The sequence below is a fragment of the Panulirus ornatus genome, chromosome 6, assembly GCF_036320965.1.
Source record: "Panulirus ornatus isolate Po-2019 chromosome 6, ASM3632096v1, whole genome shotgun sequence".
Taxonomy (NCBI): Eukaryota; Metazoa; Arthropoda; class Malacostraca; order Decapoda; family Palinuridae; genus Panulirus; species Panulirus ornatus.
In genome coordinates this window covers 14,819,375-14,885,393 of record NC_092229.1, presented here as the reverse complement: position 1 = coordinate 14,885,393, position 66,019 = coordinate 14,819,375, and the positions used below count along the sequence as shown (strand labels likewise).

General features: G+C 39.5%; 1 protein-coding gene across 7 annotated transcripts; it reads left to right on the top strand.

Moving 5' to 3' along the window:
* Window positions 1-5,439: 5,439 nt before the first annotated feature.
* Window positions 5,440-57,571, top strand: LOC139749075 (mitochondrial amidoxime-reducing component 1-like). 7 transcript variants are annotated; one of them, XM_071662578.1, is made up of 8 exons: window positions 5,440-5,581; window positions 12,961-13,092; window positions 22,935-23,084; window positions 28,181-28,357; window positions 35,977-36,148; window positions 45,244-45,449; window positions 47,756-47,830; window positions 56,947-57,571. In XM_071662578.1, exons 2-8 carry the CDS (start codon window positions 12,971-12,973, stop codon window positions 57,071-57,073), a joined length of 1,029 nt encoding a protein of 342 aa, XP_071518679.1. In that variant the 5' UTR covers window positions 5,440-5,581; window positions 12,961-12,970; the 3' UTR covers window positions 57,074-57,571. The 7 variants fall into 7 exon arrangements, with proteins under 7 accessions (XP_071518679.1, XP_071518676.1, XP_071518677.1 ...); XM_071662575.1 differs by lacking the exon at window positions 12,961-13,092 and adding an exon at window positions 5,919-6,077 and having other exon boundaries at window positions 5,459-5,581; XM_071662576.1 differs by lacking the exon at window positions 5,440-5,581 and adding an exon at window positions 5,940-6,077.
* The last annotated feature ends 8,448 nt before the right edge of the window (window positions 57,572-66,019 follow it).

Below are 66,019 nucleotides of genomic sequence, written 5' to 3'. Positions count from 1 at the left end.
TGGGAATGATTGGCAGATGGGCAATAGAAGTCGGCACGAGATGAAGAGGGAAATGCAAGAGCTGAAAAAGAGGACAAATGAGACGGGGTGAGAGTACCAGCAAACTTTAGGGAAAATAAGAAAATGTTTTAGGAGGTAAATAATGCGAGAAAAACGAGAGATCAAATGGGAACGACGTGGTAACAGGCGGTGTGATATGGAAAGTGGTTAATAATTAGAGGTTTGTTGAAGAAAGCAGAGCTGGTGAAAGGCTTCCATAAGATAAAATGTGGTTGGAAAAGATAATATCGCAGTTGAGTTTCTTTATAAAGGGGATGGGATCTGACTGGCCATGGTAGCGAGCGGACGTTCCTTTGACCAGTTCCGTTTTGCACAATATAATCTTTGTTTCTGGCCCAAGGTTATGGCTCTTCAATGTTTTGTTTTGCTTTGTTTCCGCCATTACCCTTATCGTGAAGCTGCATTCCCAATAAAGTAGGGCACACTAGCTCCAGCCTATATCCTGCCAGCGTAGGTCTATGTTAGGAGCATCTGTCCTACAATATGCATACTTCACTTCCATGATGGAAGTCAATAGGTTGAGAGTGAAAGTGAATTTCAAATCCGGAGCAAATTTTAACAATGGAAAATGTCAGAAGAAAAGGAAAATCAGATTACTAGAGCCCCTCGTTCAAGGGATCATATTTACCGTGGAACAAAAGTCACCCAAATACTGGATAGCAGGGGATTTACATAGCAATTTCCTCCAGACATTTACTGTCGTCCATCCCTACAGAACCGTTACCTGAAACACACAAAAAAATTACATAGAAATAAATCAGGTCTGGGCAGAACCTTCAGTGTATTCAAATTTCTGAGATCAAACACAATCAAAATCTAGTTTGACTCGGTAGACATGGCTGATCAAGCCGGTCAGAATGGACTCAAAAAAGACTATGCTACTTACGCCTCCCCGGCCATAGCACTAAACCGGAGCAATTTATCTCCTTACTAGCTTGCTATAAATGTTATGCCATTGATTCCCACACCATAGAGGACTGTGACAACCATATGATTAAAAGATTTGCTCACTATGCTCGGAAAAGTGCTACGCTTTAAGCAATGAAACGTGAACTTAGAAAAAAATTAAGAAATTACGGAAAAACGGATCAGCTAACATACAAAATCCGGCCTGGCCTCTCTCACAGGCCACAAAACCTACCAGGGCTTGAATATGTATGTATTTCCTGAATCCGTACGAGAACCACCGAAGATACTCAATAGTATGAGTCTTAACAGAAAAGACGACTGGGTCAAACCAAACTTCCCAAACTTTATGTCATTCAGCCCTGTCTACACCAGATATCATTCTTGGAAATGGCAAAAACCTACCACAACATCCACATAACCCTAGGAGGAACCTCACAAGGAGCAATCATATTCCGGTGATAGTCACTATATCACCCACTCCAATCCTCAGTCCCGATACACAGCGCTCGGCTACCCAGAAAACTGACATTCCCGATACACAGCGCTCGGCCACCCAGAAAACTGTCATTCCCGATACACAGCACTCGGCTACCCAGAAAACTGTCATTCCCGATACACAGCGCTCGGCCACCCAGAAAACTGTCATTCCCGATACACACGCTCGGCCACCCAGAAAACTGACATTCCCGATACACAGTGCTCGGCCACCCAGAACTCTGTCATTCCCGATACACAGCGCTCGGCCACCCAGAAAACTGTCATTCCCGATACACAGCGCTCAGCTACCCAGAAAACTAACTGTCATTCCCGATACACAGCGCTCGGCTACCCAGAAAACTAACTGCAACATATCTTGTGAAACAATCCAGAAAAAAATCTCTGGGATCGACCTATAAACAGTTAAGGTGGCAGGAAACCGTTGAAAAAGTGCGATCGACATGCAAGGCATAATCATACACTTCGCCTATCCTAGAAATGATAAAAATCAAACCATTTCAGTAGTATCCTAGTCAATCAACAGCTGGACATATGCTATATACCAACAGTATAAAGAACCCAGCAGACCTTAGTGGAGAAAACTAAAAAGCAACATAACCTGCACTAGGGAAATGCGATCAGCTTCCTTGAAGTAGAAACACAGCGATCCAAAGCATTGTGGCAGTCAGACGCTTACAAGCGAATACCCAAAAGTAATATTAAATATCCAAAAAGAAGCAATAACAAAATTGATGGCGAAGGTAGGGAAACAAAATTCACGAACACACGGAAAACAGTGTCCATGATTACACTGAAAGAAATCAGAAAGTATATCCAAGATCACGAGAAAGAAATACATGACTGGCTAAATTTGAAAGAGAACAAACCATCAAACACACACACACACACACAACCTCTCTCTGGCAATAGACTCACCGGAACTTCGTACAGTCATTCAGAAAACCAAGCATTCAGCCCCGGGAAAAAGTAAAATAGATGAGGCTAATGAACCCGCTTCCCCCAAAAGGACTTCAGTACCTTCTAAACATCTACAGTACTATGCTAAGCACGGGAGACTTTCCACCAAATGATCCAAAAGGCCAGAGGAAAAATGCCGGAAAAAGACCCAAAGAGCTACCATACCTCATATCCCTCCTAGAAGTTCCGGGGAAACTTGAAAAAAATTATGAATCTTAAGGTTGAGAGGACACCTTGAAAACAATAATCTTTATAACCCTTCCAATACCACCTCAGCAGTCACGATAAGGGCAGAAAATGTAAATATTTCCAGAGGACAAGGAAAAGATTTTGTACTGTTTACAGTGACAAGCAAAGCTATTGACAAAATGTGGACAATCGGCCTGCAATGTAAATCACTACTATTAGGCATGCCTGAGATCACGGAAAGACTGCTGTGTACCATTTCTAGACCGCAGAAATCATCATCAACTCTGCAGCGTCACCCAAATTTCCTCTAGTAAGCGGTATCCTACAGGGCAGCATCCTGCCACCAACTCAATCCATATAATACAGCTGACATACCCTACCTCCCCGACCAGGTGGTGCTATGAGCATGGACATTTATGGCTCTTTGCTGATAACGAACATCCAAAACATACTCGTTTAGTACAGTGGAAAAAATAAAAACAAACAAGTTTACCAAAGTAGCGCTGGGAAAGATAAAACCCAACGACATAATCATAAAAGGTAACATTACGGCACGTAAGGTAAGCTGCAGAATCCCAGGCCACACTGTGCTCACATCATGGGGTATGATAACATGATATCAACAAGAGATCATCACAAGGAAAAACGTCCCTGCTTTAAAGAATATGTCTGAGGAGACAGAACAGAAGGATTTGTATGTGGCGTTTATGGATCTGGAGAAAGCTTACGATAAGATAGATAGAGATGCTTTATGGAAGGTGTTACAAATATGTGGTGTGGCAGGAAAGTCATTAAAAGCAGTGGGGAATTCTTATCAAGAGATAAGGGAAGTGTGAGTTTGCAACAGGAGTGTGGAATGTCACCATGGTACTGACCTTAATGGATGGGGTGATAAAGGGAAGTGAGTGTTTGGATTTTAAGGAGAGTGGTAGGTTTTAAGAAGCACTGAAAATAACACATAAAGAGAAAAAAAAATGTTCAGGTACTGAGTAAAAAGCGCGTACTCGTTTTGCATCTTTGCTAATGCTCATTAGATGTGAGTGTCATTTCCAGCATTCTTCTGTGAGACTAATTTGGTACAATGAGCTTTATTCCTTGCTAAATGATAGACAGACTCCACTGAAGTGTGTGCAGCCAAGTCAAACATACTGGATGCCCATTGGAGCTCCTGTCGTCAAACTACTTGAATCAGTGGATTGAACTCAAATGTCATTTTGAGCTTATTAGTAGTAAAGACGAGCTCTGTTATACCGCAGAACTTTCCCTTTAGTGCTGTGGTGATAAGAAAAGGTATGTGTTTCTGTTATTCTTAGAACATATTCTAGGGGTGCTGTTTCTAAACAAGAAGTTTGAAGTAAATGATTCTACAAAGTTATCGAATGACTTGGTTCAGTAGATTTACTCCCTTTGTTCAAAGATAATTATTCAAGGAAAAAAGGGTAACCGGAGATGATGCAATTGAAAGTTTCTTGGATTCAAATCCTTATTCATGGTATGAATTTGAAAAAGAAATGACAGATGAAGTTTACAGCTAAAGCTTACATTCGGTGAAGGTGTTTTCAGTTATTTGTTACAGTGGACTTACTGAAGCAACTTGGCCACTGCTTACCCGATATTGTTCGTTCATTACCAAGACTTCGTTAAGTGATTAATATCAGTGTGTTACGGGAGTTATACTGTCGTGTTGCCCCGTCTTTAAACCTTGTATGTACATGCCATGTTTATTTCTAGGTGTGTACACACACACACACACACACACACCAGCCTGAGCCAGGACGAGGGTGAACACCTGGGTTGGTTGTAGACCATCTATCATGCTCAGTAATTGAACCCGTGAGAATGCGACCCCAGGCTAGTCCGTTATGAGTCTTTGTTGGTATAGCTAAACTATACAAATAAAACCCGGGATTCTAGACTTTGCAAGAGTGTTTGACAAAGACAGAGCATCTCTCTCCTGCATAAAACTTCAATGGAGAAAATTGCACCAAATATCATGGACACTTGCCTATGATAGATTAAGATTTGGGTAAGAAATGGCTGATTATAAGGATGCCACAACTGATAATTCTATTTACAAAATTTCTGAGCTTGCTCTAACAAAACTCTCATTACTACATTCTAATGCCGATGTTGAAAGTGTGTTCAGTCATATGAGCCTTGTAAAATCGAAGCTCCGAAACAATGAATGTTATCAGTATGAAAGCAAACTATATGGCGACATGAAAAATGTTGTTAGAATCATTTACTGCTTGAGTGTGTCGTAAAGAAAACTGGTAACTTGCAAGCACACCAGAAAACAGCATTACTAAAATGGTTTTTTTTTTAGAACACAACATCGAGCAACGTCTGCGAGGAGGAAGATGATGCGAGACATAGGATGATTTATTATAACTTCCAGTAATAGTAAGTACTGGTACTATATAATAACTTCCAATAACAGTGAGTACTGTTACTATTTCCTTATAGTAAATATAAAGATTAGCGTATGATTAGCTCAATTCTTCTCTTCGCTACTCAGCTTCTTGTTTTTTAAACTCATTTTTGGGGTGAGTTTATCGAGATGTAGTGTCTATGAGGAAGCAACACGACCTCCCTCCCTGTCACAGGGGCACATGCAATTTGCAACTACGCTATTGGTAATAAGATAGTTACTGCCCCACCCACCCACCCTATTGTCTTCATCCCACCTCAGTATGCCGCAACTTACTGTTAAACTAATAAACGACTTGTCCAAGTTCAAGGCAATCAAGTTAGAATCATTTATCTGGCAATAAACCACCCACGTCACTCACTCGTCGTACTTGACAGTTTTTTTTTTTTTTTTTGTAACCTATGTGGAAGGGGCGTAGTATAGTGGGGCCCGGCCTATGAAACCCCATTGCTGATAGTTGTTCTCCTTCTTCCCTGCAGGCATCCTGGCAGGCAGCTTGGCAGTGCTGCTTGCATTTCCCAGACTCCGTCACAGCAAGTAAGTGCGTGTAATGCAGCGTTCTGTGCAATCCCATTGGGAAACGGAAAACAATATATTGTTCATTGTAGTTGCTACAAGAGTATTCAAAGCTACGCCTCCACTTTAAACTACAACAGACCGATGTAAAGATACTTTTTTATTTTTTTAATTATGATAATATATACGTTTAAGAAAAAAAAAAATAGTTCAGAAACTGTATGAACCTCAACTACCCTTCGCAATCTGAGCTTAATCTTGATCATTATTCTAATGGCAATTTAACTAGTCACTCCCATAAATAGTTGACTTGTGAGTGATGGCTCAAAATAATGACATCCATTATTATCCTCCTCAGACCCCCAGTGTTGAGCAGACACACCATGGCGCAGGTGATGATGATTACGTTTCAGATCAAGAACACATTGACGCCAGACTCTGTTAGTGGCCATGCCACCCTCAGTGGCGGACCACATTCATGTTATATAATATTTCCGCCGCACATTTCGGGTTCTAGGTGAGAATTTTATTGGCTTGGTTTATATCATTAATTTTTTTTCCCTGCCTTTTACAGTTACCCTCTGATATATATCGCCAGATTGGATGCTGTTCGATCAAAGCTCAGAATAACTTCTTACAGTTAATATTTCGTTAAGTTATTCAAGATCACCATATATATCCAAGGTTAATACAATATTGCGAACCTAAACTGAATTTGTATTTTTATTTTCTGTATGTCGAGAGTCCCTTCCGTGGGACATGGATAACGTAGGACCATACCTTGGAGCCTTATGTACTGACCTTAGAGATCAAACAGACTGTGGTAGTATTACAGTTTATTACCGTTTGGTTGAGTTTGTTAGGGTAGATTTTGTTTGGTTGAAATTGTTTTTCTGATGGTTTTTGATGTCTTTGATTCTGAACAATCCCAAATTACTGCATGTTTTGATTTCCCCAAACCTAGACCCCAATTTCCACTTAGGGTCAGAATGTTGTGATTGGTGTTTTAAGAAGGTCAGAAGCATGCAAAATGCCTAAAAATATATACATAGGAAAAACAGTTTCAGCTTCCAAGCTAGTGGATGTCCAGACGGTAATTTAACCCAGAATCCTACTTTGGAGCCTTAGGACCTAAATGCCTGAAGTAGAACCTTACATGAGGACCTAATCAGGGATCTGAGGACATAACAGCCTAACCTATTGAGTAACATGCATTTGATTAAGGGCCTAAGCTAGGAATCTGACCTTACCTGTAACCTAATCTAAATAAGCCAAGCACCTATCCTAAGACTGCATGTAACACATGCAAATAGCATATGTTGGTATCACTTTGGCCTAGAAATAGGGTTATTTGGCTGTCACAGATCACAACCTGATTCATAAATATTGTGTAGCCTAGATGATATATGTTCCTTGTGTATTTTCTATTTTCAATGGAGCATTCTGGTCGTTTCTGTTATATTGATGGGTGCAGCCGCAATAGATTCATTACAACCCACACTTGAGTTTACTTTGCTTATATATATCATCCCACCTAACTTTTGGTCATCACAGTCCTGTTATATCTGCATAAGAACTGTCTATTCCCCAAGTTAAATTAAGAAGTGTATAATTTTATAATATATAATTGGTTGTGGAAGGATGAAGTGAAAAAGATTTTGAGTGATTGAGGCCTGAACATACAGGAAGATGAAAGGCATGCAAGGAATAGAGTCATTTGGAATGATGTGGTATACTGGGGTCAACATGCTGTCAGTGGACTGAACGAGGGCATGTGAAATATCTGGGATAAACCATGGAAAGGCTGTGGGGCATGGATGTGGATAGGGAACTGTGGTTTCAGGTGCATTACACAATGACAGCTAGAGACTGAGTGTGAACGAATGTGACCTTTTTTTGTCAGTTTTCTTGGCACTACCTCGCTGTAGCAGAGGGTAGCGATGCTTTTGCCTGTGGGATGGGGTAGCAACAGGAATGGATGGAGACAAGCAAGTATGAATGTTTACATGAGTGTATATGTCTGTGTATATATATATATATATATATATATATATATATATATATATATATATATATATATATGTATAAATATATTGCGCTACCTCGCTAACGCAGGATACAGCGACAAAGTATGATAAATAAATATGTATATATATATATATATATATTTATATGTGTGTGTATGTGTTGATTTTTTCATACATATTCGCCATTTCCCATGTTAGTGAGGTAGTGTTAAGAACAGAGTATGTATGTATATGTGCGTGTATGGGCATTTATATGTATATATGTGTACATGAGTGTATGGGCCATTCTTCGTCTGTTTCCTGGTGCTACCTCGCTGAAAATCCTCCCCTCTTATTTTTTTAATTTTCCAAAAGAAGTGTGAGAATATTTCCTCTAAGGCTCAGTCCTTTGTTCTTAACGCTACCTTGCTAGTGTGGGAAATGGCAAATAGTATGAAAAAAAATAAGTAAATAAAATAAATATATATATATATATATATATATATATATATATATTTTTTTTTTTTTTTTTTTTTTAATTTTCCAAAAGAAGGAACAGAGGGGGCCAGGTGAGGATATTCCAAAAAAGGCCCAGTCCTCTGTTCTTAACGCTACCTCGCCAACGCGGGAAATGGCAAATAGTTTAAAAGAAAGAAAAATATATATATATATATATATATATATATATATATATATATATATATATATATATATATATATATATCTTTTTTCTTTCAAACTATTCACCATTTCCCCGCATTAGCAAGGTAGCGTTAAGAACAGAGGACTGGGCCTCTGAGGGAATATCCTCACCTGGCCCCCTTCTCTGTTCTTTCTTTTGGAAAATTAAAAAAAAAAACAAGAGGGGAGGATTTCCAGCCCCCCGCTCCCTCCCCTTTTAGTCGCCTTCTACGACACGCAGGGAATATGTGGGAAGTATTCTTTCTCCCCTATCCCCGGGGATAATATATATATTTTTTTTTTTTATATACTTTGTCGCTGTCTCCCGCGTTTGCGAGGTAGCGCAAGGAATAAATATATATATATATATATATATATATATATATATATATATATATATATATATATAAAAAATATATATATATATATATATATATATATATATATATATATATATATATATATATATATATATATATAGCTATATATATATATATATATATATATATATATATATATATATATATATATAGCTATATATATATATATATATATATATATATATATATATATATATATATATATATATATATATATATATAGCTATATATATATATATATATATATATATATATATATATATATATATATATATATATATATATATATATATATATCTATATATATATATATATATATATATATCTATATATATTATCCCTGGGGATGGGGGATTAAGAATACTTCCCACGTATTCCCTGCATGTCGTAGAAGGCGACTAAAAGGGGAGGGAGCGGGGGGCTGGAAATCCTCCCCTCTCGTTTTTTTTTTTTTCTTTTTTTTTAATTTTCCAAAAGAAGGAACAGAGGGGGCCAGGTGAGGATATTCCAAAAAAGGCCCAGTCCTCTGTTCTTAACGCTACCTCGCTAATGCGGGAAATGGCGAATAGTTTAAAAGAAAAAGATCTATATATATATATATATATATATATATATATATATATATATATATACATATATATATATATATATATATATATATATATATATATATATATATATATATATTTTTTTTTTTTTTTTTTTTATACTTTGTCGCTGTCTCCCGCGTTTGCGAGGTAGCGCAAGGAAACAGACGAAAGAAATGGCCCAACCCCCCCCCCCCATACACATGTACATATGTCCACACACGCAAATATACATACCTACACAGCTTTCCATGGTTTACCCCAGACGCTTCACATGCCTTGATTCAATCCACTGACAGCACGTCAACCCCGGTATACCACATCGCTCCAATTCACTCTATTCCTTGCCCTCCTTTCACCCTCCTGCATGTTCAGGCCCCGATCACACAAAATCTTTTTCACTCCATCTTTCCACCTCCAATTTGGTCTCCCTCTTCTCCTCGTTCCCTCCACCTCCGACACATATATCCTCTTGGTCAATCTTTCCTCACTCATTCTCTCCATGTGCCCAAACCATTTCAAAACACCCTCTTCTGCTCTCTCAACCACGCTCTTTTTATTTCCACACATCTCTCTTACCCTTACGTTACTCACTCGCTCAAACCACCTCACACCACACATTGTCCTCAAACATCTCATTTCCAGCACATCCATCCTCCTGCGCACATCTCTATCCATAGCCCACGCCTCGCAACCATACAACATTGTTGGAACCACTATTCCTTCAAACATACCCATTTTTGCTTTCCGAGATAATGTTCTCGACTTCCACACATTTTTCAAGGCTCCCAAAATTTTCGCCCCCTCCCCCACCCTATGATCCACTTCCGCTTCCATGGTTCCATCCGCTGACAGATCCACTCCCAGATATCTAAAACACCTCACTTCCTCCAGCCTTTCTCCATTCAAACTCACCTCCCAATTGACTTGACCCTCACCCCTACTGTACCTAATAACCTTGCTCTTATTCACACCCACTCTCAACTTTCTTCTTCCACACACTTTACCAAACTCAGTCACCAGCTTCTGCAGTTTCTCACATGAATCAGCCACCAGCGCTGTATCACCAGCGAACAACAACTGACTCACTTCCCAAGCTCTCTCACCCCCAACAGACTTCATACTTGCCCCTCTTTCCAGGACTCTTATCCCCTTTGCCTTTGTACAATGGCACTATGCACGCATTCCGCCAATCCTCAGGCACCTCACCATGAGTCATACATACATTAAATAACCTTACCAACCAGACAATAATACAGTCACCCCCTTTTTTAATAAATTTCACTGCAGTACCATCCAAACCTCCTGCCTTGCCGGCTTTCATCTTCCACAAAGCTTTTACTACCTCTTCTCTGTTTACCAAATCATTTTCCCTAACCGTCTCACTTTGCACACCACCTCGACCAAAACACCCTATATCTGCCACTCTATCATCAAACACATTCAACAAACCTTCAAAATACTCACTCCATCTCCTTCTCACATCACCACTACTTGCTATCACCTCCCCATTTGCGCCCTTCACTGAAGTTCCCATTTGCTCCCTTGTCTTACGCACTTTATTTACCTCCTTCCAGAACATCTTTTTATTCTCCCTAAAATTTAATGATACTCTCTCACCCCAACTCTCATTTGCCCTCTTTTTCACCTCTTGCACCTTTCTCTTGACCTCCTGTCTCATATATGTACATAAATGCCCACATACACACGTATACATACATATACATCTTGGCTTATACATACATATACATCTCAGCATATACATCCATATACATACACAGACATTACATGAATACACATGCACATATTCATACTTGCTTGCCTTCATCCATTCCTGTTGGTCCTCTGCCCCACAGGAAAACAGCATCGCTATCCCCTGCTCCAGTGAGGTAGCACCAGGAATACAGACAAAAAGGCCCCATTCATTCACACTCAGTCTCTAGCTGTCAAGGGTAATGCACCGAAAGCACAGCTCCTTATCCACATCCAGGCCCCACAAACCTTTTCATGGTTTACCCCAGATGCTTCATATGCCCTGGTTCAGTCCATTGACAGCACATCAACCCTGGTATACCATACCATTTTGTTTCAATTCACTCTATTCCTTGCATGCCTCTCGCCATCCTGTATGTTTATCACTCAAAATCTTTTCACTCCATCCTTCTACCTCCAGTTTAGTCTCCCGCTTCTTATTCCCTCCTCTGACACATATATCCTCTTTGTCAGTCTTTCTTCACTTATTCTCTCCACATGTCCAAACCATTTCAACACATACTCTCCTTCTATCTCATCCATACTGTTTATTTCCACATATTTCTCTTTCCCTAGCATTTCTTACTTGATCAAACCACCTCGCACCACATTATCCTCAAACATTTCATTTCCAACACATCCACCCTCCTCCATACAGCCCTATCTATAGCCCATGCCTTGCAACCATATAACATTGTTGGAACTACTATTCCTTCAAACACCCATTTTTGCTCTGAGATAATGTTCTCTCCTTCCACACATTCTTTGACACTCCCAGAACCTTTGCCCCCTCCCCCACCCTGTGACTCACTTCTACTTCCATGGTTCCATCTGCTGCTAAGTCCACTCTCAGATATCTTAAAACATTTCACTTCCTCCAATTTTTCTTCATTCATACTTGCATCCCAGTCAACTTGTTCCTCAACCCTACTCTTTTTCACATTTGCTCTTATTCACATTTGCTCACAACTTTCTCCTTTCACACACTTTACCAAACTCAGAAACCTACTTCTGCAGTTTCTCACCCGAATCAGCCACTAGAGCTGTATCATCGGCAAACAACAACAGACTCGCTTCCCAGGCCCTCTCATCCCCAACAGACTGCATACTTGCCCCTATCTTCAAAACTCTTCCATTTATCTCTCCAACCACCCTATCCACAAACAAATTAAACAGCCATGGAGACATCACACACCCCTGCCACAAACTGACATTCACTGGGAACTAATCGCTTTCCTCTCTTCCTACTCGTACACGTGCCTTACATCAGTGGTAAAAAGTATTCACTGCTTTTAGCAACTTACCTCCTACACCATATACTTTTAAAGCCTTCCACTAAGCATCACTGTCAACCCTATCATATGCCTTCTCCAGATCCATAAGTGCTACATACAAATCCATCTGTTTTTCTAAGTATTTCTCACATACATTCTTCAAAGCAAAAGCCTGATCCACACATCCTCTACTTCTTCTGAAACCACACTGCTCTTCCTCAATCTGATGCTCTGTACACGCCTTCACCATCTCAATCAATACCCTCCCATATAATTTCCCCGGAATACTTGATAAACTTATGCCTCTGTAGTTTGAACACTCGCCTTTATCCCCTTTGCCTTTGTACAGTAGCACTATGCATGCATTCTACCAATCCTCAGGCTCTTCACCATGGTCCTTACATACATTGAATATCCTTATTGATATGTTTTACTTGGTGACTCAGCTTTGTGGGAATAGAGTGATTAGAATATACTTTGATTAGTATAGAAACATTCATACCTTTTTATGAATAGTGCATAAGGCTGTGCCACCAAGCCGCTAGCTAATTGTCATGTCTATCTTCACTGCGTACCAACAGATGGTAGCATCTTTAGAATTTGTTGATTTTATATGAAATGCTGATAGAAACCTTATTTCTTGATAATTACACAAAAAAGCATATACAACTTTTTTGTGTTTAAGGTTCATTAGTTAATAATTAACAAAATATGTTGCAGATCATAACTAATGGACTCACCAAGGACTTTGATAGTCACCTCATTAACTACTGTTGCAGTTGTTATAGTGATTGGTATATACTTCAAATTATTAAAGAAATCTCATCAGAGCAGCATGAAACCCCGCATCAAGTAAGGGTTTTAACTGTATATGATAAAAATCCTTTATGCATTATGTTTGATTATTGTACACTTGTTTCATGTGATTTTGTAGACTGTAAAAAATGTATTTTGCTTTATATTTTAGGGAGAATAAAAAGATGTTCTGGAAGGAGGTAAATAAAGTGCGCAAGACAAGGGAGCAAATGGGAACTTCAGTGAAGGGGGCTAATGGGGAGGTGATAACAAGTAGTGGTGATGTGAGAAGGAGATGGAGTGAGTATTTTGAAGGTTTGTTGAATGTGTTTGATGATAGAGTGGCAGATATAGGGTGTTTTGGTTGAGGTGGTGTGCAAAGTGAGAGGGTTAGGGAAAATGATTTGGTAAACAGAGAAGAGGTAGTAAAAGCTTTGCGGAAGATGAAAGCCGGCAAGGCAGCAGGTTTGGATGGTATTGCAGTAGAATGTATTAAAAAAGGGGGTGACTGTATTGTTGACTGGTTGGTAAGATTATTTAATGCATGTATGATTCATGGTGAGGTGCCTGAGGATTGGCAGAATGCTTGCATAGTGCCATTGTACAAAGGCAAAGGGGACAAGAGTGAGTGCTCAAATTACAGAGGTATAAGTTTGTTGAGTATTCCTGGGAAATTATATGGGAGGGTATTGATTGAGAGGGTGAAGGCATGTACAGAGCATCAGATTGGGGAAGAGCAGTGTGGTTTCAGAAGTGGTAGAGGATGTGTGGATCAGGCATTTGCTTTGAAGAATGTATGAGAAATACTTAGAAAAGCAAATGGATTTGTATGTAGCATTTATGGATCTGGAGAAGGCATATGATAGAGTTGAGAGAGATGCTCTGTGGAAGGTACTAAGAATATATGGTGTGGGAGGCAAGTTGTTAGAAGCAGTGAAAAGTTTTTATCGAGGATGTAAGGTATGTGTATGTGTAGGAAGAGAGGAAAGTGATTGGTTCTCGGTGAATGTAGGTTTGTGGCAGGGGTGTGCGATGGCTCCATTGTTGTTTAATTTGTTTATGGATGGGGTTGTTAGGGAGGTGAATGCAAGAGTTTTGGAAAGAGGGGCAAGTATGCAGTCTGTTGGGGATGAGAGAGCTTGGGAAGTGAGTCAGTTGTTGTTCGCTGATGATACATCGCTGGTGGCTGATTCATGTGAGAAACTGCAGAAGCTGGTGACTGAGTTTGGTAAAGTGTGTGAAAGAAGAAAGTTAAGAGTAAATGTGAATAAGAGCAAGGTTATTAGGTACAGTAGGGTTGAGGGTCAAGTCAATTGGGAGGTAAGTTTGAATGAAGAAAAACTTGAGGTAAAGTGTTTTAGATATCTGGGAGTGGATCTGGCAGCGGATGGAACCATGGAAGCGGAAGTGAATCATAAGGTGGGGGAGGGGGCGAAAATCCTAGGAGCCTTGAAGAATGTTTGGAAGTCGAGAACATTATCTCGGAAAGCAAAAATGGGTATGTTTGATGGAATAGTGGTTCCAACAATGTTGTATGGTTGCGAGGCGTGGGCTATGGATAGAGTTGTGCGCAGGAGGGTGGATGTGCTGGAAATGAGATGTTTGAGGACAATAGAGCGTGGTTAAAAGAATAGAAGAGGGTGTTTTGAAATGGTTTGGTCACATGGAGAGAATGAGTGAGGAAAGATTGACCAAAAGGATATATGTGTCAGAGGTGGAGGGAACGAGGAGAAGTGGGAGACCAAATTGGAGATGGAAAGATGGAGTGAAAAAGATTTTGAGGGATCGGAGCCTGAAGATGCTGGAGGGTGAAAGGCGTGCAAGGAGTAGAGTGAATCGGATCGACGTGGTATACCGGGGTTGACGTGCTGTCAATGGATTGAATCAGGGCACATGAAGCGTCTGGGGTAAACCATGGAAAGTTGTGTGGGGCATGGATGTGGAAAGGGAGCTGTGGTTTCAGGCATTATTACATGACAGCTAGAGACTGAGTGTGAACGAATGTGGCCTTTGTTGTCTTTTCCTTGTGCTACCTCGCACACATGAGGGGGGAGGGGGATGTTATTCCATGTGTGGCGAGGTGGCGATGGAAATGAATAGAGGCAGACAGTATGAATTATGTACATGTGTATATATGTATATGTGTGTGTGTGTGTATATATATGTGTACATTATGTATAGGTATGTATATTTGTGTGTGTGGACGTGTATGTATATACATGTGTATGGGGGTGGGTTGGGTCATTTTATTTCATCTGTTTCCTTGCGCTACATCGCAAACGTGGGAGACAGCGACAAAGCAAAATAAAGAAAATAATTTTAGTTTTGAAGGTTTTGGCCAACCACAGAAGTTATGTGCGATTTTTTTTCTATTTTTTTTATTCTTTTTAAAGTTACACTCACTTACTGTAATGATCATCAAAGGATACTGCTTTCCATGTCTTAGTATTACTGCTTTTTCTAGCATATATTTACAATTTTTAACTTCTCTGTCTTTCCCTCATGTGTATTCTTATTTAGACAAACTTTGTTTCTTTTTTCTTTATCACAGAATGCAGTTTTTGGCATTTGTTTTGCAGTCTATATTTGAATACCATGCCAACATACAAATTTCATGGGATCTGTTTTCAGTATTGCTGTTGAGTTTACAACACTTGGAAGTGTGGAAACCATCAAGTCAGTGTTGTAGGAGGAATATAATGCATGTGTTTCATATAGATTTAGGAAGGGCAGCATGACAGAAAAAAAATGCATGGAGGATATTGCCCATTAGCTGTGCCTCTGAATGGTTTGAAGCAAATGGGGAATGCATTTAATCTTTCAATACATAGTTACATAATTCGTACATTTAAGAATGATAATATTTGTCATGCTTTAGAAAAGATTTTGGATGCAGCTGTTTTATATGCCCCAATTAGTTTGCTACAATTACAGCAGGGGGAACAAAGTTGGCATGTTTTTACCTAGAGAGGTGTTGCTGTAATTAGGGAGATTGTTCACCTATAGAACTTTAACAACGATTTGATAATCTTTAATAGAGGGAACCCAAAGTATTGCTGGTGTACTGCACAACTTTCGACCCCTCTGTTAAGAGAAGAGGTGGCAAAAAACCCCAAGCCTAAGGCCCTATGTTTTGGCTAGTATATTGGTGATGGAAGGGAAATTGAGTTGTAGTCCCAGTAACACCTCTTGGGATTGTTCTGTTATGGAAACTCAACAGTTTTTTTCTGTGAACAGATAATTAATTGTTGCTTGTGATGACTTTTAAAGTGAAATTATCTCATAATCCTGTGTTTTTGTTATAGAGGGTAAATACACACTTCTTCATCCAAGTTTCTCATGCTCCTTCTAATGCATCACTGAATTTTTTTATGGAAATTTATGGGGTGTTTACTAGAGAAGAATTTCAGTAATTTCTCATGAGGCTGGTCCTTATGAATGCTCAGCTGCTCAGTGAAGCTTTGGTTGCATGTGGAAGTTTTTTGATAAAGTCATATAACAGAATACCTGATGGTTTATAATGAGGGCATATTCTTGAGGAAAGTAATAGTATGCTGTTTCCTGTGGGGTAGGGTAGCAACAGGAATGGATGAAAGTAAGCAAGTATGAATATGTGCATGTGTATATATATGTACATGTGTGTATATGGGCTTTTATGTATGAGTGGATGGGCCAGTCTTCATCTGTTTCCTGGTACTGCCTTGCTGATGCGGGAAACGGCAATTATGTATAATAAATATATGTTTTTGAAGGAGGTAAATAACTTGTGTAAGACAAGAGAACAAATGGGAACATCAGTGAAGGTGGCAAGAGGGGAGGAAGTAACTGGTAGTGATGAAGTGAGGAGATGGAGTGAGTATTTTGAAGGTTTGTTGAATGTGTTGGATGATAGAGTGGTAGATGTAGGGTGTTTTGGTCGGGGTAATGTGCAAAGTGAGAGGGTTAGGAAGAATGGTTTAGTAAAGAGAGAAGAGGTAGTGAAAGCTTTGCAGAAGATGGAATCTGGCGAGGTGGCAGGTTTGGATGGTATTGCAGTGGAATTTATTAAAAAAAGGGGATGACTGTGTTGTTGATTGGCTGTTAAGGATATTCAGTGTATCATGGTGAAGTGCCTGAAGATTGGTGGAATGCATGCTTAGTGCCATTGTACAACGGCAACGGGGATAAAGATGAGTGCTCAAATTACAGAGGTATAAGTTTGAGTATTCCTGAGAAATTATATGGGAGAGTATTGATTGAGAGGGTGAAGGCATGTACAGAGCATCAGACTGTGGAAGAGCAGTGTGGTTTCAGAAGTGGTAGAGGATGTGTAGATCAGGTGTTTGCTTTAAAGAATTCATGTGAGAAATTCTGAGAAAAAAGTGGATTTGTATGTGGCATTTATGGATCTGGAGAAGGCATATGATAGGGTTGATAGAGATGCTTTGTGGAAGGGTTTAAGAGTATATAGTGTGGGAGGCAAGTTGCTAGAAGAAGTGAAAAGTTTTTACTGTGGATGTAAGGCATGTGTCCGGGTAGGAAGAGAAGAGAGTGATTGGTTCCCAGTGAATGTCTGTTTGAGGCAGGGGTATTTGATGTCCCCATGGTTGTTTAATTTGTTTATGGATGGGTTGGTTAGGGTGGTAAGTTCAAGAGTGTTGGAGAGAGTGGCAAGTATGCAGTCTGTTGTGGATGAGAGGTCCTGGGAAGTGAGTCAGTTGAAGTTTACCAACGATACAGCTCTAGTGGCTGATTCAAGTGAGAAACTGAAGAGGTTAGTGACTGAGTTTGGAAAAGTGTGTGAGAGGGGAAAGTTGAGAATAAATGTGAGTAAGAGCAAGATTATTAGGTTCAATGGGTTTGAGGGACAAGTTAATTGGAATGTACGTTTTAATTGAAGGAAGTGAAGCATTTTAGATATCTGGGAATGGACTTTGCAGCAGATGGAACCATGGAAGTGGAAGTAAGTCACGGGGTAGAAATTTCCTGTAACAAGAAATCATTCATTAGTTTCATGAGTATTTTTTCAATCAATTTGTAGATTATAGTTGTTCATGATTGTATCATCAGTGGACAAAATGGGATGCAACCTCGAACCCCATAAAAGGGGTCCTGGCACTGCATGATAAATTAATCAGAAAATTGTTTAAGAGAGAAATAGGAATTTCTTTGTTTTTAGAGTACTGATGGAGATTAATTTTGCAATTGAACAACTGTCACTTTTTATCATACTTTTCTTTACATATATTTCTCTCAAATTTTAGAGTTAAGGGTAACACTGTGGTATGCTAGAGGTGGAGGGCATGGAGGTGAATCATATGTTGTTTCCAGACAGAGATTTGGTGACAGAAGAAATTCCAAAAGCTGGTGACAGTTTGGGAGAGTTTGTGAAAGGAGAAAGCTAAATGGGAAAAAATTAAGGTAAGTAAGTGCAGCAGGGGGATAAGACAGCATGTTTTGAATGTGGAGGTGCGGAGGAGACAGTGCTTTAGGTACCTAGTGTGTGGACATGGCAGTGGTTGGAACCATAGGTGCTGAAGTGAGTCATATAATGGAAGGGAGCTAAAGTCCTAGGGTCACTAAAAGAGCATGTGTAAGTAGAAACCTCAGGCTGTCAGAGCAAAGATGGGATGTTTGAAAGTATAATAGTCCCAACAGTATTATTTGTTATCCCTGGGGATAGGGGATTAAGAATACTTCCCACGTATTCCCTGCGTGTCGTAGAAGGCGACTAAAAGGGGAGGGAGCGGGGGGCTGGAAATCCTCCCCTCTCGTTTTTTTTTTTTTTTTTTTTTTTTTTTTTTTTTTTTCCAAAAGAAGGAACAGAGAATTGGGCCAGGTGAGGGTATTCCCTCAAAGGCCCAGTCCTCTGTTCTTAATGCTACCTCGCTAATGCGGGAAATGGCGAATAGTATAAAAGAAAAGAAAGTTGTTCATGATACATTTTTATAGCAGTGTTACAATCTCTTCCCTTAAAGTTGTGTAATTTTGCACTCTCACTTGACCGGTACAATTTGTCTTCAGAATTGGTCTTAGATAAGAGCTCGTGTAGTCTGATTAGTGTTTCTGCTTATTCTTTGAGTGTATTTATTTACTGTTGAGTTCATGAGCCTTGAGAGGATCATTTACTTTTCAAGCCTATAATGTCCTGGGTTTTGATTTGTTCTTCAAGTAACATTTCCATCACATTCTGGTAGTTCTGGGGGTTGTCGATCCTCTTAAAACTTTACATTCAACTCTTCAGTGTGGGGTGCCTAAATGTGTGTGGATGTAACCAAGATGTGAAAAAAGGAGAGATAGGTAGTATGTTTGAGGAAAGGAACCTGGATGTTTTGGCTCTGAGTGAAACGAAGCTCAAGGGTAAAGGGGAAGAGTGGTTTGGGAATGTCTGGGGAGTAAAGTCAGGGTTTAGTGAGAGGACAAGAGCAAGGGAAGGAGTAGCAATACTCCTGAAACAGGAGTTGTGGGAGTATGTGATAGAGTGTAAGAAAGTAAATTCTCGATTAATATGGGTAAAACTGAAAGTTGATGGAGAGAGGTGGGTGATTATTGGTGCATATGCACCTGGGCATGAGAAGAAAGATCAAGAGAGGCAAGTGTTTTGGGAGCAGCTGAATGAGTGTGTTAGTGGTTTTGATGCACGAGACCGGGTTATAGTGATGGGTGATTTGAATGCAAAGGTGAGTAATGTGGCAGTTGAGGGAATAATTGGTATACATGGGGTGTTCAGTGTTGTAAATGGAAATGGTGAAGAGCTTGTAGATTTATGTGCTGAAAAAGGACTGATGATTGGGAATACCTGGTTTAAAAAGCGAGATATACATAAGTATACTTATGTAAGTAGGAGAGATGGCCAGAGAGCGTTATTGGATTACGTGTTAATTGACAGGCGTGCGAAAGAGAGACTTTTGGATGTTAATGTGCTGAGAGGTGCAACTGGAGGGATGTCTGATCATTATCTTGTGGAGGCTAAGGTGAAGATTTGTATGGGTTTTCAGAAAAGAAGAGTGAATGTTGAGGTGAAGAGGGTGGTGAGAGTAAGTGAGCTTGAGAAGGAGACCTGTGTGACGAAGTACCAGGAGAGACTGAGTACAGAATGGAAAAAGGTGAGAACAATGGAAGTAAGGGGAGTGGGGGAGGAATGGGATGTATTTAGGGAATCAGTGATGGATTGCGCAAAAGATGCTTTTGGCATGAGAAGAGTGGGAGGTGGGTTGATTAGAAAGGGTAGTGAGTGGTGGGATGAAGAAGTAAGAGTATTAGTGAAAGAGAAGAGAGAGGCATTTGGACGATTTTTGCAGGGAAAAAATGCAATTGAGTGGGAGATGTATAAAAGAAAGAGACAGGAGGTCAAGAGAAAGGTGCAAGAGGTGAAAAAAAGGGCAAATGAGAGTTGGGGTGAGAGAGTATCATTAAATTTTAGGGAGAATAAAAAGATGTTCTGGAAGGAGGTAAATAAAGTGCGTAAGACAAGGGAGCAAATGGGAACTTCAGTGAAGGGCGCAAATGGGGAGGTGATAACAAGTAGTGGTGATGTGAGAAGGAGATGGAGTGAGTATTTTGAAGGTTTGTTGAATGTGTTTGATGATAGAGTGGCAGATATAGGGTGTTTTGGTCGAGGTGGTGTGCAAAGTGAGAGGGTTAGGGAAAATGATTTGGTAAACAGAGAAGAGGTAGTGAAAGCTTTGCGGAAGATGAAAGCCGGCAAGGCAGCAGGTTTGGATGGTATTGCAGTGGAATTTATTAAAAAAGGGGGTGACTGTATTGTTGACTGGTTGGTAAGGTTATTTAATGTATGTATGACTCATGGTGAGGTGCCTGAGGATTGGCGGAATGCGTGCATAGTGCCATTGTACAAAGGCAAAGGGGATAAGAGTGAGTGCTCAAATTACAGAGGTATAAGTTTGTTGAGTATTCCTGGGAAATTATATGGGAGGGTATTGATTGAGAGGGTGAAGGCATGTACAGAGCATCAGATTGGGGAAGAGCAGTGTGGTTTCAGAAGTGGTAGAGGATGTGTGGATCAGGTGTTTGCTTTGAAGAATGTATGTGAGAAATACTTAGAAAAGCAAATGGATTTGTATGTAGCATTTATGGATCTGGAGAAGGCATATGATAGAGTTGATAGAGATGCTCTGTGGAAGGTATTGAGAATATATGGTGTGGGAGGAAAGTTGTTAGAAGCAGTGAAAAGTTTTTATCGAGGATGTAAGGCATGTGTACGTGTAGGAAGAGAGGAAAGTGATTGGTTCTCAGTGAATGTAGGTTTGCGGCAGGGGTGTGTGATGTCTCCATGGTTGTTTAATTTGTTTATGGATGGGGTTGTTAGGGAGGTAAATGCAAGGGTTTTGGAAAGAGGGGCAAGTATGAAGTCTGTTGGGGATGAGAGAGCTTGGGAAGTGAGTCAGTTGTTGTTCGCTGATGATACAGCGCTGGTGGCTGATTCATGTGAGAAACTGCAGAAGCTGGTGACTGAGTTTGGTAAAGTGTGTGGAAGAAGAAAGTTAAGAGTAAATGTGAATAAGAGCAAGGTTATTAGGTACAGTAGGGTTGAGGGTCAAGTCAATTGGGAGGTGAGTTTGAATGGAGAAAAACTGGAGGAAGTGAAGTGTTTTAGATATCTGGGAGTGGATCTGGCAGCGGATGGAACCATGGAAGCGGAAGTGGATCATAGGGTGGGGGAGGGGGCGAAAATTCTGGGGGCCTTGAAGAATGTGTGGAAGTCGAGAACATTATCTCGGAAAGCAAAAATGGGTATGTTTGAAGGAATAGTGGTTCCAACAATGTTGTATGGTTGCGAGGCGTGGGCTATGGATAGAGTTGTGCGCAGGAGGATGGATGTGCTGGAAATGAGATGTTTGAGGACAATGTGTGGTGTGAGGTGGTTTGATCGAGTGAGTAACGTAAGGGTAAGAGAGATGTGTGGTAATAAAAAGAGCGTGGTTGAGAGAGCAGAAGAGGGTGTTTTGAAGTGGTTTGGGCACATGGAGAGGATGAGTGAGGAGAGATTGACCAAGAAGATATATGTGTCGGAGGTGGAGGGAACAAGGAGAAGAGGGAGACCAAATTGGTGGTGGAAGGATGGAGTGAAAAGGATTTTGTGTGATCGGGGCCTGAACATGCAGGAGGGTGAAAGGAGGGCAAGGAATAGAGTGAATTGGAGCGGTGTGGTATACCGGGGTTGACGTGCTGTCAGTGGATTGAATCGGGGCATGTGAAGCGTCTGGGGTAAACCATGGAAAGCTGTGCAGGTATGTATATTTGCGTGTGTGGACGTATGTATATACATGTGTATGGGGGGGGTTGGGCCATTTCTTTCGTCTGTTTCCTTGCGCTACCTCGCAAACGCGGGAGACAGCGACAAAGTATAATAAAAAAAAAATATAATATATATACCCTCATTACTATTGAAATAGTGAACTAAATTCTGCAGTCCAATTATTTGATTTTTGATCAATATTTTTTTTATAGTGAATTTAAAAAACGATTTAGAGTGATCCTTATACTGATGACATGTTTTTTTTATACCACTTTAGTCTTTCCTGTTTGATTTTGATGAATGAATTCCTTGGCCTCTTGTTTCTTCCAATTGCTTGTTGGTTCTTATGCCTTTTGTACTTTCTCCAGAGTTTATATCTAACTTCTATTACAAGCTGAATTATTTGATTGAAATCTTTATCTGACCCCATCACTCCAATCCTCACCGATGGTACATAAAAACTCCCTTGTGATTTATTCCCAGGACTTGAAATTCAATTCTCTAGTCTGGCCAAAATGTTTAGTATATTATATTTTCATTTTTGTATCTTCTATTGTTGGTTTGGATGTGGTTATGGATGTGGTGTGTGTGGGTTTTTTTTGAAAGATTTTTTTTTTTCCAAAAGTCCTATATGTTTCTTAAATCTGATTCTCACTTTCAGGAATCGGGAGGAGTTAAAGGATATGAAGTGGGAGTCTGCTGGCAGGGTAAGGAAGGTGATGATGTACCCCGTCAAATCTTGTGCTGGAAAAGCTGTTAATTCCGCTCAGGCTAAACCACTTGGTTTGGTGAATGGAGCAGTCAGAGACAGGTTGGTAAATTGGCAGTGTAATTTTTTAGGTGGATAATGCATGCCAGAAGTAATCTGAAATGCAGCATAGCTCCATTTATCAATTTCAGTTGGGACTTTTCTGAATTTTGATGGGCAGGAAATGTGGATGATTCTCCTAGAAGAAAAATTTTTCTGAAAATCTTGAAAAAGATGCTGGATTTGATAGTTGTCCTCATTTCTACTGGTTTTCTTGTTTATATTGATTCCACAGGAAGTGAATTTGCATGTACATTGTTTACTTTTTACCACCCTCCAATCTTTCAATGGTTGGACATGGATGATTTTGCTAATGAGAATTAGGATAAACTCTCTACATACAATATATATGCATCATACTTGAGACAGGTTTGAAAAAGGAATTTTTTTAGTTTTACATTTTTAAGTATAAAACAATATTTTACTTTGAGGAAATCTTTCACTCATGCTTGTTTGCCGCTTCAGCAAGGTAGTGCCAGGAGGAGATGAAAAAAAGGCCTCATTCACTAACATCAGTTGTTTAGCTGTCATGTTATTTCTGTAAAGACACAGTCCCTATCCACAACCAGGCTCCACATACCTTTTTGTGGTTTCCCCTGTTGCTTCATAAGGAAATATATCAGGATATTTTGCTACTTTTTTTACTTGTACATTTTTTTTTTTGATAATGTCATGGCCAAATGTTTGATTAGTGTCCCACCAACTAGCAAAATATACATTTAATTTCAAGCAAATTACATAGACACGTGTTGCTCTTGCTCCTCAGTTACTTCTTCCAGAACTTTTTCAAGGCAAAAAACACCTGGTTCACATCATCTGCCTCTTTTGAAGCCACACTACTCCTTAGTCATATGTTCTGTGCATGCCACCACCATCTCAGTTACCAGTTGACCATACACCTTCCTAGGTATATTCAACATTTGTATACCTTTATGATTTAAGCATTCACAGTTGTCCCTTTTGTCTTTACATGAGGACAACACACAGTAAAACTTCTGTAGAGAATGAAATGTTCAAACCATTCTGTGATTTGGCTCCATTTGGAAGCCTTCCAGTATCTTGACATATTGAAAAAATAGAAAAAGATATGCAAAAATCTTTGACATCGCACACATGCACTTTGCTGCATCATTTATTTTATTCAGCAGCCAGTGTTTTGTGGTGCTTGTGAATGTTTACCGTCTCCTTTGTGCTCTTTGGCATGGTATTGCGTGCTGGTCTTGCACATTTGTGTATTTTGTGTACCCTTGATTACTATTGTGGACAGCTCCTCAAAGCCATCTATGTCTTGCGTGAAGTGCAAGAGGAACTTCTTCAGCCTTAAAGCATACATGGAGTTGTGCAAGAGGCTGACATAGGACGAGTTCAAGGTAGCACTTATGAAGGACTTCACCGTCGGCATAACAACTATTTGTGACATCACCAAGAAGCATTAGATGAGCAGGGCATTAAGTTGTTCTTTATTTATTTGCATATAATAGTATTTCCCCAACATAAAGCATTTACATATATTTGATGTGTTTGATGATAGAGTGGTAAATGTAGGGTGTTTGGGTCATGGTGGTATGTGAAGAGAGAATCATGGAGAGTGGTTTTGTGAAGAGAGAAGTGGTGAAAGTCTTCTGGATGATGAAATTTGGCAGAGTCACTGGAATGAATGGTATTGTAGTTGAATTTATTAAGAAAGGAGGTGACTGTGTTGTTGATTGGTTGGTAAGGATTTTCAGTGTATGTATCGACCATTGAGAAGTGCCTCATGACTGGCGGAATGCATGTATAGTGCCATTACTTTAGGGCGGGGGGGATAAAGGTGAGTTACCAAACTACAGAGGTATCAGTTTAAGAATACCTGGTAAGTTGTATGGGAGGGTAGTGATTGAGAGGGTGAAGGCATGAACAGAACATCAGACTGGGGAGGAGCAGTCTGGTTTCAGATGTGGTAGAGGATGTGTGGAACAGGTGTTTGCTTTAAGAGATATATGTGAGAATTACTTGGAAAACTTATGGATTTGGAAAAGTCATATGATAGGGTTGATAGAGATGCTTCATGCAAGATTTTGAGAATATATTAGGTTTGGGAGGAAAGCTACTACAAGCAGTGAGAAGTTTTTGTCGGTGTTTAAGGCATGTGTACAAGTATGAAGAGAGGAGAGTGAATTGTTCCAAGTGAAGGTTGGTCTGTGGCACGGGTGTGAGTGATGTCAACATGGATGTTCAGGTTGTTTATAATTGGGGTGGTGAGGGAGGTTAATGTGAAATTCTTGAAAAGAGGTAAATAAGAAATTCTTGAAAAGAGAGTTAGCATGTAGTCTGTTGGGGATGAATCATTTGGTTGATGATGATAGAGCAGTGGTGGCAGATTCAAGTAAGAAACTGCAGTAATTGGTGACAGTTTGGAGGAGTGTGTGAAAGGAGAAATTTGAGAGTGAATGTGAATAAAAGTAAATTTATCAGGTTCAGCAAGGTTGAGGGACAGATTAATTGGGGTATGAGTTTGAAAGTAGAAGAATTGGAGAAAGTGAAGTGTTTTAGATACCTGGGATTAGACATGGTAATGAATAAAACCATGGAAGCAGAAATAAGTCATGGGGTGGGAGAGAGGGCAAAGGTGCTAAAGAATGCGTGGAAAGAGAGAATGTTCTCAGAGGGCGAAAATAGGTATGTTTGTACAAATAGTTGTCCCAGCTATTATATGGATACGAAGCATGGCCTATGGGTAAAGCTGTGCCGAGGAGGGTGAATGTGTTGGAAATGAAATGTTTAAAGGACAATTTGCAATGCAAGTTAGTTTGATTAAGTAATGAAAGGGTAAGAGAGATGTTTGGTAATAAAATGTATACTCGAGAGAGCAGAAGAGGGTGTGCTGAATTGGTTTGAACGTGGAGAGAATGAGTGAGGAAAGATTGACAAAGAGGATATATGTATCAGAAGTTGAGGGAACAAGTAGTAGGGGGAAACCAAATTGGAGAGGGAAGGATGGAGTGAAAAAAAATTTTGAGAGAAAAGGGCTTGAATATGCAAGGGGGTGAAAGGCATGCATGTGATAGTGAACTGGAAGGATATGATAAACTGGGGTTGGTGTGGTCAGTGGATTGAATCGGAGCATTTAAAGCAGAAAGTTTTGTGGGGCATGGTTTTAGATAGGGAGCTGTGGTTTCAGTGCATTAAACATGGCAGCAAGAGAGTGGATGTTCGTTGATATGGCCTTTCTTCATCTGTTTCTGGTGTTATCTTGCTAACGCGGAAAATGGCAATCAAGTATGAAAAAAAGAAATTTGAAAATGTATGTGGTAGAAAATGTGCGAAAACTTGAGTGAGGATTGGCAGGTGGAGAGAGGGTGGTTCCTAAATGTAATGTGCCACATTTCCACCATTGGGTCATTCATGCGGTTACTACCGTTGAGTGCAGACTTGTGCTACTTGTCATTTAGGTATATCTGCTTGTGTGATTTTCTTGTAACCTATGTGTTTGTGTATGTAAATATGGCATCCAAACATTTAGGAATATCTCTTACCCCAGAAGCAGTAGTTAAACTGAAGAGATCCTCTCTGACTTTAGAAATAAAGCAAGAAATGTTATGACATGGGTGATGCTGTTGAGGGAGCATTAGCATGGTAGAAAGTGTCCCAAAACTTAAGTGAGGGTTGGCGGATGGAGCAAGCTTGGGTCTTGGGTGAATTGCACCATGTTCCAGCCACTTGGGTCAGAGGGTCCATTGTGTTGAATCTGTGCAACGTATGTAGTTTGGTTATACCTGCTTAAGTGATTTTCCTACAGTCCACTGTGTTTGTGTTTGTTAATGTGACATCCAAATGTCCAATGTCTTCTTCCTGCCCCAGAACAAGTAGTTAAATGGAAGAGAACCTCTTTATTTTAGAAATGAAGCTAGAAATTTTGTACCACACTGATTCTGTGGAGGGAGTATCAGCACTTGGGCATGCTTACAGCCTAGGAAAATAAAAAATGTGCTACATGAAGAACAATGTTGGTGAAGTTTTAGATGCTGTGGTCCATTTCTCCACCTACCCCCCTGTTTGCTTAGGTAATCACTGGGTTTAGAAATCTTTTTATGAAAAATGCTTTTATTATACATTGAGCATGAGATGAAGAAGAAAAGCAGCCTTAGTAATCTTCATCTTGGGTCTAAAGCTATGAAGATTTATGAGCATTGATGTAAAGAATGTAATGTAGCTTAGCCATATCAAACAAATATAGGATGACTAGGCAAGTTTATTTACTATCAGAAGCTATTTGATGTGAAGTTGATGGGAGAATCCATCAGTGCTCTAGGCAATTTTTCTTTTTGTGAAGGTTTTGCAAAATATGAACCCCGCACAAACTGAGGGATGGGCAATTTCTGAATTATCTAACATCAATGATAAAACTGGAATAACTGGTGTTTTTATCAGAAACTGCTAACTTCCCAAGCATTTAGGGTAACAGAAGTTTTGCTGTACCTGCATTTTGCCAGTCCTCAGGCAACTTGGCTTGGGCCATACAAATGTTGAACAGTTAGACAGACCAGTCAAGGACGCTGTCATACCCTTTCTTAAACTCGGCTGCAGTTCCCTCCTGCCATGTTTGCCTCACTAAATCATATGTAATATAAGCTTTCTTTTTTTTTTTTTTTTTTTTTTTTTTTTTTTTTTTGTCGCTGTCTCCCGCGTTTGCGAGGTAGCGCAAGGAAACAGAGCGATGTGGTATACCGGGGTTGACGTGCTGTCAGTGGATTGAATCAAGGCATGTGAAGCGTCTGGGGTAAACCATGGAAAGCTGTGTAGGTATGTATATTTGCGTGTGTGGACGTATGTATATACATGTGTATGGGGGTGGGTTGGGCCATTTCTTTCGTCTGTTTCCTTGCGCTACCTCGCAAACGCGGGAGACAGCGACAAAGCAAAAAAAAAAAAAAAGCTTTCTTTACCTTCTCTATTTTCACCACGGTATTCAAATATAGTATATGGGTAAATAAATGTGTACTTTTACTATAATGTTCTCAGTTACTTTCCTTGTAGGATTTGAAATACATTTTTGCAGTTGTATTAGTCTTCTTATTCTTTTACATTTTGTCTTGATACTCTTTGAATCGTCTTTTCAGATCTTTCATTCTGTGTAAAGACAATGGAGTGATGATCACCGCCCGCATGATTCCCTCCACTGTTTTAATACGTCCCAGTTATGAAGACAACATTCTTACTCTGAAATTCCCAGGTGCTGTGGACTTGACAGTTGATATCTCACAAGTGGAAAAGAATGACAAAATAGCTACTACAGTGTAAGTTTTGCGTAGTCTAACAAGAATATTCATTCATTGTTTTTATTGCTTGTAATATTATGTTACAAGTAAGAATTTAAAACATACATTTGAGAAATAAAAGAAACTATTTGAGAGTCCCTCATATTTTTGTTCAAAGAATTGAGACCCTCTTCAAAAATTTTTTTAACCATTGTTATATGGTTGCGAGGTGTGGGCTATGGATAGAGTTGTGTGGAGGAGGGTGGAGGTGCTGCAAATGAGATTTAAGGACAATATGTGGTGTGAGGTGGTTTGATCGGTAAGTAATCAAAAGGTAAGAGAGATGTGTGGTAATAAAAAGAGTGGTTGAGAGAGCAGAAGAGGGTGTTTTGAAATGGTGTGGTCACATGGAGAGAATGAGTGAGGAAAGATTGACAAAGAGGATATACGTGTCAGAGGTGGAGGGAATGAGGAGAAGTGGGAGACCAAATTGGAGGTGGAAAGATGGAGTGAAAAAGATTTTGAGTGATGGGGGCCTGAACACGCAGTAGGGTGAAAGGCGTGCAAGGAATAGAGTGAATTGTGACGATGTGGTATACCGGGTTCGACGTGCTGTCAATGGATTGAACCAGGGCATGTGAAGCATTTGGGATAAACCATGGAAAGTTCTGTGGGACCTGGATGTGGAAAGGGAGCTTTGGTTTCGGTGCATTACACATGACAGCTAGAAACTGAGTGTGAACGAATGTGGCCTTTGTTGTCTTTTCCTAGCATTACCCCGCACACATGTGAGGGGAGGGGGTTGTCATTTCATGTGTGGTGAGGTGGCGACGGGAATGAATAAGGGCAGATAGTATGAAGTATGTACATGTATGACTCACTTCTGTTTCCATGGTTCCATCCGCTGCCAAATCCACTCCCAGATATCTTAAAACACTTCACTTCTTGCAGTTGTCCCCATTCAAACGTACTCCCAATTGACTTGTCCCTCAACCCTACTGTACCTAATAACCTTGCTCTCATTCACATTTACTCTCAGCTTTCTTCTTTCACACACTTTACCAAACTCAGTCACCATCTTCTGCAGTTTTCACATGAATCAACCACCAGCGCTGTATCATCAGCGAACAACAACTAACTCAACTTCCTAAGCTCTCTCATCCACAACAGACTGCATACTTGCACCTCTCTCCAAAACATGCATTCACCTCCCTAACAACCTCATCCATAAACAGATTAAACAACCATGGAGACATCACGCACCCCTGCTGCAAACCGACATTCACTAAGAACCAATCACTTTCCTTTCTTCCTTCTCATACACATGCCTTACATCCTTGATAAAACCTTTTCACTGCTTCTAACAACTTGCCTCCAACACCATATATTTTTGATACCTTCCACAGAGCATCTCTACCAACTCTATCATATGCCTTCCCCAGATCCATAAATCCTACATACTAATCCATTTGCTTTTCTAAGTATTTCTCGTATACATTCTTTAAAGCAAACACCTGATCCTCACATCCTCTACCACTTCTGAAACCACTCTGCTCTTCCCCAATTTGATGCTCTGTAAATGCCTTCACCCTCTCAATCAATACCCTCCCATATAATTTCCCAGGAATACTTAACTGACTAATACCTCTGTAATTTGAGCACTTGCCTTTATCCCCTTTGTACATTTGTATATATCCTCTTTTTAAACCAGGTGTTCCCTATCACCAGTACTTTTTCATCAAGCAACCCCATAAGCTCTTCACCATTACTCTTCATAATACTGAATACCCCATGCACCCCAATTATATCCTCCACAGCCACATTACTTATTTTTGCATTTAAATCACCCGTGACTATTATCCAGTCTCTTGCACCAAAACTGCAGACACATTCACGTCTGTTCCTGAAATACTTGCGTCTTGTGATCTTTCTTATCATGGCTAGGTGCATAAGCTCTTCTAATCGCCCATCTCTCACCATCCACTTTCATTTTTACCCTCATCAATCTAAAGATTACTTCCTTAACCTTTTATCACACTATCCCACACCTCCTGCTTCAGGTGTAGTGCTACTCCTTCCTTGTCCTGTGTTCATCCCCTGACTTTATTCCTAAGATATTTGCAAACCATTTTTCCTCTTTACCCTTTACACTTGGAGCCATAACATCCAGATTTCTTTCCTCAAACACCTTACCTGTCTTTCTTCTGTTCTTGACTTTATGTCCATGCACACTTACACATCCCAGCCTGAGCCTTTGAGGAGGATGAGCATTCCCTTCCTAGCTCCTTCTGTTCCCTCTTGTAGAAATTAAAGTACTAGAAGGTGGGGAGGGGTTCCAGCCTCTGCACCTGCCCTCACTCCCATCTGTTCCATGAGTGTGAGAAATTCTTTAGGATAATCTATAGGAAAATGAGGGTTAGGACTTTGATCCTGTCTTTCCCATTGGGGAACACTGGCTTTCCCCACCCATTGCTTTCCCTCCAACAGCTTGCTCATATTTTGGCTGCCTTTTGTTCAATCAGAGATAGCTGTAGTTATGTCATTATCAGCCTTCTCACTCTTGGCCGTTCGGCAGCACAAGATTCTCTTGGATCATGTGATAACCATGCCTATACTATCAGACTGGCTATTTTCCATCCCAAAGCTCATTATCTTTTTTTGTTTTTATATACAGTTGAGTATTAAGGGTTTAAGAATTTAATGTACTGTGCATTTTCATCAGTCTTTTAGGATATGTTTATAAGTTATGTATATAATTTGTGCTTTATATTTATTTCAGAATTTATAAATTTTACTATTTGTAGTGTTGACACTCTCTTCACATGGTTGTGTCTGTTAGTATGTTTTTTGTTCTACAATGTTTAGAAGGATTGTCGTTAATTGGTGTATGTATGGTAGTATTGAAAAATTATCTGGTTTATGGCATGGTGGAGGTATGACTCTGGTTTTGTGTCCCTCTCTGGTGGATTTCTTCCCTTCTCTGTTTTGTAGTTATTTAGTTTTTTCTCTCTTGCTATCTATTAGCTTTAAGTTTATATGCCAAAGCAGTGACAGTTACGCTAGAGGTAAGGACTAGAATGGTGTCACCTAATGAAATGCAGCAATATTCTTTCACACCCAGATGAGTTCCAACCTAGGAAAAGACCTTGTACATTTTCTTTGATTCTCTCATAGTGACCTCTGTTAAAGTTTCAGAAGAGATAGGTCCCAAAACACATTCCCTTGTATAGGTGTGTGACTGATTCATGGAAACTGTTTTCTCTTGGTAGCAGGGTGTTTTTAACAACTTGTGGATAAACCCCATGTCATAATGGATGGGTTAATTCATTAGCCTATTATATATGGCAAGTCCCATATTTCAACCAGTTCAGTATGTTGATGCTTTATGGGATATGAGTTGCTCCCACGTGCTTAGATTTAGTTTATCCTTTACAGCGCTGGTCTATTTTTATGTAAAAGATTTATTGGAAGGAGCTTATTTCCAGAGTACCTTCTGTTGTGGTTTCTGTACCTTTTTATAGTGTTTCTCGTTTCTTGAATTGATATTGTCCTTTTTTCCCGATGTCTCATAAGGAATATGAGACAGGAATTGAATAAAGATTAGTTTAGATCCACCTAGTGCTGTTGAACACTTAGTATTTTGATCTCTGTCTATAGAAATTTGTCTTCATCTTATGGTATGGTTCTTCTCTAAAGCTGCTCCCTTGTATAGCAGCCCCTGCTACAGGTAACCTGGAGCTAATAGTGTATCATGAAGATTTGGCTGAAACAAGAAATCCTTTTATCTCAGTACCATTTTTGGTGGTGGTGGGGAGGCAGGGGGAAGAGTAGGGATAAATTAAAGAAAAAACATAAACCATACTTAAAGCCAGAAAGACCCTTTGCTCAGCGAGTTTACCAATGATAAACTTGAGCTTTTTGCTAATGGCTGTTGCCTAAAAAGTAGTATTGGACTAGCTCTATCATTTTACCAAGAAGCTGATGGATTTGGTAGCCATCAGCACACAACACATATTTGTGCACTGATAGGATCATGCCTCCAGGATTTGAGAAATTTGCTCCTCATCTCAAATTTATCTTTTGGGGATACAGACATAAACAGAAATTTCTTTAGTAGTAGTAATGAAGAAATGGTTTGTCATTCAGTACGTCTTTTTCACTTTAGGTCCCATCTAATGTGTCAGTCTTGTCTTGTAAGTACATGGGGAAGAGTTCCACCCAGAGTTGTGAAAGCTAATGTTTTCTCTACATCTGAGGATTTTTTATGTAAATTAGCCTTGCACTTGGAATTATTATATTTTACATATGTTAGCACTTACATTGTGCACTTCCTACAGCAGTTTTTGAGTGTCACTTTTTTTCTTGGTGTTTTTTCTTCTCTTCAGCTGACTTTCTATGAAAAAAAGCCAATTGACCCTTGACAAGAGTTAGGAAACCACTGGGAGCTTCATGCTTTGGTGTAGGAAAAAGGCTGAACAGCTTTCTTTTTTGTTGTATTGTCAGTTGTTTCCTTTTTAACATAACCTTTAAATTGTGATCTCCCTTACCAGAGGATCTTTCCATCTTTCTGGGTCAGGCTTCAGTTGCAGCCAAGACCAGATTTGTAGGATTGCCAACAGTGTGTGTGTGTAGGTTTGTATTAAAGCTGATGACCCCCATTGGAAATGTGTTTGCCATGGCAGCTTCACTTCATAATGCTTCTTTGCCCTTGAGAGGTACTCACTATTTTAGAGGCAAATTTTGGCATGTTTTCTAATACTTGCTTCTTCCTTGGTTTACCATGTTAAAGAAAAATTTGTATCTTGTGAGTGCCCTTAATTTGAAAAACAGGCAAAAGAAGGGTAGACACTTTGAGTACCTAGCCAGTTGAGGATGCTCCAGGATCTTTGTTCACCCTGTAAATGACTAGGTAGCCAGAGCTTGCTCTGACTGTGTTGAGGCTGACCCTGTCTTATTATGTGGTTCTGTCTTTTGGTGAAAAGGAGGATCCTTTCAAATCTTCTGTCAACTGAAAACATTCTATAGAACCCAGTACAGCTTAAGAATTATTTGAAATCTTGCTTGGATCCAGCCTTCACCGTTGCAAGGATGTATTTATGTTCCCCAGTCTCCTTCCTTTCCTTCGGAGAAATTTTACGGCCCTCCCCCATGGTGAGGAGCCTCTGCCAGATGCCAGTAAGCCATGGGTCATTTCCCCTTGGTCAGAGGACTGACTTTCTCTGAGGCTTCACATAACAAGGGAGCATCAGCAAAATCTGTTCTAAGGATGAAATTTTTTTGACAAAAAGAGTTGAACCTCTATTTTCTATTAATTTTGCGAGGTAGTCATGGCTCCTTCACAAAGACCAATTTTTGCCTGGTGATTCTCAAGAGTCTGACATCCACTTATAGGGAGCTTAGGTTTGGTTAATCACAGATTTCTCATTGCCACAACCTTCTCTCCATAAGAAGGACCTGTTTGAAACAAACATGCCCTTACATGTGGTGCTGGTATTCTTCAGTGATGCTTTGGAGGTTCCCTTAATCATTAGTTTTGCTTCTAAGGAGAAGCGAAAGCTTTTTGGTCCTCCTTCCACCTTTTTCCCTTGGTGAATTTTCTGGCAAAGCTTGATATGTTCCAGAGCTTGGAGGACACAGAATCTATCCATATCTGAAATATTAGAATTTTCCTTTAGGATTTTTAAAGTAGTATCTGTGAATAAGAATCCTCAGTCTGTCTTACTCTATCTCTAGGGTGGTTCCACAGATGAGGAAAGGTTGGAGTTCCTTATGTTTAGCTTTAAGTGCTTTTATCCCAGGCTTTGTGAAGTCAAATGGGTTTTGGAGATGTTGAAATTGTCTGGTAATTCATCTTTCCTTCTCATCATTTTGAAAAGTTTACGCAGCTGCTACAGATGTTTCTGCCTGATGGTTATTATAAGTCTGACATGAAGTACTTTCTCACTGGGGTAAAAAAGAAAGAGAGAGCAGTTTCTTGCTGACAAAAAATTCATTTGAAATAGAGTTCACTGGGAGGGGTTGGGGCTTGCCTTAAGACAGTTTTTAGTTCCATGCAGATACTTTTATGCCAATTTTAATGTCTAAGCAACAGTGCAGAAGACATACTGTCATTCTTTAGATGATGGAGAGCAGTTAGAGTTGCTGTCTCTGGCATCATGGGGTGCTAAGAACCTCTGGGTTTTTGCCTGACTACTGCCAATGAGAGGGAATGCTGTAGCAGTAGTAGCACTGGCACCTTCCACGACCCTTCCCCTGTTAGAACTTTCTCTTTTTCTGTTCACTGAACCAACATTCTTGATCTCTCTAGTAACTCCTCTGTTGAAGACCATCTGTCCATTACCCCTCTTAATATCTTACGTAAATCTCTCTGAGACACAGTTGTCTTATGATGTTCTCAGGTGTCCTTTTTTCATATCCAACTATAATCTCCACTTACAATTCCGATTCAGAGGCGGTTTTTGTGATTATTTCAACATAGCATGCATGTTGCATGCCTAAGGGAACTGAATCCCCAAACTTTGATGTTATTTGGCTCAAGGTGTGTCTCCTAACCAACTCACTTTTCCTCTGTTTTGCCTATTGCTCTCCTAATTCTACATATTTTATATTTTCCTTTGACAATCTAATCTCTTGCCATGAGATTGTGATAATTTCTCACCTGCAAGCTAAGTTTCTCTACCTTGGGGATTTCAACATTCCCAGTAAGGAATGGTTGAATTCCTCCCATATGGATTGCGAAGGGATTAAAGCCCTCATGATCTCCATTCTCAATGACTGAGCAAATTATCTCCCACCCTACCCATATTCTTGACCGCTGTGACCACCCTCCTAATATTCTGGATTTGTTTTTCACCTCCTAGTCCATCCCACTGTAAGTACACAATATTGCCCCCAATTGTTTCTCTGATCCTACCCTCTTAAATTTATCTATTCTAATGGCACCTACCTTTCTAGCAGCCCCTTCTCAGCATAAGTACTGGCACCTCAGCAGAACTGACTGGAATAACTAAATTAACTTTTTTGACTTTCCTGGGGTAAATTACTGTCTCATCTGTGGTGATGCTGCTGTCTCGGAAAACATAGCAGGTTATTCTTGTGAGAATGGAAGCATTTATCCCCTCTTCCTCCAAGACAACCATTTCATCCAATCTATGGTTCAGCCATTCCTGTTCTGAGGCCATTCAGGCAAGGGTTCAGGCGTATCGGGCTTAGAAAAACTCTCCTTCCTCTGACTCCCATTCTGCTTTTATCACTGTAATCACTGCAAGGATGTTATGTGTCAGGCAAAGCATTCCTTTATTCAAAGAAAGTGTGATAACCTCTCCTTGTCATCCTCTGATAAGTCTCTCTGGTCTTTAGCTAAGGGCATTGTGCATCTTAATGCTTTTGTACATTTACAATTCAGATCTAAGAGCCCTTGAAAGTTGATCTTACTAGTTCTCTCCTACTTTTTCTCAGTCTAGCAGTTGTGCATGTTTGTTGGCTGTACCTTCTTTTCTAGCAGTCATTAGATATCCCCTACATTATTTTTGCTTAATTTTCCTTTTTGTTTACTGTAGAAATGAAGTCTTTCCTCTCTGTAAAGACAGTCTACTTGTAAATTTTAGACATAAGCATTTTTATTTGTGGCAAGTAGTATCTAAAACCTTTCCTTCTAGTATTTGGGGTGAGACAGTCCAAGGCTTAGACTGTGGTGAAGATGCATCCAACTGGCTTCAGAGGGTATTAGGGCATAAAAGCTTTTTGCTGTATCATGCAAACCTGCCATCAACAAGATCAACAGAACGTTGTAATGGAGGAAAATACCCTTTATTGAGGAATGATGATCATGTAAGTCCATCATTACTTGTTACCCAGTTAATATCCTAGTCTTTAGACTTAATCAATACTTCAAATGGGATAGTACATCATATTGTGATATACATACCCTTACCCTTTTCACCCACCAGCACCCACCTCCTGTGCTATGGAATTTTGGAAGTAAGAAGAACATTTCTTTTATATTGATTGTGGCAATGAATAGACACCAAGTTGAGTTTTGAAAATCCAAGATCTTTGGGACCAGACAGTGTTCATATTTTGGAATTTTATTAATTTTGGAAATGTGGGCCCACAGATTGTGGTCTGAATATATTGTAGAATTGACATTGTATTTTATATAGGTAATGCAAAGTCTAGATTTCATTTTTATAAAATTACCATTATGGAACCACAGGACCCCCTTGTATGAAGCTGCAGCAGCTTGAGGGCTATATCAGTATCTGGGAAGTGAGTGAGAAGTTTATAGATTAGACTACGTCTCGTCCAGTGACAATGATACAGGTTGAGCATCCCTAATCCGAAGATCTGAAATCCAAAATGCTCCAAAATCCAAGACTTTTTGAGTGGTGACATGATGTTACAAGTGGAAAATTTCACACCTGACCTGGCTTTCCCATGCTGGGCTCAGACACACTGTTGGCGCCAGTTTGTTACAAACCACTGTCACCGCCAGACCTATGTGCATTACTCATGTCTTTTGCTTATTCCTCTGCTCTATGGTACAAAGATATTATTGAAAATGTCAAAAAGGTCTATAGATAATGAGGTTCCAGTTGTTCATTAACTGACCAATAGTGAAATAGCTGAAATCGTTCTGAATCAAGGTGATCATGTTAATAGAGATGATGAAGATTACTTTGTTAACACTGCAGAAAAAGTGCTTATAGACAACATTGTGAAAATGTGTGATGGACTAATGAAGTACTGGTGTGCATTGATAACAGAACAAGAAATCACATCAGTTTATAAAATGAGAGAGAGAGACTTTTAAGACAAAAAACCATTGTTAATGAAGCAGATGACTGGAGAAAAGGTTTAAAAAAGCCATCCAGCAGAGTGCCTCCTCATCCCTAGAGGACCCACTTTCTGATCCCTCAACTTATGATGTTCCTTCTCACAATGGTGTCAACAGTGATATACCCTTCCCTCAAGTTTCTAGGCCATTGTAGTTCCAATATTTGTTGCTGCACTTATCTTCTTTTGTATTGAAGGATCAAGATTTTTGTAAGTGCAAAACATCATTTTCATATGAAATCTGAATTTCTTCACCAAAAATGCCATGCTTGAGCATAACATGACTAGCAACATTTATATTTATTTATTTATTTATTTAATTATTTATTTTGCTTTGTCGCTGTCTCCCGTGTTTGCGAGGTAGTGCAAGGAAACAGACGAAAGAAATGGCCCAACCCACCCCCTACACATGTATATACATACAGGTCCACACACGCAAATATACATACCTATACATCTCAATGTACACATATATATACACACACAGACACATACACATATACCCATGCACACAATTCACACTGTCTGCCTTTATTCATTCCCATCGCCACCTCGCCACACATGGAATACCATCCCCCTCCCCCCTCAAGTGTGCAAGGTAGCACTAGGAAAAGACAACAAAGGCCCCATTCGTTCACACTCAGTCTCTAGCTGTCATGCAATAATGCCTGAAACCACAGCTCCCCTTCCACATCCATGCCCCACACAACTTTCCATGGTTTACCCCAGGTGCTTCACATGCCCTGATTCAATCCACTGACAGCACGTCAACCCCGGTATACCACATCGATCCAATTTACTCTATTCCTTGCCCGCCTTTCACCCTCCTGCATGTTCAGGCCCCGATCACTCAAAATCTTTTTCACTCCATCTTTCCACCTCCAATTTGGTCTCCCACTTCTCCTCGTTCCCTCCACCTCCGACACATATATCCTCTTGGTCAATCTTTCCTCACTCTTTCTCTCCATGTGCCCAAACCATTTCAAAACACCCTCTTCTGATCTCTCAACCACGCTCTTTTTATTTCCACACATCTCTCTTACCCTTACATTACTTATTCGATCAAACCACCTCACATCACACATTGTCCTCAAACATCTCATTTCCAGCACATCCACCCTCCTGTGCACAACTCTATCCATAGCCCATGCCTCGCAACCATACAACATTGTTGGAACCACTATTCCTTCAAACATACCCATTTTTGCTTTCCGAGATAATGTTCTCGACTTCCAAACATTCTTCAAGGCTCCCAGGATTTTCGCCCCCTCCCCCACCCAATGATTCACTTCCGCTTCCATGGTTCCATCCGCTGCCAGATCCACTCCCAGATATCTAAAACACTTTACTTCCTCCAGTTTTTCTCCATTCAAACTTACCTCCCAATTGACTTGACTCTCAACCCTACTGTACCTAATAACCTTGCTCTTATTCACATTTACTCTTAACTTCTGCGGTTTCTCACATGAATCAGCCACCAGCACTGTATCATCAGCGAACAACAACTGACTCACTTCCCAAGCTCTCTCATCCACAACAGACTTCATACTTGCCCCTCTTTCCAAAACTCTTGCATTTACCTCCCTAACAACCCCATCCATAAACAAATTAAACAACCATGGAGACATCACACACCCCTGCCGCAAACCTACATTCACTGAGAACCAATCACTTTCCTCTCTTCCTACATGTACACATGCCTTACATCCTCGATAAAAACTTTTCACTGCTTCTAACAACTTGCCTCCCACACCATATATTCTTAATACCTTCCACAGAGCATCTCTATCAACTCTATCATATGCCTTCTCCAGATCCATAAATGCTACATACAAATCCATTTGCTTTTCTAAGTATTTCTCACATACATTCTTCAAAGCAAACACCTGATCCACACATCCTCTACCACTTCTGAAACCACTAGCAACATATAGCGTTGAAATTCTCCTCTGTTTGTTTTTGTTACATTTACAGCTGCCTGTAATTATCGTAAATTAAATGCTTATTTATTTTCATATCTCTAATAAAGCCCCCCCAAAAATGAAATATAGTGTACTGTAACTTTTTAATCAAAACAGAGCATTGCAGGTGGAAACTGAAAACCTGCATTTGTTTGTTGTTGCTGTTATTGTTTAACAGCTGATGAAGGTATTCTGTTGATGCTACTGTGCTGCTGAGTTGCCCTAAACACATTATTTTTTCATTGCATTAATGGTATTTCATAGTTTTTACTGTTAAGTGCTTATGTGTGAATAAGTTTAAGAAAATGATAGGTTATCAGTTGCATATAAATTCAGTCAGGAATGAAGGTGATACCAAACAACCATAATTTGTCCACATATGCGGCTGAAGTTGTGACACCTCGGCTTTCTAATGGTTCAGTGTTACACATACTATGTTTAATGCACAAAATTATTAAAAGTATTCTATGAATTACCTTCAGGCTATGTGTTTGAGGTGAATATTATGAAACATGAATGGATTTTGTGTTTAGACTTGGATCCCATCCCCAAGATATATCTTCTTTTTTTTTTTTTTTTTTTTTGTCATACATATTCGCCATTTCCTGTGTTAGCGAGGTAGTGTTAAGAACATATGACTGAGCCTAAGATGGAATATCCTCATTTGGCCCCCTTCTCTGCTCCTTTTGGAAAAGTAAAAACTGGAGGGGAAGATTTCCAGCCCCCCACTCCCTCCCCATTTAGTTGCCTTTTGCAACGCTCGGGGAATACTTGGGAAGTATTCTTTGTCTCCTATCCCCAGGGATATCTCATTATGTATATGCAAATATTCCAAAATCCAAAGCACTTCTGGTCCCAGGCATTTTGGCTAAGGGATATTCAACCTACACTAACTTGCCAAAGGAGACTTCTCACTCATGGTAGGTTTGGGTTCAACTCTATAAAATTATTTCTTTGCTAACTTAAGGCATTCATCAATGAAAGATCTAGGATATTTTAATTTAGATCCAGTAGAATATATCTTCTTAAATCTATTATCAATAAACTCTGAACTGCAAATACGTAATGCCCTAAGGAACATCAATTGAAATTATGAAAATTTAACTGTTTTGTTGATAATGGATATATGAACATATATAGAAGGCGACTTAAAGGGAAGGGAGTGGGGGGCTGGAAATCCTCCCCTCTCTTTTTTTTCTTTTTTTTTCTAAAAGAAAGAACAGAGAAGGGGGTCAGGTGAGGATATTCCCTAAAAGGCCCAGTCCTCTGTTCTTAACACTACCTCGCTAATGTGGGAAATGGCGAATAGTATAAAAAAAAATGAGCATATATTGGTAGGTTTGTAGGTTTTCTGATATGCTAAACTTGAACTTGCTTCCTTGCCTATGGATCATGGTAACATACTATGATTTTCATTTTCTGCAATGAATGTGATGGAAGGTACAAAATTGTTAAGATAGGGGAAAAATGTTTTGAAAATTTTCATTTGTTGGCCAAACACAAAGAACATCATCTACATACCTAAACCAGATTGCATTAGAAGGTAAGATATCCTTTAGTAATTTTGTTTCAAAGAATTCCATGTAAAGATTACTTAGTACAGGTGAAAGAGGGTTACCCATTGCCATACCAAATTTTTGAGCATAATGTTCTCCATTGAATTGAAATACACAGTCTTTTATACACAATTTTATCAGTTCATTAAAACCAGACCTTGAAACAGGTAAATGAATATCATCCAAAACATCTTAAGAATATTTTAAAAGGTCATCAACTGGTACTTTTGTGAACATTGAGGAAACATCAAAGCTAACAAGTTTGAAATCAAAATTAACATTGATAATGTTAAGCTTGGTAACTAAATCTACATTGTTCGTGATATTAGAATTGATATCTTACCCACTAAAGGGCTTAATAAAGAAACTAACCACTTTGACAATTTATATGTGATGGAGCCTACTGAACTCACTATAGGTCTTGCTGGAAAATTAGGTTTATATGTTTTATTAAGTTCATACATATATGGCAATGAAGGGGACAAAGATGACTAACTTTTGATAAGAGAACTATAACCTTTCAATGGCAACTTCAGTTCTTTATTGAAATGGGAATTAACTGCTTCTAGGGGATTCTTATTGAGTTTGGAATATGTTGCATCATCATTTAAAAGATTCATTTTAGATAAATAATTACTTTTGTCCATAATCACAACATTGTTAACCTTATCTGCTTTAGTGATATGTATATCATTGTCATTTTTTAAGTTTTGATAGCTCATATAAATCTTTTAGGGCAGTTAGGATCCACTGGTTTTGACAAACTGGCATACACTAAACCCTTACAGATATTAATTTCATCATTAGATAATTTATTGTACCTCTAAATTGCAAAAAGACTTTGTGACATCAACACAGCTGGCATCCCTGTTAGAGCACACTACTTTATCATAGCCTAAAGCACACAAGGAATGCTTATCAAGTTGTTTATTGGACAAATTGACATACACTAAACCCTTACAGATATTAATTTCATCTTTAGATAATTTACTGTATTTCTCTAAATTGCAAAAAGACTTTGTGACATCAACACAGCTGGCTTCCCTGTTAGAGCACACAAAACTTAATCCATAGCCTAAAGCACTCAAGGAATCCTTATCAAGTTGTTTATTGGACAGGTTTATCACAAAAGAAGGGTTCGTGTTCTCAGTCCAGTCACTGTTTTCAGCAAGATGGTCCAACTTACAATTCAGTTTCATTTGTAGCCTATAGCGTTCACTTCTTATTCTATTATAGCAGTAGTCCAACTAAGTAATCTCTATATGGAATTCTTTGAAACAAAATTACTAAAGGATATGTTACCTTCTAATGCAGTTGATTTAGGTATGTAGATATGATCTTTGTGTTTGGCCAACAAATGAAAATTTTCAAACATTTCTCCCCTTACTTAACAATTTAGTATCTTCCATCAAATTACTGTGGAAAATGACAATAATGGTATGTTACCATTTTTAGATTTCATGATCCATTGGCAAGAAAACAAGTTTAAGTTTAGCATATACAGAAAACTTACCAATGTATTCTCGTATATCCATTATTACTCTTCTTATCTTAACATGACAGAGTTAAATTTTCATCATTTCAATCTATGTTACTTAGGGCATTATGTATTTGCAGTCCAGAGTTTATGGTGATGAGTTTGAGAAGATATATTCTATTGGATCTAAGTTAAAAGTACCCTAGATTTTCTTTGATAAGTCCTTTAAGTTAAAGAAATCGTTTTATAGAGTTGAACCCAGTCCTCCCATTGACACCAAGAATCTTTTAGTTCTCCATTTTAATAATAATTTTACTTTACTTCCCATGTTGCTTAAATCCTTTAATGTAAATGTTGCCTTCAGCAGAAAATTTTCCTTGATGCATCTATGAAGTGCCATGTAGAAATTGTGATAAGTGTTATGTTGGGGAGACTGGTAAAGATCTTTCTGTTAGACGTAAGCAACATAAATATAGTATAAGAACAGGACAGGAATCAAATGCGTTGTTTAATCACATTAAGAACTGTGATCATTGTATTGACTGGAGTAATGCCGTCTCAGTTATTAACTCTAACTCCAGTACCACAAGATATATCATTGAATCTTCTATTGTTAAATACACAAAGAATTATAACCTTAATATTAGTGAAGGTCTATACCGTTTAGATAGCTTTATTGTTGACACATATGTCCTCTTTGTCAATCTTTCCTCACTCATTCTCTCCATGTGACCAAACCATTTCAAAACACCCTCTTCTGCTCTCTCAACCACACTCTTTTTATTACCACACTTCTCTTACCCTTTCATCACTTACTCGATCAAACCACCTTACACCACATATTGTCCTCAAACATCTCATTTCCAGCACATCCACCCTCCTCCGCACAACTCTATCTTCAGCCCACGCCTCGCAGCCATATATCATTGTTGGAACCACTATACCTTCAAACATACCCATTTTTGCTTTCCAAGATAACGTTCTCAACTTCCACACATTTTTCAACACTCCCAGAACTTCACCCCCACCCCTAGCCTATGATTCACTTCCACTTCCATGGTTCCATCCACTACCAAATCCATTCCCAGATACCTAAAACACTTCACTTCCAGTTTTTCTCCTTTCAGACTTACCTCCCAGTTGACTTGACCCTCAACCCTACTGTACCTAATAACCTTGCTCTTATTCACATTTACTCTCAGCTTTCTTCTTTCACACACTTTACCAAACTCAGTCACCAGCTTCTGCAGTTTGTCACCCGAATCAGCCACCAGGGCTGTATCATCAGCGAACAACAACTGATTCACTTTCAAAGCTCTCTCATCCACAACAGACTGCATACTTGCCCCTCTTTCCAAAACTCTTGCATTCACCCCCCTAACAATCCCATCCATAAACAAATTAAACAACCATGGAGACATCACGCACCCCTGCTGCAAACCAACATTTACTGAGAACCACTCGCTTTCCTCTCTTCCTACACGTACACATGCCTTACATCCTCGATAAAAACTTTTCACTGCTTCTAACAACTTGCCTCCCACACCATATATTCTTAATACCTTCCACAGAGCATCTCTATCAACACTATTATATGCCTTCTCAAGATCCATAAATGCTGCATACAAATCCATTTGCTTTTCTAAATATTTCTCACATACATTCTTCAAAGCAAACACCTGATTCACAAATCCTCTACCACTTCTGAAACCACACTGCTCTTCCCCAATCTGATGCTCTGTACATGCCTCCACCCTCTCAATCAATACCCTCCCATATAATTTCCCAGGAATACTCCACAAACTTATACCTATGTAATTTGAGCACTCACTCTCATCCCCTTTGCCTTTGTAAAATGGCACTATGCAAGCATTCCGCCAGTCCTCAGGCACCTCACCATGAGTCATACATACATTAAAAACCTTACCAACCAGTCAACAATACAGGCACCCCCTTTTTAATGAATTCCACTGCAATACCATCCAAACCCGCTGCCTTGCAGGCTTTCATCTTCCGCAAAGCTTTAACTACCTCTTCTTTGTTTACCAAATCATTCTCCCTAACCCTCTCATTTTGCACACCACCTCAACCAAAACGCCCTATATCTGCCATTCCATCATCAAACACATGCAACAAACCTTCAAAGTACTCACTCCATCTTCTCACATCACCACTAAACCTAACACTACAAAACGTGTGTTGTTGAGCAGAAGGAAGGCAGTGGGGTTGTATGTGTTGAATGGCAACACATGGTGAATGATAGTGGACAGCATTAACATCCAGCATCATATGCGGCATTTTTTTAAAGAATTTTTGCAGCATTCATAGTGTATGGAAAAATATGAGAGACTGCACATGTACCTTTTGTGGAAAAAGGGTAAAACCAAGGTATAACTTAGGTGTGCATTCTCTGTTTTTAGTAGGATATGGAGACTTCTTTTGTAGCAGTAGATCTTTGAACTGATGTACCACTCAAAAAGATAAACTGTATAGAATGATATAAAGATGATTTTGGTGAGAAATAGCATTTTGATTTATACAGCATATGCTCAAGAATGGATGTTCTGTTGACATTATTTTGGTAGAGTAGTATTTTGTTTAATTGCGTTTAGGTAAAAGCTTGTTCAGTAAGTAAGTAAAGGGATATGAAGCACATGTCTTAGCTTGAGCATACCACTCTTAACTCCACCTGTTGAGGAGCCAGGTTTAAGCCTTACAGTTGATCAGAGTTACTAGTATACCATTTACTAAATTGAGTCAGATATGCAGGCTGGGTAACATCCTTTATCCTAAGTATGAAATGTAGTCTGTGTACAGTAATTTGTATAGTCTCTGCTTACTTTCATAGTCAAATAAATAATGTGGGAAACATTACTTAGTGTAGGAGTTAAATGTTCAGTGTGGGTAATGTCATGTATCCTAGATGGTTACCACCTAGGTCACTGTTATGTAGAATAATGGGTATTTTGTTTCTCCAAAGACTCTTTCATGATACATTATCTAAATATCAATTTTACTTACCACGTGCCATATTGCAAACAGTTTATTATTTGCAGAATCTTAACATGCCTTTGAGAAAATGCATCAATTTTGCAGTCTTTATATGCTGATCTCACTGGACATATGCTCATGACATTGGAAAGCATCGCAGATCTTCAAACCAGAGTGTTTCGTAAAATAGCACCTGAAGATTTTCGACCCAACATATTGATTGATGGCACTAGGGGGCCATATGATGAAGATGAATGGGAGTACATTATGATTGGTGATGCTGTTTTCAGAAATGCTAAGCCATGTACTAGGTAGGTACCTCTTTGTTAGTTCACATATAATAATGTACCCTTCAGTATTCTCATTGATTACTTGTATGTTATTATACAGCCTCAGGGCCCCTTTAATAGGGTACTTTCAGCTTCTAGGCTGCACTTTATGCTGGAGAAGGGAATAGATTGATTCCTTTAGAGTGAGAAGATCTCTGACAAGGCTGTACTCCTCTTTGTCCAGCAACAGTGATACAGCCTCATCAGAGGGGACTTTTCTCTTGTGGTGTAATCACTGCCAGATGTAGTCTGGTAACACTCGTATGAATATATACAATTATATTGGGGTCCTAACAGAATGAAAGAAATATGTTCATAGAGGTCTTTCACTGTAGTGGAATGTTATTGTATGGATATCAGAAATCTCATGTTATAACAGCATTTTGGTTCCAGACTAAGAATACCCCCAGTTTCATTTTTGTATATGAACTATTCCCAAAACAGTTTGCCATCAATATACCACACTGTTATGGTGTAAATTAGACTTCCTAATTCAGCAAATGTTGCCATTTCACTAGGAAATTGGACAATACTTAATGATTCATGCTGAGAATGCTGGTCATAAGGGATTGAGGTGGGTGGTGGTAGATTGGGACGGGTGTGGAGTGAAGGGTTTTGTCAAGCCCTCCAAAGTAAATTTATTCTTTTCGATTTGTGATATTTGGTTTATGATGTATTTACCCATTATATTACCAATATTAATATTTTTCTTTGAGTTTGTATACTGAAGACAGAAGTGATACAGGGCAGTAGGAGGAGGGGGAAATTGGGCAGTGTCAAAAGCTGTAGGATAGGTATAATATTAGTAGGTTTTCAGATGTTAGAGATGATATTTTGTAGCCAAGTGAGTGCAGATGTCTTGTCTGTAAGTGCTTGCATTGCCAATGACTTGTGTTTTATGGCTAAACCTCATACTAGCTACTCATAGGTGGGTACCCTCTTTTTTTTCTCTTTCTTTTTTAGGCTCTAGTTATAAACAAGTCATAATTGAAGCCAAGCTGTGTATTAGACATAAGAATGGCCTAAAGATATAGATAAATCCTTCCTTTGGGATTAAGTACTGTTGAGGATGTGTTAAAAAATTGCCAGTTTTTCCACTTCATTCCTTTGCACTCCCTCTTGCCCCAGATCTCTCAATATTTTACTGGGAACTTGACTCTCATGACAGAAGTGTACTAGAAACTCTTCATTTTCCACTTAGTTCTGGTACTCCCCATACCCTGCTGTTGCATTCATGCTCCTAGCATAACTATTCTTATAACCACCTTAGAATTTGTTATACACTTGCCTAATTACTTGCAGAATTTTTTTTGTCTTTACTGTACCTGTACCTGTTTGTTTCTCAACATTGAGGAGTATATGCTTACTTGAAGGTATGAATTTCCTTCTCTGTCTTGCAGGCCTTCTGGACAGTTTTGGAATTTACAAATCCATTCCTTAAGATATCTATCCAAACTGTTAGTGCCACTTATATGGCTATGGTCTCCTTTGCCTTTCCTTTACAACCTTTTTCCAATACTGACCATACAACTCCTCCTTTCAGTGTTTCCTCCAGCTTTTTCTCCCTTTTTTTAATTTTACTCTCTCCGTACTCTACGTAACAATTGATATCTCTTCCCATGAGCTTATTCAGCCTTTCATACTTAGATGCCACTATTTTCACTTTCCTCTGCTTCATACCATTGACATAATAGGCTCGTAATGTCAGGACTACATTACCCATCCCATTCCTTCTGGTGTGTCTCATGTAATGGAATGCCAAAAATATAGAAGTCTTTGAGTTAGATATGCATTCTATGATAACAATAGAGGGAATAAAAGTGTTGAAGAAATTTTAGACAATAATGTTAATGCAAATATGCTGATGAATTTTTTCAAAAGAAGCCAGAATACATAATTTTTATATATGAAGTTTTTAAATATCTCTCAAAGGAAGCCCAAGTATTTAATTCTATGTAAGTAGTTTTAAGTTTTTAAATGTGTTTTTTTAAGCTAAAATGTGTTGAATAACAATTAGAAGTCTAGCACTTCACAAATTCCACCAAAATCCATCTATGAGTGACCATATGCTAGAGAACCCCAGTTCTGCAAAAGCTATTCCCCAAAAAGGTGCATGCCTGTATTGCACTGAATCCACCCCATTTAGATGGCAGCAGAGTTAATGATGATGGTCTGATAGTCTTGTATACATTTGTTATATTGTAATTAGTTTTTCTGCTCCACATCATTCATTGCATGATGAAGTGTATGCGTAATATCTCTTAAAGAAGCATATTATATTTTCCCAGATGCATATTTACCACAGTCTGCCACAAGACAGGCAAGAAAGATCCCAACATGGAACCTCTACGCACTCTCAGAAAGTTAGTTTAGCATTGTTTTGTATACATTGTTGATATTTTTCATGTTTCAGGGAGATTGTTCTTTGTACTGCCTTTTTTGATATAGAGAGGTTTTCATGTACAGTTGTAAATGTGAGACTTGTTCCATTATAAGAAGTAGATGTTGCATGAATAGATATTTATGTTTTAAAGGAACGATCTTAGGTGTATAGAAAGACAGTAGAGTATTATTTTGAATTATTATATCAGATAACTTCATAACTTTCCCTTTCCCAAGTTAAATAAGTTAAAGCCATATTGCTGGCATGGTTGTTCACTGATTTCTCCAGCTATGTCCTTTTTTGTTTTTTAAGTATGCTGACCATAACTGAACAATTTTAAAGGTATTTTGTGAAGAGCGAGACTCGGTTTTGTAGATTTGAATGCCTGACCAGTGATTTATAGAAGTTTTCCCCTTTTTACTGCTTTTATGCACTACTTAAATGTCATTAGGCTTTGCATTTGCTGATATTAGTATTTATATGCCACCTGTAAGCCCACTGCATTAGTTTGATTAACAGTTTGCATCTATATCCATTCAATTTCTGTTGCAGCTTTATATCCCAGTGTAGTATCATCTGTGAAATGTGATATGTTTAAGCCCATTATCAGTTTCACTGATGTATATGAGAAAGAGAACTGGTCCTAAGAATGTTTCCTGTGGCATCTCGTTTTTTACATCTACCCCATCATGTGGCTTGACAATTTATCACTTCTTTCTTTACAGCCAGTCAGTCAAATTTCAAACCACTAAAGCACTATCCCATTTATACCCTGTGACTTACATTTTGCTAGTAACTTTGAAGCAGGATTTTTCAAATTATAGATGTCATTAACAACTTTCATTACAGATTTTTTTTTTTTTTTTTTTTTTTTTTTTTTGCTTTGTCGCTGTCTCCCACGTTTGCGAGGTAGCGCAAGGAAACAGACGAAAGAAATGGCCCAACCCACCCCCATACACATGTATATACATACGTCCACACACGCAAATATACATACCTACACAGCTTTCCATGGTTTACCCCAGACGCTTCACATGCCTTGATTCAATCCACTGACAGCACATCAACCCCGGTATACCACATCGCTCCAATTCACTCTATTCCTTGCCCTCCTTTCACCCTCCTGCATGTTCAGGCCCCGATCACACAAAATCTTTTTCACTCCATCTTTCCACCTCCAATTTGGTCTCCCTCTTCTCCTCGTTCCCTCCACCTCCGACACATATATCCTCTTGGTCAATCTTTCCTCACTCATTCTCTCCATGTGCCCAAACCATTTCAAAACACCCTCTTCTGCTCTCTCAACCACGCTCTTTTTATTTCCACACATCTCTCTTACCCTTACGTTACTTACTCGATCAAACCACCTCACACCACACATTGTCCTCAAACATCTCATTTCCAGCACATCCATCCTCCTGCGCACAACTCTATCCATAGCCCACGCCTCGCAACCATACAACATTGTTGGAACCACTATTCCTTCAAACATACCCATTTTTGCTTTCCGAGATAATGTTCTCGACTTCCACACATTCTTCAAGGCTCCCAGAATTTTCGCCCCCTCCCCCACCCTATGATCCACTTCCGCTTCCATGGTTCCATCCGCTGCCAGATCCACTCCCAGATATCTAAAACACTTCACTTCCTCCAGTTTTTCTCCATTCAAACTTGCCTCCCAATTGACTTGACCCTCAACCCTACTGTACCTAATAACCTTGCTCTTATTCACATTTACTCCTAACTTTCTTCCTTCACACACTTTACCAAACTCAGTCACCAGCTTCTGCAGTTTCTCACATGAATCAGCCACCAGCGCTGTATCATCAGCGAACAACAACTGACTCACTTCCCAAGCTCTCTCATCCCCAACAGACTTCATACTTGCCCCTCTTTCCAAAACTCTTGCATTCACCTCCCTAACAACCCCATCCATAAACAAATTAAACAACCATGGAGACATCACACACCCCTGCCGCAAACCTACATTCACTGAGAACCAATCACTTTCCTCTCTTCCTACACGTACACATGCCTTACATCCTCGATAAAAACTTTTCACTGCTTCTAACAACTTGCCTCCCACACCATATATTCTTAATACCTTCCACAGAGCATCTCTATCAACTCTATCATATGCCTTCTCCAGATCCATAAATGCTACATACAAATCCATTTGCTTTTCTAAGTATTTCTCACATACATTCTTCAAAGCAAACACCTGATCCACACATCCTCTACCACTTCTGAAACCACACTGCTCTTCCCCAATCTGATGCTCTGTACATGCCTTCACTCTCTCAATCAATACCCTCCCATATAATTTACCAGGAATACTCAACAAACTCATACCTCTGTAATTTGAGCACTCACTCTTATCCCCTTTGCCTTTGTACAATGGCACTATGCACGCATTCCGACAATCCTCAGGCACCTCACCATGAGTCATACATACATTAAATAACCTTACCAACCAGTCAACAATACAGATGTTGTCATAAAAGTAATTGAACTAATTCATCAGACATGAACAGTATCAATGGTAAACATGCTGAGAACCTATCCATCTATCTATATCTCTGATTCTCATTCCCTTTGGAAACTATCCCTCAAGAGGGTGGCCATGGCAAAACCCTCCATAACTGGTGAACTCCAGTATCACATCTTATCCTTTAGCGCTTCACCCTTAATAGGCCACTGGCAGAAGGCAACTCTAAGCAGTGTTTTCTGGGGCCCTTCCTAATGCTTGTACAAACTACTACTCTTCAAATGTTTCTACCTAATGTTCCAACCTACTATTGTTACCTTATGTTTCTACCTAATGCTTCTGTCTATGTTCTTACCTGCTACTTTTATCTATTGCTCCAACTGTTTCACAAAAAAGCAGGGCCAGCACACAGCACTTGTTGCAGGAAGATCTAGAGTATAAGAATGAGGAGTGAGAGTTGTCGTGTCGTCAAGTGCTGTGTGTGGAAAGGAGAGATTGTATATTTGTGGACAATGCCAGCAGTACACATGTGGATAAGAAAGAAAAGAGAGCTACTTAGGTGAGAGGAGTGCAGCTTGAATCCACCCAAGTGCTGGCTTACAACACAGCCATCGCTAACCCTCCTGATATCCAGGTGGATAATACCAGTAATATACCTCCCTGGTTAGTGGCTGTCTTCTAACTACTACCTACTATGCTGATAATCATTGATTAAATGGCGATCCTCTCAGTGATGTACATTCTTGTTTAAAATGATGATTTCCATACATTTGCAAACTACAGACAGTGAGCATAATGCGAGATCATTTTGGGACTGGAACTCGTTACTATTATCTTTTTTGTTTATTATGTAATTGGGAAACTCACAGACCTCTGGAACTTTACTTGTAACAATAGATGTATTTAAGAGGGCTTAACTTGCTCATTTTTAGCTTCTTTCATTACCCTTGGATAACATTTAGTAGAGCCTAACATTTTACCTTTTTCATTTAAAGCCAATACAGTGTATGATTTGAATGGTTCTGTCAGTACATTGCAGAATGTTGTACTCTCATGGCAGTAAAACTGGTTCTAAGACTTGAACTGTGTCTTCAGTGGTAAAGACAGATGAAAAAAATTAATGTAAGATCTTTGCCATGACTTTATTGTCTTTAACCAAGTTACCATTTCCCATGTTTGATGAACCAGTAGATTCTCTTGCTTCAAACATTCCTTAAGGTTTGATTTGCTATTTTCAGCAATATACAATCCATTAAGAGTAAACGTGAATAAGAGCAAGGTTATTAGGTACAGTAAGGTTGAGGGTCAAGTCAATTGGGAGGTAAGTTTGAATGGAGAAAAACTGGAGGAAGTAAAGTGTTTTAGATATCTGGGAGTGGATCTGGCAGCGGATGGAACCATGGAAGCGGAAGTGAATCATAGGGTGGGGGAGGGGGTGAAAATCCTGGGAGCCTTGAAGAATGTGTGGAAGTCGAGAACATTATCTCGGAAAGCAAAAATGGGTATGTTTGAAGGAATAGTGGTTCCAACAATGTTGTATGGTTGCGAGGTGTGGGCTATGGATAGAGTTGTGTGCCGGAGGGTGGATGTGCTGGAAATGAGATGTTTGAGGACAATATGTTGTGTGAGGTGGTTTGATCGAGTAAGTAATGTAAGAGAGATGAGTGGAAATAAAAAGAGCATGGTTGAGAGAGCAGAAGAGGGTGTTTTGAAATGGTTTGGGCACATGGAGAGAATGAGTGAGGAAAGATTGACCAAGAGGATATATGTGTCGGAGGTGGAGGGGACGAGGATAAGTGGGAGACCAAATTGGAGGTGGAAAGATGGAGTGAAAAAGATTTTGAGTGATTGGGGCCTGAACATGCAGGAGGGTGAAAGGCGGGCAAGGAATAGAGTGAATTGGATTGATGTGGTATACCGGGGTAGACGTGCTGTCAATGGATTGAATCAGGGCATGTGAAGCGTCTGGAGTAAACCATGGAAAGTTGTGTGGGGCCTGGATGTGGAAAGGGAGCTGTGGTTTCGGGCATTATTACATTACAGCTAGAGACTGAGTGTGAACGAATGGGGCCTTTGTTGTCTTTTCCTAGCGCTACCTCGCACACATGAGGGGGGGAGGGGATGTTATTCCATGTGTGGCGAGGTGGCGATGGGAATGAATAAAGGCAGTGTGAATAGTGTGCATGTGTATATATGTATGTGTTTGTGTGTGTATATATATATGTGTACATTGAGATGTATGGTTATTTATATTTGCGTGTGTGGACGTGTATGTATATACATTTGTATGGGGGTGGGTTGGGCCATTTCTTTCGTCTGTTTCCTTGCGCTACCTCACAAACGCGGGAGACAGTGACAACGCAAAATAAATAAAACAATACATTATGTTTTCTTTGATATATTTGTTTTAGTTTTGTTACAAAAATTTACACATTATTCTATCATATTGATTATTCTGTTTTGTGATTGTGATATTTTGTTAGATAATAGGCAGTTATGTTTTTCATTGTTGCACCTTTTTGACTTTGTTCTGAAAAATGACTATGCTGTACATGGTTGCAAATGTACCTTCTGATACTTTGAATGTATTACTGATGCTTTTCCAAGCAATGTCCAATTGTTTTCGGTGATGATTTCATTCCAGCTTTTCCTGTCAAGAGCAATGGAAAGATGAGAAGAATTTACAAGGATGAAATTGGTATTTTTTCATGACTTTCATGTTGATCTGCATTACTTTTTTGTTGAGAGAGAGAGAGAGAGAGAGAGAGAGAGAGAGAGAGAGAGAGAGAGAGAGAGAGAGAGAGAGAGTCACACCTAAACTTTTCTGCAGCTACTTCATTATGAACATGATCCTTATTTGTAGATGGAACTAGGATTATCAGTGAATTGTTTAAGGCTGAACCAGGGCATGTGGAATGTCTGGGATAAACCACAGAAAGGTCTGTGGGGCCTGGATGTGGATAGGGAGCTGTGGTTTCAGTGCATTACACATGACACCTAGATACTGTGTGTGAATGAATGTAGCCTTTCTGTCTGTTGTCCTGACCCTACCTCACTGAAGCAGGGGTAGTGATTCTATTTCTCGTGGGATGGGGCTGTGACAGGAATGGATGAAGGCAAGCAAGTATGAATATGCACCTATGTATATATGTATATCTGTGTATGTATATGTATGTACACATTGAAATGTATAGGTATGTATATGTGCAGTGTGGGCGTTTATGTATATACATGTGTATGTGGGTGGGTTGGGCCATTCTTTCATCTGTTTCCTTGCGCTACCTTGCTTACGTGGGAGATAGTGATTAAGTATAATAAAAAAAAATAATAAATGTATATGTCTGTGTATGTGTATATATATGTTTATATGTTGATATGTATGTATATATGCATGTATGGGTGTTTATGTATATATGTGTGTATGTAAGTGGATGGTCCATTCTTTATCTGCTTCCTGGCACTACCTTGTTGACATGAAACTGCAATCAAGAATAATATATATAAGATATATACCGGATTTGAGGTGCTGTCAGTGGGGTCTGGATGTGGATAGTGAGTTGAGGTTTCAGTGCATTACACATGACAGCTAGAGACTGAGTGTGAACGAATGTAGCCTTTTTTTTTTTTTTTTTTTTGTCTTTTCTTGGCGCTACCTTGCTGACGCAGGGGGTGGTGATGCTGTTTCCTCTGGGACTGGGTGGTGCCAGGAATGGATTAAGGCAAGCGAGTATGAATGTGTATATGTATGTATATGTTTATGGCTGTATATGTATGTATATGTGTATATTTTGATATGTATGTGTATATGTGTGTGTATGGTCGTGTATGTACATGTGGTTGTATAAGAATGGATGGGTCTTTCTTCATCTCTTTCCTGGCACTACCTCACTGATGCAGAAAACAATGATAAGTATTATAAATGAAATAAGTATATATATTTTTTTTCATACATATTAGTTGTATCCCGTGTTAGTGAGGTAGCGTTAAGAATGGAGGACTGAGCCTAAGAAGGAAAAATCCTTACTTGGCTCCATTCTCTGTTCCTCTTTTGGAAAAGTAAAAAGAAAAAAAACCTGCTTCCTCCCCTTTTAGTTGCCTTTTATGACACACAGGGAATACATAGAAAGTATTCTTTTTCTCCTATCCCAAAATCATAGAAGCATAAGTTTGTTGAGTATTCCTTGGAAATTATATGGGAGGGTATTGATTAAGAGGGTAAAGGCATGTACAGAGCATCAGATTGGGGAAGAGCAGTATGGTATAAGAAGTGGTAGAGGATGCGTGGATCAGGTGTTTGCCTTGAAGAATGTATGTGAGAAATACTTAGAAAAACAGATGGATTTTTATGTGTCATTTATGGATCTGGAGAAGGCATATGATAGGATAGATAGAGATGCTTTGTGGAAGGTTTTAAGAGTATATATGTGGGAGGTAAGTTGCTAGAAGTAGTGAAAAGTTTTTACCAAGAATGTAAGGCATCTGTACAACTAGGAAGAGAGGAAAGTGATTGGTTCCCAGTGAATGTCAATTTACGGTAGGGATGCGTTATATCTCCATGGTTATGTAATTTGTTTATGGATGGGGTGGTTAGCGAGGTGAATGCAAGATTTAGGAGAGAGGGGCCAGTACACAGTCTGTTGTGGATGAGAGGGCTTGGGAAGTGAGTCAGTTGTTGTTCGCTGATGATACATCACTGATGGCTGATTTGGGTGAGAAACTGCAGAGGTTGGTGACTGAGTTAGGGAAAGTGTTTGAAAGGAGCAAGTTAAGAGTAAATGTGAATAAGAGTAAGGTTATTAGGTTCAGTAGAGTAGAGGGACAAGTTAATTGGGAGGTGTTTGAATGGAGAAAAACTGGAGGAAGTGAAGTGTTTTAGATACCTGGGAGTGTACTTAGCAGCAGATGGAACCATGGAAGCAGTAGTGATTCCCAGGGTGGGGGAGGGGGGCAAAGGTTCTGGGAGCTTTGAAGAATGTGTGGAAGGGGAGAACAATATCTCAGAGAGCAAAAATGGGTATGTTTGAAGGAATAGTGATTCCAACAGTCATATGGTTACAAGGCGTGGTGCTATTATAGATAGGGTTGTGTGGAGGAGGGTGGATTTGTTGAAAATGAAATGTTTAAGGACAGTATGTGGTATGAGGTGGTTTGATTAAGTAAGAGAGGTTTGTGGTAATAAAAAAGAGTGTGATTGAGAGAGCAGAAGACGGTATGTTAGAATGGTTAGGACACATGGAGAGAATGAGTGAGGAAAGATTGACACAGGATATATGTGTCAGAGATGGAGGGAAAAAGGAGAAGCAGGAGACCAAATTGGAGATGGAAGGATGGAGTGAAAAAGATTTTGAGCGATCTGGGCCTGAACATACAGGAGGGGAAAGGCATGCAAGGAATAGAGTGAATTGGAACGATGTGGTAAACTGGGGTCGACTTGCTGTCAATGGATTGAACCAGGGTACATGAAGCATCTGGGGTAAACCATGGAAAGGTCTATGGGGCCTGTATGGGGAAAGGGAGCTGTGGTTATGGTGCATTATACATGACAGCTGGAGACTGAGTGTGATTGAATGTGCCTTTTTTTTTCTTTCTTTTTTTTTCTTTTTGGTGCTGCCTTGCTGGATTGGATGTGTGTGTGTGTGTGTGTGTGTGTGCATGTGTGTACTATTTCCACGTGTGGCAGGGTGGCAACAGGAATGGATGAAGGCAGCAAGTATGAATATGTATGTATGTATACGTTGAAATACATATGTATGTATATGTGCGTGTGTGGGTGTTTATGTTTATATATGTGTATATGAGTGGTTGGGCCATTCTTCATCTGTTTCCCTGTGCTATCTCGCTGATGCTGGAAACAGCAGTTAAGCATAAATGAATAAATATAAATGGACTGATTGCTGCAACCAGGTTTTAAGCCAATGTACTTGACCCCAGGTGTCTCATGAATGCATCATGGTCAGCAAAGCTCTCCCCTATACCACAGAGGTGTAACTCTTATAAATCACTGCTACAATGTGTGGGGTCCCTTAAAATGTGTGTATTCTAATTGCACAAGTGATTTCACTGCCACCCCTAAACTGAATATTTACCATAACTTCTAGGGCACAGAGTTAAACACAAAAGCTTTCTGACAACTTGATTGTATCAGACCACACAAAAAAATTGATTGCATCATATGTTATTGCTGTAAGTTAGCAAATCTGCCCAAGAGAATTGGCCCTTCTTATCCTTTTATACAAAATAAATTACCAAAAAAAGTTGCCTTTCTTTATTCCATGTATCCACTTTACATTAGAGTAACAGCTAGATAGATTGCACTTATTTGTTAGCTTACTTCATTTGCACTTGCCTCATTTCATAAGATTATTCAGAATATATGTTGAAATATTATTGTTACTACATATTATAAGTTTGATAATCTGACCTTCCCACATCTTAAGAACATCACTGTTACTGGAAGTCTAGGAATCAGTTAAAACAGGGTGATGAAAATCTCCTGCATTTAGATTTAGGTATATCATAATGCTTGCATCATATTTTTATCCATCTTATTTCAGATTAACGTGTTGGGGACTTTTCACTTATTCCAGGTATTCTTTCTTTATCAACAGGTATCGCTGTCCTAAAGGGGGGAATGACCCATACTTTGGTATCAATCTTGGACTTGATTTGCCTGGAGTTGTCAGAGAAGGTGACGAGGTTTTTGTTACAAGAATTGCAACCTCCAAGAAGATTTGAAGATTCCAGTGAACCACCTGAACTTGTCATTCATTGAAAGCTATCAAACAATTGTAAAAATAATTAGGTAGAGGATAGTCCTTTGCCAAGAAAATCATTAACATGGAAGATGTATTAAGAGAAGCAAAAATCTAAATTTAGGTCACCAATACTTGGCAACATTCTCATAATATATCCAATTATTAGTCCGTTATGATTACACTGTTATTTCCCGTGCCTTGTTTTCAGTTTCTGATATTGTCCTGTTCATTCTATTTTCTACTTTATAACATATTTTTAGTTATCTATTATTGTTGAAAGGGATAGTTAGGGAGGGCATTATTGTTTTCATCTAGCTGTGCATACAAATATATTTTTGCGAAAGTGATTTTATTATTGCTGTTACTATAGATTCAGATTTTTCTCATGAATGTTGGAAGAAAGATTTTGTAAAGAATGGCATTTGAATGTTATCAGTGGCTTTATGGGTGGGTACATGTGATTAAAAAGTGAATTTGATTCTTCTTACAAAGCAATCTGGTTTTACTTCCCTGCCCCAGAAATCCCTAATGCGGAGCTCCTGCGTTGTACAGGAAACTGGATATATTCTCCGAATGGGACCACAGATCAGTAAGTGTGAAGATGTGTTCATGTGTGGCAAATGCAGGACAGATAAAGGAGGAAGTATTCATTGTCTTCAGAATGGAGGTTACACCCTAGGCATGACAGGTCCTTTCAAAAGTTGAATCTGTGTTTGTGTTGTTGTAGAGATGAGTGGTATCCAGAAAGTGGACAAGACTATGTCATTTGTAAATGCTTGGGATGTATGCTTTCTGAGCGTGAGAATTTTAGATAATTTAGCAGGGCCTTTGTTTAGTGCTGGTTAAAGCATTACTGTGTGTGTGTTGTCTGTGTCGTTTGGGAAGAGGGGAAGTGTGTGTATGGATTGTTACAGTTTGAAGTAAGGGTAAGATTCTTGTTTCCTCTTGGGGATTGGTGGTTGGTTATGGTGTAGTATGGTGGGAGGGATCACTGCCTGTTGTAAAGGATTAGGTGACAGCACATTGTTTTGGAAGTATATATTTTGATTGTATTATGTGTTTATAGTTGCTAGACAGCCAGTTCAAAGGGTCTGCTTTTGTGTGGTATGCACTTTTGTTGTATTTGATTTGACAGTGTGGATGACTAGGCAGATGAGGCATAGTGTAAGTTTGAGCACATGAACTGTTTGTAGAGGATGGTAAGAAATTCTTTTCCTTGTCAGAAACGGGTGCTAGTAATTCCCAATTATAGTTTAAAAGTCTTTAAATGAATTGTAGAAAAATGGCTTTGATTTAATGGTTTCTTTGTCAGTTGTGACAGTTGAATGACAGGATATCAGTGAACTTGCCTTACTGTTGACTTGCATCAGTGCTATGAATACTATGTGGACATATGTTTAAAAGAGGATAGGATTAAGAGATGAAATAGTTCATCTGTAAGCTTGTCCAAATAAACCTTTTTATCAAAGAAATTTCATCTTTTATCTGTAAATTGATTGTCAGACTGTCAACCTGCATGATATATAAAGTCTCGGTGTAGAGTAGGTTTTATACCCCTGAGGACTTAGGTGGAGGAAAATACACTTTAAGTGCTGCTGCTTAACCTTTAGTGCCTCACCCTAACAGGCTATTGGCAGAGGGCAACTCTAGCACTGTTTTCAGACTCCAACCTGTCCTTGCTGCTTAATGTTCCAACCTACTACTACCTTCCACCGTATGTTCTAAAAGAGGGCCATTCTCCAAAAGAGCATGAAATTAAACAGCTTTAGCATGTTAGCACCAGAAAGTTAAAAAAAAAAAAAAGTAACCCAATTCACTCACAAACACACTCATCATGTATACTGCACTAAAGCCAGGGCCCCCATTTAAAAAGAAAAAAAAGACTTGCAGTTTCATACGTTCTAAGTCAGAACATTACCCCCTGTATACCACTCGCTCCAATTCACCCTATCCCTCCCACGTCTCGTTCTATTATATGTTGAAGTATCCCAGCAATAGAAGCATATTCCACTCCATCACCAAACCCCATCTTTGAGAGGCACCACACCAGTCCGCAAACAAGGCATGTTGTCCGTGAAGTTCCAGGTACCATGTGTCTGTAAACTTTGGTCCATGGCTGTACCACCATTGCACACTGGTGCAGACAGTATGCTTTGTGACAGTACAGTGACCAGACTGGAGACATTGCAAACTTACGTACTGAATTCAAAGGAGCGAGTTATGGCCATGGAGCCTTGACTTTTAATGTGGTGATTGGGTGATTTCTACCTATGAACGATTTCCAGGTAATCAGTATTAGCCACAGTATTCTGCTGGAACTATCTTTAATACTGGGTTATACAAAGAACTAACATTGGCTCAGGTTAACGTTCTCGAACCACCATAAAATACCCCCGCCCCATCCCTTAGAGTTCTCTTGACTATATAAGGCTATATTTATACCCTAATTTAATCAAATATTGAAAATAAAGTGTGGGTTGGGGGTAATATTCAGATGATCCAACTTTATAATCGGAGGTTTGCCCTTGACTTGTCTAAAAAGTATTTCGGATTTGTTTATAGAAAGAAAAGTCCAGAAACTTGACATTCTCTTGTTGGTGTCTCTAACTTGTGGTCCCGTGTGAAACTATCAAAAATCAGTCATTTCCTTGTTATTCAAATCACATATATAGCGTATTGCAATATTTTAAAGGTAATTTGAATTTTCTCCGGACGTTTTTTTTTTTTTCCAGATCACATCTGCCCTAAACACTTACTACCATTCCATTTCGTTACCGTTCGTCATTGACTGTTTAGTTTGTCCATTAATTCATTCTATGTTTTTCTCTCCCTTTCGAAAATATTTGTTGTACATGTACGCCCTATTTCTTTTGTCTTTATTACTAAACAATATTTTAAGATTTTGAAAATGTCCGCATTTACAATTTCGTGTGATTTAGTCCTGTCCAGTGGAGAGTCATGGAAAAACGCCTTCCCACTTGTCTGTGACCTCAGGAACACTGATGTACTATTGTACATAATAGAAAATTACTTCTTTCGAGTGTCTGATGAGGTAGCAACTTTTAAACACGAAAGAAATCGAGATATTCACCATCAAATTTTTACTGTTCGATGGTCAAGTAGGTAGTTAGGATCTGTCATGACGTCACCCAATTCGCCCTGTGTCAGTACCTGTAAGACGTGGCTGGAAGGAGGACCGTACACCTTATGTGTCATATATTAGTCTTATTAAACACGTGTGGGATTGGATAATAAGACAACGTCCACAATGTGATCATGTTATTAACTCATTCAAAGTGCAACATCTAGTGCCTCTCTGTGATGGGAAGATAGTGGAGAAATTATACGAATGAGGGTCCAGGTACGTGTCAGGTGGCACAAAGATATAAATATTTTCGGCATTAAATTCATGTAAGAATCTGTGTTTGTGATTTTCGGTGACCGGTATAGAAACTGACAGATACTGAGTGTAAGAACGGCTCTTAGTTTGATTAGGGTGAGTGATTTGCTGTGTCTTGTGGTACTAACTCCTTACCACCTTGTCACTCGTGGCGGTACTCGTTAGTTGTCCACCAATCGACGAGGAGTGATTTAGAATGGTGGAAAATTATGGACAGTTTTATAAAAAAAAAAACCTTAGCCGTCAGTTCTATAGAAGTAAAACTAGAAAAAACTTAGCCGTCTGGATAACTGGTAAAGACTGTGATGGGAACATTCCTTATAGTCTGGTGACGACCATTGTGAACAGTTTTCAACGATTGGTGGAAATCCTAATGCAAGTATTGCTTACCTATATTGTTTTTGGTATACTGTACTGAGAATATAATAACATTAGTGGAAATATATGTATACGAAAAGAAATTAGTGAACATTATGAAGGATACATGACTCCCTGAAGTGTTTGGAGATTATTGCTCGTATAATAAATATGACTCAGAAATGTATACAGTGGCTTAGATGCAGACTTGGTGATTGCCTGGCGAGTTTCTGGTTGACTCCTGCTTCGGTACGTATGTAACAATTACTTCTTGTTTAGTGATCATATTACTTTTTGTTTCACATTACCTCATATTTCAACTAATTTTAGGTTTTACACTAAACACTGTCAGGCAGTAATGTTTCAGGTGGGTACGTACATGTTGAATGTAGAATCTTGTTTCACTTGAGTATAAGTTTTTCTCGAACCTTTTTTGGTGGTATGTCTAGACAGGATGCAAGTCAATAAAGATAACCTAAAGCTTTTCATGAGGAAATGTAGTTTAAATCGAGGGCAAAATCTGGGAGAGGTCAGGTGAACAGCAATTTCTGTACGGTAAAAATAAGTAAGTTACACACTAGATATATTTAAGTACATAGGGCATATGAAACGTCTATGGGGCTACTGTTTCGGACTCACGGTACATTACACATGATAATGAATGAGTCTTGTCTGTTTTAGGCGCTATCCGGCTAACGCAGGAAACTGCGAAAAAGTAATATATATATAATGTGCGTGTAGATAGTTCATAATGACAAAAAGATTAAACAGGCGCGAGATTTTGAGTTTTATCCTGACTTACCCCCCCCCCCCCCCAAGCTGGGCCGCAGGTCAATTTTATTTTGCTGGACACCTTATGTTACCTAACTCTGGCCGACCGTCTCCCACAATCTCTCACTGCTTCCCCATACGCTCTGGACTGCCATTTGTTCCCCCCACTGGGCTAGACCAACGGAGAAAGGACGCATGGGCTGCCTCAAATCCTTTTCTCGGTTGCTAAGTCCTTCGTGCATCATCTTGGCGTCTTACCACTTGTTTCGCGTCCATACTTGTCTTTGTGGACAATAAACGTTCGAATTCCTGTGATGGTCGTTATGCCTTGTTACCCGTAAGTGCCTTGCTAGATATTCATTTCTGGGGTCAGATTAAGACCCTTTGTGACCCCCCAGTAATCCATTTGCGCTATCATTCACAGGATGAGCATGGGGTGCACAATAGATTTGCCGTGAACCCCGGCACAAATGAATACAGGGTATGCCGTATACCACACTATCTTCGTTGATACTTCTCCCTTTTATTTTGTTTTCAATACATCACATGCATTCATTCCTGATAAAGTTGATTCCCATTTTCTGTAGGTTTCTTTATCTGTACCCTTTATTCAGGATCGTCATTTACCTCTTTCTCCACTGTGCTGCTTTCAACATTCCCCCCTGCGCACTTTTATTGTTACTGGCTTTCCTGTTGAGTTGAGTTACAACACTTGGAGGAACCTAATGATTATTAGGCTTTGTTCTTTTGTTCAAGGCCGAAAAATAATGAATGTATTAATTCCTATTGATGGTTTTGAGGTGTTCTGGTCAGACCTCCATATTATCGTACCTTGAAAAAGAACTTCATTCTCTTCCTCTTCCACTATAAATTGCATAGTTCTGCTGACAGTGTTTAACATTCTTAATTGTTGGTTTCTTTTAGAACCTCCACTGTCATGGCGTCTTATATCTGTACGTTAGTACCAGTAATTCACTAGACCTCCCACAACATGCTAGATGGCTTCAACCAACCACAGCCTCCCTTCAGACAGTACTACTAAAGCATTCGAAACAGTCCCCTAACACATTCTTTCAAAACAATCCTTGACACCATCTGTACCATAAATGACAAAAAGTAGTTAACCAGTTTCACGGCCTGCCGCCAAGGTAGCCACTCAAAATGGCTTCACATAGTAAACTAAAATGCAATTCCCCAGGGAGCTGTTCTCTCTTCAGTCTCTACCAGTACGATCATTAGCAAACCAAAACATGGTGTTACTTTAAAATTAAGATGGCCTTGCATCACAACACTCGTACACCACCATGAGAGCAACAAAAAAGATATAGGACTGTTGATACAGTGAGATAGCCTGAACAGACTATCTGCATATCCAGAAAAGTCATGACTCCTCTTTAACCCCAGATACACGTGAATCCAGCTCGGTCTCCAGTCACCTTGATGAATGAATGTGATTGTTCCCGCTGAACAAGACAACACTGATAGTAGCATCACATATGGCATGCACATGATATTCACATCCCACAGAAATGAACAAACACAAAAGTAACTCTTAAACTAAGGTCCTAGGATCACTAACTGGCAGCAGATTAGGACAAGATAAAAAAGATCCTTTAGCACCCTCATCAAACAGTTCATCCACTCCACTCGAAATTGCACTTCTGAGAGGTATTTCAGCCTCTCAATATGCAAATATTGTAAAGCTGTAAACCACACAAAATAGTGCACTCAGATCAATTATGGGTTCCTATGGGCACTGAACTTCACACAATAAAACAAAGATTCTCCCATTAGAGGCCTTTACTTCATCATGTTTGATGGTCAGTTCTATGCAACCCCTCACACCCAAACCACTCCACAGTTAAACACCAACCTGCAAGTAGAAATAAAAAGCTTGCCCATGTAGAACACTTGAGAAACCTCTACTCTCAAAGTCCCCTTCCCCAAACAAATGTAATGCTGGCAAAACACATGCATACAGAAATATGCTGCCAAAATTAAACAGTTGCCCTTCCAATTCATTTGTAAACTCTACCCTTCAGACATATACCCATCAGAATCCTTACTACCCAGGCAAACACGAGTCACAGTTTACCATTTATACTTTGGACATTATCCTTACTTACAACACTACAAACACTGTTTCAGCATACGCTAAGACCCTTAATGACTGTAGACACACACACTCGCAACACACACAGCATTAACAATTCATGACTCCACCCCACCCCACAGGAAACAGCATTGCTGCCCCCGCCTCAGTAAGTAGCACCAGGAAAACGGACGAAAAAGGTCACATTTGTTCACACTCAGTCTCTAGCTGTCATGTGTAATGCACCAAAACCACAGCTACCCATCCACATCCAGGCCCCACAGACCTTTCCGTGGTTTACCCCAGACATTTCACATGTCCTGGTTCAGTCCGTTGATAGCAATTCCCCCCATTAAACCACATCATTTCAATTTACTCTACTCCTTACATGCCTCTCACCCTCCTGTATGTTAGGCCCTGATTGTTCAAAATCTTTTTCACTATCCTTCTACCTCCAATTTGGTCTCCTACTTCTTGTTCCCTCCACCTCTGACACATATCCTCTTTGTCAATCTTTCTTCTCTCATTCTCTCCATATGTCCAGACTGTTTCAACACACCCTCTTCTGCTTTCTCAACCACCCTCTTTTTATTACCACCTCTTCTGCTCTCTCAATCACCCTCTTTTTATTACCACACATCTCTCTTACCCTTTCATTACTTAATTGATTAAACCACCTCGCACCACACACTGTCCTCGAACATTTCATTTCCAACACTTCCACCCTCCTCAGACAACCCTATCTATAGCCCATGAATCGCAACCATATGATATTGTTGGAACTATTATTCCTTCAGACACACCCATTTTGCTTGTAGGGATAACATTCTCTCATTCCACACATTCTTCATCGCTCCCAGAACTTTGCCTCCTCCCCCACCATGTGACACTTCCACTTCTATGGTTCCATTCGCTGCCAAGTCCACTCCTAGATATCTAGAACACTTCACTTCCTCCAACCTTTCTTCATTCAAACTTACATCCCAATTAACATGTCCCTCAACCCTGCTGAACCTCATAACCTTGCTCTTATTCAAATTTACTCTCAACTTTCTCCTTTCACACACTTTTCCAAACTCAGTCACCAACTTCTGCAGTTTCCCACTTGAATTAGCTACCACTGCTATATCATCAGCGTTCAACAACTGACTCACTTCCCAGGCCCTCTCTTCCCCAACAGACTGCATATTTGCTCCTCTCTCCAAAACTCTTGTATTCAGTAACCTTCCTAACCACCCCATCCATAAACAAATTTAACAACCACAGGGACATCACACACCCCTGCTGCAGACAGACATTCACTGGGAACCAGTCACTCTCCTCTCTCCCTACTCATACACATCCCTTACATCCTTGATAAAAACTTTTCTCTGCTTCTAGCAGCTTACCTCCCATATATACTCCAAAGACATCCCAAGAAGCATCTCTATCAACTATATCATATGCGTTCTCTAGATCTATAAATGCTACATACAGATCCATGTGTTTTTCTAAATGTTTCTGGCACACATACTTCAAAGCAAGCACCTGATCCACACATCCTTTACCACTTCTGGAAGCACACTGCTCCTCCCCAATCTGATGTTCTGTACATGCCTTCACCCTCTCAATCAGTACCCTCCCATACAATTTTCCAGGAATATTTAACAAACTTATGCCTCTGTGATTTGAACACTTGCCTTTATCCCCTTTGCCTTTGTACTGTGACACTATACATGCATTCCGCCAATGCTGAGGCACTTCGCCACAGTCCATACATGCATTAAATATCCATACCAACCAACCAGTCAACAACACAGTCCCCCTCTTTCTTAAGAAATTCAACTGCATTACCATCCAAACATGTTGCCTTGCCTTATTTCATCTTCTACAAGGCTTTCTCCTCCTCCTCTCTCTTAACCAAACCATTCTCCTTGACCCTCTCACTTCACACACCACCCCCAAAAAACATCCAACATCTGCCACTCCATCATCAGACACATTTAACAAACCTTCAAAATACTCTCTCCTCACTTCATCACTACCTGTTATCACTTCCCCCCCCTCACTATTGTACCCATTTGTTCTCTTGCCCTTTGCACATTATTTACCTCCTTTCAAAACATCTTTTTATTCTCCCTAAAGTTTAATGATTCTCACCCCAACTCTCATTTGCCCTCTCTTCCAACCCTTGCACCTTCCTCCTGACCTCCTGCCACTCTCTTATACATTTCCAGTCATTTACACTCCTTCCTTGTAAGTATCATCCAATACCTCTTGTTTCTCTCTACTGGTACTTCCTCACACAAGTGTCCTTTTAAGCTTAC

Excerpts from the sequence above, each read along its gene's own strand:
- LOC139749075 (XM_071662575.1), top strand. The coding sequence starts at position 5,944 with ATGGCGCAGGTGATGATGATTACGTTTCAGATCAAGAACACATTGACG. Across the intron at positions 23,085-28,180 it reads AATGGAGCAGTCAGAGACAG|ATCTTTCATTCTGTGTAAAG; the intron begins GTTGGTAAATTG and ends TCGTCTTTTCAG. Across the intron at positions 47,831-56,946 it reads CCTCTACGCACTCTCAGAAA|GTATCGCTGTCCTAAAGGGG; the intron begins GTTAGTTTAGCA and ends CTTTATCAACAG.